The 72,089-nt window shown below is 36.6% G+C and overlaps 1 protein-coding gene across 6 annotated transcripts; it reads right to left on the reverse strand.

The window, feature by feature from the left end:
* Positions 1–6,012: 6,012 nt before the first annotated feature.
* LOC131153432 (serine/arginine-rich-splicing factor SR34-like) lies at positions 6,013–30,196 on the reverse strand. 6 transcript variants are annotated; one of them, XR_009136224.1, is made up of 15 exons: positions 30,021–30,196; positions 29,020–29,110; positions 26,482–26,547; positions 26,200–26,274; positions 25,882–26,020; positions 25,728–25,774; positions 25,481–25,538; positions 9,310–9,359; positions 9,122–9,178; positions 8,926–9,038; positions 8,738–8,842; positions 7,410–7,498; positions 7,219–7,343; positions 6,693–6,726; positions 6,480–6,549 (listed from the first exon to the last, which is right to left on the reverse strand). XR_009136224.1 is itself a non-coding variant. In XM_058105723.1 (14 exons), exons 2-14 carry the CDS (start codon positions 29,104–29,106, stop codon positions 6,349–6,351), a joined length of 915 nt encoding a protein of 304 aa, XP_057961706.1. In that variant the 5' UTR covers positions 29,107–29,110; positions 30,021–30,196; the 3' UTR covers positions 6,013–6,348. The 6 variants fall into 6 exon arrangements, 3 of the variants coding, with proteins under 3 accessions (XP_057961706.1, XP_057961705.1, XP_057961708.1); XR_009136225.1 differs by having other exon boundaries at positions 7,419–7,498; positions 30,021–30,153; XM_058105723.1 differs by lacking the exons at positions 7,219–7,343; positions 7,410–7,498 and adding an exon at positions 6,013–6,363 and having other exon boundaries at positions 6,481–6,549.
* Positions 30,197–72,089: the final 41,893 nt, after the last annotated feature.

The raw sequence follows: 72,089 nt of genomic DNA on the forward strand, positions 1-72,089 counted from the left end.
ATATGTTACGGGCTTGTGTTTTAGACTTCGGTGGTAGTTGGATCCAATTTATGCCACTAGTGGAGTTTGCCTATAACAATAACTTCCAGGCTAGCATAGGGATGGCACCGTTCAAGGCTTTGTATGGTCGGAGGTGTCGATCTCCTTTGTATTGGGATGAGGTCGGTGAACGTCAGGTTTTAGGACCTAAACTCGTACAGCAGGCGTATGAGAATGTGGGTTTGATCCGGGAGAGGATTAGATCAGCTTAGAGTCGACAGAAGAGTTATACAGATGTTCGCCGCCATGAGTTGGAGTCCGAGATGGGGGGTAAGGTATTCCTTAGAATCTCTCCGATGAAGGGAGTGATGAAATTTGGGAGGAAGGGTAAGTTGAGCACGAGGTACATCGAACCATTCGAGATTATTGAGCGACTGGGTCCGGTAGCCTACAGAATTGCATTACCCCCAACACTCTCGAGGGCCCACGATGTGTTTCACGTTTCCATGTTGAGAAGGTACTTGTTGGATCTATCGTATGTTATCAATTATGATGAGTTGGAAATTGAAGATACTTTAGTGTATGAGGAAATACCTGTTCAGGTTCTGGACCGTAAAGTTCAGAAGTTTCGCACCAAGGAAATATCGTTAGTAAAGGTATTGTGGCGGAATCACGTGGTTGAGAAAGCTTCTTGGGAACTGGAAACGGAAATACACCAGAAGTATCCGTAATTGTTTTGAGTAGTAGAGTGGTATGAGTATGTATATATGTATGTAATACTCTGCTATCGTATTAGTATTTGGTGGTTAGTCTTTGGGAGAGTCCTGTTGTATTGGAAGCTCCCGAGACCACGTATGTATGTAACCACGGTATTCCTCTGCCATAAGTGAGGGAATGTATGTGTGTATGTATCGTAATGGGGTTACGTATAAATGACCGTCGTTTCCTCTAGAGTATGTATGTATGTATCGTATCGGGGTTGCGTATAAATGGCCACCGTTTTCTCTAGAGCATGTATGTATGTATCGTATCGGGGGTGCGTATAAATGGTTGTCATTTTCTATAGATTATGTATGTATTGTAGAGGGACTACGTATAAATGGTGGTCGGTTCACCTTAGAGTGTATATGTATGTAGTAGTATGAACGTGTTCGTAATGAGAGATTGCAAATTTTGAGGACAAAATTTTTGTAAGGAGTGGAGGTTGTAAGAACCCGAACCATAATATATGGATCAATTATGTAAAATAAGGGTAAATTGGTAAATTCAGCAAGATTTGTCGACGAGGTTAAAGTTTGTCGACGAAATCTCTTTTGTTCTCGTTGACAAAATTCAGAGGCTCGTCGATGAAAAGAAGCCAAAATATTTCGGGAAACCGTGGATCTCAGGCTCGTCGACGAGGCCACTGGTTCGTCGACAAAGGCAATGGCAGACTCATCGACGAGGACGCCAATTCGTCGACGAGGGCGGCCGAGTCAAGGGCTATATATCAGTTTCCATTGCTTCTAAGCTAAGTAAACTTAAAATATCCTCTCCCTCTCTCTATAGAACTTGAAGAACTCTCCCTCTCTTGATTTCTTCACCGTTCGTCGCTTGATTCGTAAATCCAACGTTACTGCGAGGATCAGGGAAGGATTCTCTACGTTTCTAGCGGGTTGAAATCTCGTTGTGAACGTTTTCAAGTTTCGATCTAAAATCGAGGTAAGGCTCGGTTTTCATATCTAATTCAGAATATGTGTAACAGTACGAATTGTAAGCATGCATTGTACTGTGGATTGTAGGTTTTGGAGTCTCGGTTCATAGTTTTGGGGACCGTAGAGTTCGTAGTTGGAATTCGGGTTAAGGTAAAGGGATTCAGTTTATATCAATTTATTTTCGAAATTAGGATTGGTAAGCTTGTAGGCTACAATCGTATGTATGTTTTGGTAACTTATTTTGGGAAATCTATCGGGTAAAAATACGGGATTTTCGGGTTACAATTTTTGGGAAAATTTGGGGATTTCGGGTATCATCTCTACTTTGTTTAGAAAACCGTTCGTTTTGTTTAAACTATATTATTAAGATGATTGTTATCCATATTTGCATAAATTGTATACTTGAATTGGAAAACGATATGATTTGTCGTAAACCAAATATGTGTGGTATGTATAGTTGTATATAATTGTTCTAGGTATTTGTAAAATAGATATGTGGCGGCTAATTACCATACGCTGAAATGTATAGGAGTGTGAGCTCCAAAATAATTCCAGGTTTTGTGAAATCGGCTAGTGGCGGCTAATTACCGTATGCCGAAACAGCTATGTGGCGGCTAATTACCATACATTGTGCCATGTACCGGTATGAAAATCGTGGGCGAGAGTGTCTGGCTCTATATCCGAGAGTGTGAATTATCACTATGTATCCCAGCTGGTCACCGAGGGGTGTGAGCTACACGACATTGGCAATGTAATCACTGTGAAGTTTCGAGTTTTATGGAGTAGTTGCGTGTTGGCAATGTAATCACCGTGAAACTTTGGATTCATAGAGTAGGTGCGTACTCTTGTGAGCTACATCGTATTGGCAATATAATCGCTGTGAAGTTTCGGGTTTCATAGCGTAGTTGTGTATTAGTGTGACGACACTGACCGTATGTTTTGGGTATCGTATGTGCTGGAATGCATTTGTGAAAATACTGAAATTGTATGGAACGGTATGGAATTGTATGGAACTGTATGGAAATGTTTTCGCACTGTATCGTATTGTATAGTGTTATGTTTTGCGTAAAATAACACTGGTATGCCACACACTGATATAACCTGCTTTCTTCCTTACTGAGAGGTGTCTCACTCTGAATGTACGTACAATGTTTTCAGGTCCATCAGGTAGCAGTATCTAGCATCCTAGTGACCGGAAGTGGGGGTGTTGTTAGCTGCCATTAGTGCCTGCTTAGGTACAAGTTTTGTAACTGGGTTGTCGTGATGGGTTTTGTTGACACCTAGAGTATGTACGGTATTTGTGGGATTGTATACCTTAGTATTGTATGGGTTCATGTATCCTAGTTTTGTACAGACTCTGGTATGGTATGTTATATAGATAGATGAAATATTTTCCGCTGCGTAACTGATGAGCATGGATGTATATGTGTATGTGTGTACGGCATCCGTGTACCCCACGGGGTCGGACCCTCTTATTGTATTGTATTATGTATGTTTTAATTAATACAGAAACAGGTTAGGTTACTATATTCACACTTGGTACCCATTTGCGGGTTTGGGGCGTGATAGTGAGCCTATTCCGGCAGATCAGGCCAAAGGGTGTGGATCCACCAATTTAGCGCCGATACGATGCCATGGGAGTCGGGGACTAGCCATGTGTCGGTGGCGCCGTGTTACGTGGGTTGGCTACGAGCCAACGCCGTAAGTCGCGGGCCGGCTTCGGGCCAATGGGTGTGACGACATCGGGATTGCTGATCATGTGTGTGTGTACGTGTATGCACTATTGTGAAATTAGTATTGGAACTGCATTTAACTGCGTGTATGTTGCATCATGATAACACTCAAATATCACACACCGATATAATATGTGTTCTTCCTTAATGAGAGGTGTCTCATCTCTACTGTACGTATATTTTTATAGGTCCTTCGAGTAACCGGAACGAGTGTCCTCGTGTCGGGAGCGTAGTGGCCGGTGTACTGCGGGTAGCGCTTGGGTAAGTGCTAGGACTTGTGTTTTGTGGGTTGTCATTTGAGATGTGTTGGGCACCCGTTTGTACGTTATTGATGGAACCTTGATTTTGTCCTTGTATAGACTCTGGTATGGTACTGTATGTATATAGTAAGACCTTTTTTCGTTGCGTATATTTTGTTATGTTTGGATGTGTATAGGGTGCCTAGGAACCCCACGGGGTTGGACCCTCATCCATTGTCCTGTATCTTTGGATGTTTTTTATGATACAGGGACTGGTTGGTTTACATTTTCACCCCTGGGTCCCATTTTCGGGTTCAGGGCGTGACATGGTAGGCCAGTCATGGTTAAGTCCCACCTTCGTGCCTCACAACCCGGTCATGTAGGGTTATTACATGACGGTGATGTAAGAATGTCCACTCAGGTTGGTTCCTCATTACAAATATGATGATTTAGGAGGTGTTATTTAAAGTAAGTACTGGTGAGATATTGTTATTTATATAAGGAGATATGTTTTATCTAGGAGATATGTAAAAATATTTTTGGAGTGTTATATATGTAATTATGATGGCATTAGAACTCTGGTATTGTGTTTGGGATTATATGTATATGTATGTTTTCGCTGCTTAGTTTATCATGAGAGATGGACAGGTCACCCCGGTACCCCATTTCGAGCCAAGTTGTGGTTAAGGTATGGTATCAAAGATATATGAATATTAAAAATAAAAAAAAATCAACGTGTCACAAGAAGCATTTAAAAATCAAGTGTTAAGTACTGGTCTCTTTTGTGAATTCACTTGTAAATGCAGTTCTAAAATATTAAGTGAAAGATGGATGACTTGTCTACATGATTGGGGTTAAAACCTAATAACTTAAAACTTTTGAATTAAATTGATGCTCACTCATATATGTCAATTTGCTTTATCTCTTTAGAAACTCATCTTGTGAAATTAAATTTTATAACTTACTCATGTAATGAGGAACACAACCTTATCCTTTCCCACATGTATGGGTTTCTTTCTTTTTCCACTTGGCTACAAAGCCCTCCAAATTATTATTATTATTATTTCCATGAATAATAGAATTGCCGACCCATGAGGATTGATATATACAAAGCTCTTCTCAATTTTTTACACTAAGATTGTGACCTCTTGGCATCACTTTTAATAAACTTGATAAGATACCCATTACAGTTGAATGGTTGACAATTTTCTTGAATTTCTCCTTGGTTGAAAATCCTAACCTAACCTCAAATTAAATTTTGAAAAGCTTAGAAGTGGGGATGAAAACAATAAACTTCTTTGTCATTCCACTATCATTTGATTTAGAGGGTTTACTTGGTTCAATAATGAATTGAAATTTAGGTTGGAAAAGTAGAGCCTTGTATGAATCAATGTTTGTGTTAAGCCTTTTTTTATTTTCTTCTTTTTAAAAATAAAAAATAAAAATTCTTCCTCTTCCCCCCCAAACTTTTGTCAATTCATCATCCAAATCAAAACTATCTACATCGTTCCAATCATCACTTATTCTACACTCGCTCACAACTGCATCAATACAAAAATTTAGCATAGCTATTATTTCCACCATGACCTCTATATGCACCTTTCAAAGAATTTTAAAAGTAATATAAAGCTAGAAAAAATATGCAAGCTATGTCTACAAATAAAGTTCTACATGGTTACTAAATGCTAAAATAGATGCCATGTGTTAGCACTAAGGATTCAAAATTCAAATGCACGTTAGTCTTGGGGTATTCTCATTAGCTTCTCATGCCTAGTTTAGCCACCGGGTTTATATTCTCAATTAACTAAAATGTGCGCCCATACCATTCTGTCCGTTTATTTGAATCATTATAAATGAGATTTCTATCCGTTTATACTACTACACCTATAAAATAAACCTATGATGAACTATGCAGATTTTTGAGATTTTATTTACTTTAACATAATAATTACTATAAAATAAAATTTCTTAGAATGCTTCAATTTTTTGTCATCACTAAATTATTTCCTTCCACCCCAAAATCCCCCGCCTTGGGAGCTTTGTTCACTGAGCATTACATGTAAGTATTGGTGTAAAGTAGAGGGCAGGAGCAGCTTTGCAAAGGTTGGCCAGCAGGCCTAGCAATCATCCACAAATCTTATGGTCCTTTAAGCTGCACCACAACCCTTCAGCCATATACCAAAAAATGGGATCATGGGTCATTTACTGCAGACAATCCACAAAGCAATGACAAAAAGGAAATATCATCTCAGAAGCCAGGTGAAGACTGATTATATACTAAGCTATTAAAATAGCAAAGGCTAAACCAGAGAATTCACCAAAAACACTAGCAATAAAAAAACCAGCCATGCAACTATGCTCCGCTACTGTGTTTAAGTTTGGTAAGTTCTTTTTGATAAGCTAATAAGATAATCCTGTCAAGACTTGACGCATGTATAGACCACCCTCCTGTCCTGAAAGTACACTAGATAAGCCAACATATGCTCAGATGACTACTGAAAGAGCACACCATACAATCTCTTTTGCAGAACACCATCGAAGATTGTTCAACCAGAAGGAAAATTATAAAAGAATTCTATGTATATCTATCTAGCTAGCTTGTCCTTTGGCTAGTAAGACATCCCAATTCTAAGTTAAAAGACCTTCTTGGCACCGTCAAAACATGTCCTTACCGCCAATGCTTCCTAGAATCCTCAAATTGCTTCAATACGACCTCCCCTGTCAATCACAGCCAGAGTCAAACCCCATTTTGATTTGATGCAAACAAAAGGTACTAATCTGACTCAACAACAAAAATAGAAGTGTGTGCGTGAGAGAAAGAGGAGGGGAAAGTACAGAAGGCGAATGGGACCGAGACAAGCTCCTGCTTCGGTGACGTTCACTCCTATGTTTCATGCGGGGAGGCTGCATAGTATTGAATTTAGTAAACTGGCTTGTAATGAAATGAGAAAAGCATATATTTAACTCCAATGAAATTTATTTTCAGACGCGTGCGCGCACGCCCGAGGAGGGGGGTGGGGGAGGGGGGTGGTGGAAATACTACTCACAGATGGCAGCGGAGATAATGATCTGGACCGAGATCTGTCAAAATTTCCAAGAAACAATTCAGCTTATTATCCACAATATTTCAGGCCCATTGACCCAAAGGCCCCAGCACCATTCCCACAGCAAGAATCCCAACAATCAAAATTAGAAGGAAAAAGAGAAACAACCATATAACTCTAGAAGCAATAAACAGACTAGTGTCATGCCTCTGCTAAATGGAAGTCTTGGCACAGGTGCCACCACACAAGGACTTGTAATATCAAAAGAAAAACCAAGAGTTCCATAAATCCTTTTTAGCAGCATAAAATGGTAAAAGTGTTGACCTCAATTATTAGAATCTTAACTGCCTCATCGCGAAAGCGATGATTGCAGGTTCCAAGAACTCAAACGACCAAATAAAAGAAGAAAAAATAACCAAAGTGAACCATTAGATTCGATGGTACTAGAGGAAGAGAGGCTACAAAGGTTCCCGAATGCAAGATTTAATAGTGTGACATTGTTGAAGTAAATTTTAAATTTTATTTATACCACCATCCAGCATGTTTGGGGCACTTGGTTCCGGTGGCACTTAATTCAACACTTCCTGCTTATCCAGCTTTAGAATTGCAACCATCTTCACTGTCCCAGTCTAGCTCTGGATGGCATGCTCATGTCTAAAATAATGTAAGCAAGGTTATCATTATGTTTTTCTCAAGGTGCTCATTGACAAAACAGCATACCTCCACAACCTAAAGAGTTGCAGGCATCAGAGCACCATGTCCCAAGAAGTTCCTAACATGCAATTCCAGACTGCCGCAAAAAGCCATATCTAGAAAACAAACAAGGCAACAACCTCCGTAAAACAAGGAACAAAAACTGGCAATTCAGCATGCCCTCTCACAACAACCCCCATCCAACTGTAAAGATTAATAACGATAGCACAGCAAGTCTATGGAACAACAAGCCATTCTGACAACAAAAAACCTTGAAATATGGCATTGAATCAAGCGGATGGTGCATTTAGACGACATCCTAAGAAGTGAAATAATTTGCTTCTTCAACGGAATTAAGACAAAAAAGCCACAAATTAATCCTGTTGGAATGGTCTGACTCAGGCACCATTGCTCGATGATTCATGATTAAAAAGAAGGGCTAAAATTGCAAAATCAAAACAAATAAAAAATAACAAACAGGATTTTGCCATGTAAATGGACTCCTATGATTAAACTGAATAGTTCCAGGTGCTAGATGGAATAAAATGGAATGAGAACACTTATTTGTGGGGTGCTCACACATGCCCCAAGTAGAGGCAGAAATAATAAATGGTTCTATTAAATTCACAAATTTGTGATGCAACAAGCTAGCAATTTAAAATTATGAGTGGGAAAGGTTAAGTCCATAATCTGCTCTGCAGTGCTGCAGCACAGTGCAATTCAATGCAACTTCAGGCAATAACAGTTTAGCAGACTGCACAGTAAACATGGTTGTTACAAAGTTCAGTAAAATGTGATGCTCCAGTATGACAAAATTGACACGATCTGAACCCAAGGAAGATCTCAGAGGGAGAAAGGGGAGATAAAATAAAACAGTAAGAAATAAATTCAAGTTGAAAACTGATAAAATAGGGGCACTACCAAGTTAATAAGTCATATAAGCCCTCCACCAAAATAAATAGTAGTTACAAATTAGCTTATATATGAAATAAAAGAAAAGCGGCAGCATCACAATTCATCAAAACCCAAGTGATATCCAATACTGCCATACCTAAACTACAGTGAATTTCCAAACTCAGAGGGTAATATTGATATTATTAAGTTGATTTTAAAGCACTTGATGAACTGCCATCAACAGCAAATAATACAAAAAAGTCAGGTATTGAGTGGGCAAGCATTGCAAACGAAGATAATGCACTAGAAGGAAAGCAAAACAGGGGAAGGAATGCAACAAACTTTTTATGGGTCAGCGGCCTAGCAATCAATTTAACATAAAATTCCTGCTAGTAGGACTGCAATTATAAACCAAGAATGAAGAATCAAATCATTCATATTTCAACATGAAAAAATAATACCTTAAGGAAGTACGAGAAGATGACCCTGAAAAGGAACGCGAGGCAACAGACATTGATCGAGATCTAGATAATGAACGGTGTAAATATTTAGCCCTTGGAGACTTGCTGCATAGTGATTCACTGATCAATATGAATATATATTTGGATCACATTTGAAGCCTAACTTGAGGATAAAAAATGACTAAAACCTTCTGCTCCTGCTATCATAGCTATGGCTGCGGCTCAAACTTCTGCTTCTTGACCTAGATACACTACGACTGTAACTCCTGGATAAGCTCCTTCTGGAATCATACTCCCTCACCTATATACAAGCCAAATAATTATGAATAATGCACATATAAATGATGGAACAAAATTCAAAATAATGAACTCAGCACATAATACCCGGACATAAGATCGAGAAAATGCATTCCTAAATTCAGAATCGTCAAGTTTCCTGATCTGAACACAGAGAGAGAGAGAGAGAGAGAGAGAGAGAGAGAGAGAGAGAGAGAGAAGTCATTTCAGGATGCAAATTAAAACATACTAAAAGAATAACAAGGAAAACTAACAAGTAAGCTACATCAACTTACTGCATATTTCATATCCTCATGGTTTGTGTAATCTACAACTCCATAGACACCTACAGAATTTTGTGACAAAAATATTAGAACCATAAAGTTTTCTAGAGAGAGAGAGAGAGAGAGATTTACGTGCACCCGTTTTTTAAAGTTCTAAAATATGCAAACTAAACAGCCTAATTGAACTCAAACAAAATGACAAAAATGATCGCAATTGGGAAGAAACATGCCATTAAGTTCAGCCAAAATCCATCCCATCGTGAGAGTTCTTGTCCTAATAACAACATAATAGAGGAAAAAGATTAATGCAGCAGCAATGCAGTATGAAACCAATCCTTCTCATAGTAATAGATCTTAGTCACAAATGATAGTATTAAAGTAATAAAAAATATCCTTAATATGTTGGGATGTAATCACTTCATTTGGTTCAGGTTCTGCTAAAAATAGACAGAAATCAACTTGGTTATCAAAATAAATTACTGGTCCACAACCCATAAACTAAAAAGACCACAAACCCAGTACAGTTGATTTTCCACTTCAGTTTTGTTGGTTATTTTACCTGTTATTCAGTCTCTTAAACTAAGAAATTCCATTGCATTAAAGTTTTAAAAAATGTCTATATTTTAAGCACATTCAATTTGAGCCAAGGAAGAGTAGAAATATCAAAAGGACTCCAAGGAGGAGCCCAAGGCTTCATTCTGTTATGGGAAGCCCATCATGATAGGAATACACACATACACACACACAAACACAATGGGATGTAGGGGGCATTAGTAAAGGAGTGAAACCCCCATTGTTTCTTCCCAAAATCTTTTCCTACATGTTACCCTCTGTTTGCTGTAGAGCAGCAGTCTCACTTGGGTTAAGTTCAGTTTTTTATGTATAAATTTACATTAAAATAGTGAATAAAAAATATTCAGTAATCTCATTATTCGGCTTGGTTTGGTTTGGTTTGATATACAAAACTATTCCAAGAAAAAAAACAAATATCATGACCAAAAATTGTAACCAAGCAACCAAACTGGACATGAATTCAGTCCTGCTGGTGAACAATCAATAATTTTTTAAAAACAGTGCCTTTTAATATTAGAAAATGCCTAGAATCATATTCTGTGACTCCTAGCTCTCTTGATTCCTCACGTTCCAGCAAGCATGCTAGCTTGATACTAAATTCCAGCTTAAATATAAAATAACGGCAAAATAATCCCCTGGTTTTAATCATCCCCAACCCCCCCCCCCCCCCAAAAAAAAAAAGAAAAAAAAACTGAGCTTCCTAGACTTTTGAAAAGTACTGCAGAACTCCACTGTTCATGATGGTTGTTAACTTCTTTGTTTTTTTTTTCTTAAACTTCTATGTGCATCATTCCCTTGCATCACTTCTTTCTCTGGTCCTTGCTCAGTCATTTTAGATTTCCAACAAAAGGTTGGGGTATCTCAACATTATTCTTCAATGTTGACTTTCAAATTAAGTGCCAATAAAGGCAGATCAAGCACAGCAGGTACATGACTGATCTGGCCAACAGTAAATCCCCCTCAATGTCTGACAACAAATTCTGGAGAACATGGCCCTGACTATTTTCACTATTCCATTTCCTCTGCTTCTAACAGCAACAACAAATGCACAGCATCATATCTAAAGAAGTTTAAGATAGTGCTCTTCTTGCCTTGCACAATCCAGTTTCTATTTGATACATTCATATTAGATATCAATTCTTCTTGGTTTCAAGCACCAAATTAGATAGCCAGTGTTTGAGATTTGATTGATGTAATTATCTTTTAACCAACTCTGTGGGAAATCAGCATTTTGTTTGGTTTCTAATCAAGGGGTTATTTGATATCACAGTAAAAAAATATAGGAACAAAAACTAGAAACAAAAAACTATATATTAGGAACATAAACTAAAAACTGAAAACTAGCAAATGCATGTTCATTTTTTCCTTGAATCAAATATATATCAGTTAGAAAATGATTAGAATATTGAAAATGCAAGAGAATGCAAATTAGAAAATATTATGATAACAAATAGAACTTAATTATAATTATATTATTTAATTACTATATTTTAAACTCACTCAATTTTCAAAAAACATCCTGTAGTATATGGAAATTGAAAAATGTTAAAAATATTTCCAAATGACTCTTTTTCAAAACTTAAGAAAATTTTCTGAATAAAATGGCCGTTTTATTATATTTTCTTATGAAAAATTAGGCATAGAATGCTTTGATACGCAAAAGTGAACTTTGGATATTAAATACTGTGGCAAGTAGCCAAAAAAAAAATCTTTTTTCCAAAGACTAACAACAAGAACAGAAAATTAACAATGCAGTAAAACACGGTTATCATCACCTATTTCTTCATCATAATGCCCAAAAAAAAACAATACCAAAAAGCAACTAAGACAGTTTCAGGAAAATAAATTTATTCTTTTCCCCTGATTTCTCTTATTTTCCTAATACCCATTGGTAACAACCAGATACCATATTCATCATGAGCTAGCGCTAGATGCAACTGCCACCAAAAACCATATATTGAACTTCCATCATCAGGGCAAATCCTCTTTTGCAGGAAATTAAGAATTTGGTCTAATAGTAATTTGTTTTTGTTCTAGAAAAATAGTTAATCATTTAACCTCATGAATACCTGGTACTAAGGTTCGGATTTTGAGCAGGTAGAAGAACAGAGGATTTTTGGACAAAACCGAAGCTGAGCAGTTAACGATCTTGCTGCAGTGTTCACTGGAACCAATTGATGATTTGACCATACTCAACAGGCTCTTGCCCTGTTTCTGCTCCAGATTATGGTGTAGTGGACTTGGACCATTTCATTTTTTGCATTTAACTAGTAGAGAATCCATGCTATGCACAAGTTTTTAAAATTATATTTTTAAATTAAAATATAATTAAATAATAATTTAAGGATAAAATTGAATAAAACTATTTTCAGATTTAATTGAAAATAAAAATGCGTATATTGAACTTTGAGAAGGGGTAAAAGGCTATCCTCCATCTTTTATTTTAGTATCAATGTTTTAAAAAGCTCAATCGAGGCTTGTCTCAAGGCAAGGAATGCCTAAAATGCCTTGAGGCTCAATCTAAACTATCAAATTCCAAAAAGACTAACACATTGCATGCTAAGGCTTACACATTTTTTTAAAGGCACGCCTTTTGAACCTTTTTAGTTGAGGCTTATGCATTTTGGGTGTGTGACTCTCAAGTTAGAATTTGTTAGAAAATTTTAACTACATGTTTGCATGAAAGGAATACCATAATATAAGTTGATTTCTAAAACTCTTGAACCTCAACTTTACCAAAATAACAAACAGTTGCATCTTAGATCATGAAAATAGTTTGAAATTTGTGATAATATAGCTATCTCTTGTCATGATTTATGTTATAGATTCAAGTTAGCAAATTTTGAATGACCAACAAGTAGTTTGCAAAGTATATCTATTTTTTTTTTTACACTACATTTGTGATTTTCTTAATTTTTTCTTTATTTTAAAAATATGTATAATTTATTTAACATATTTTTATCTTAAAAACAAATTCTCAACAGGCTCACACCCCCAATGCCTTAAGGCTTACACCTCGCCTCTAAGGGCTAAAACACCTCGCCTTTTAAAACATTGTTTGGTATTATAAGTCTACAATAAACAAAATGTGTTCTTAAAAAATTCAAATAGAAATTATACAATAAATAAGTATATGTTTTAGCATTGTTATAGTAGAATATTATTAATGACAAAAATGTATGCACTAATCCATGTCATGGGTGGATAATATGTTTCATAAATTTTCAGGTAATCCTTAATTAATATGTCCGATTAATTTTCAATTAAATTATAGCAAATACAAAATGTTACTTCCATGTACTTTTAATTACAATAAGTTAGCCTTATTATGTTTTTTCAATTGACTAAACTGTCAAGGAAGGAAAATACAACAAATATATCTCTCACAAATAATTATTTCATCTTGATTTTCAAAATCAGGCAAAAAATAGAGTTATTTAAATTTGCATGATTATTGAATTAGTGTTTCTTATTTGTATGAAATTAGTTGAGGTAATAATTCATGATCTAGGACTAAAATATAGTAAATAATGCACGTCATCACAAGCCCATGATGGCACCACTGGAGTTGCATGTAGACAATTTTTCATTTATTTCAAGTATTCACAGAATTATATGCTTTGGGATGTGTAGACAAGATTTTATGAGGGATGACCGGCTTAAATGTTGGGGTTTGATAATGGCTTTTATAAGTTTTTTTCGTAATTTCTTTATATTTTTATGAATTAGCAATATATAGCAAAGAGTCAAAGCTTTGGAATAATGCTATAGTTTTCTTGATTTATTTTTCAAAAGGGTGCATTGCATGCCCAAAGAGTTGGGATTACTCAAACAAAGATGGCATAATATAATGACATTTTGGTTAGAAGTGGATTAATATTTGCTGATCACCAAACATTTTTAACCATTCAATGCATTTTTTTTTTCTATATATGTGTTAGCATCAGTCCTAGACAGTCAGTCTAGTGTTAGATCTTTTTCCCCCCAATCACCTTGACATATGCTAAAATTAATGATGTGCTCTATCCTTCAAAATTCATCTACAACCGTAACATTTAAAAAGCCAATAAATAAAAGAGAGCAAACATATGAGAAAAAGAACCATACATCCATAAGAATAATAAAATTATAGAAACATCCTAGGGAATTAACATACAAATTACAAAGAATGATCAAACTAAAGATAGGACCATGATAAGTTTACTTTTATTTATTTCTTATCATAAGACACTGCAAAATTTATAATCATATATATATACTATAATATAAAAGAGAACAAAATGGATGAGAAGACTCCAAATTCCCAATCCTAAATTCTAGAATTTTTTTTAATAATAATTACCTAAATTCGCATTGGATAGAATTTTGTATTCTTTGATGCTATTCACCATTACATTAATTTTTGTAACAAAATAATAATAACACAACACTCCAATCACCAGCTGTCTAGGCCCATCTTTGCTATCCACCCAATTACACAGCACCAATTTCACTCATCATTCTAGCAGAAACCAAGTTTCACTCTTCCTTTCCCCATTTTACCAACAGCATTCATCATTCTCCCCCCCACCCCTCTCTCCCTCTCTTTCTATCTCTCTCTCTTTCTTTGTCTCTCTAAATGATACTGCCCTAATTTTTTCTACAATTTAACATTTCTTTTAAAAAAATAAATCTTATTTTTTTTATAAGTTAAATATATTTATTCATTGGTGAAATCAATTTATACATAGAAAAATAATTAAGACTTACAAATTTTATTTACTTTAAGTCAACCAACAATAGCCCAATCAAGCCTCTTTCTAACTCTTCTCTCATGCCCCACGAGCATCTAATGTTTAAATCATGTTAAACATTTTAGATACTCTTACCATTTTAGAAAGATGCAGATTGTTACTTACTTCGTGCTTAATATAGTTTACAAATGGCAAAATTTTAGCATAACTCATACATTTATTATCAAACGATACCTTAAATTTTCAAAAAATCTTCCAAAAAAAAAAAAGAAATCCATTAAGTCCAACCCAAATGTCAACGGGCATAAGTAACATCTCTCTCTATAACTATCCAAATGTTTAGGCCTTAAAATTTGTATGACCAAAAAAAAAACCAACAAGTTTGGGAAAGTCAAAGCAGTCTTTTCATTAATTTTTTAATCATGGAAGGGAGGAACTGACGGTTGTTTTCACTATTAATCTTGGCAGTGGTTGTTACAAGACCAAAACTATAGCCGGTGAACATTGTTATAAAATTGTTGCCAACGTAATTGCACCAATAAATGCAGAGGGTGTTTGTTTGATTTGAATAGCTTAAGTCTGAAATGGTTCACTAAAACGTGAATCAGTCAGACATTACATTGGTAAAATCAGACTTGAAAACACATCTAGTTCATTAAGTGGGAAATTCAAAGGCCTTTTTCCAATTTTATCCCTTCCAAAAATTGAAATGACAAAAAATCATTACCCGAATTTTTAAAATTAAAATAATAAATTTTATTTTTGCATAAAAATAAATTATTTTATTCTGAATTATAATTATTAGTTAAATATATGAAAATAAAATAGTATTTATATTAAGTTAAAAAAATTCATTCATATAATTGTTAATTTTATCAAATATTTATGCTCCTAAAAAATTGAGAAGAATGAAATTGAAAATCAATACATTCACATATTAGATACCAAATAGTTCACATAAATCAGTATTTAGATTTAGAAAATGGTTCAAGTTCAATTTAGACTGGTTCACAAAATCATATTTGATTTTAGTATTCAACACTTAACACTTGATTTTACCAAACACCGCCGCAAAACCCAATATGGGCAAAATCTTTGAGTTTAATGTCAATAAAGTTGAATGTCGGCAAACTTCTTTCAGAGAAATTTGTTTAACGCATTATTGGGCATTGCATTGCTCGGTGCAATCAGATTGCGAACAATTAAAAACAACGTAGTCACCATGGCCAAAACTGAGTTTATGTTTGGTTTGCAGACTAGAAATTTATAGGAAAAAGATGGAATACATTGAGAGAAAAGGAATAGGCATTCCCATTAGATAATTTTAGATTGTCAGTTGCTTTATGGAATAACATTATTTATACAAACGATCAAATTCTTCTATCATAACTATTCTATTCCTATAAATAAATGCAACCCAATAAAACAAACACAAGAGTTGAAGCAAATTTCAATCCTCCTCCCTTCCATAGCTGAAAAATTAGGAGAAGAAAAAACCCCACTAGAACTCCCCCACTTTTTTTTTGGATGGGAGATGCTCTACTTATGTCCAAAAATTGTGCTAACAAGTGGATTAGAGTGAATCAATTTCACCTTTTTTTGGGAGGCATTGTTTTTGGAAATTTAAGGTATGGTTTGATAATAAATTTAAGTCATGATAAAACTTTCCATCATTAAACTTTATTAAGCATGAATCAATTAGTGACAACAGAAACTAGCCTCTCTAGAATATTTTGAATGCATCTCTTTACAGTGTTAAATTCTTAATGTTCTAGAGACATGCTTGTGGGCATGACAGGGGGCTTAAAAACAGGCTTGACTACAAATCTGGTTGGATCAAGTAATTGAATTTTCAATATTTTGTCTTGATAAATTTTATATCCATAAATTAATTCGACTAATATAAATTTAAATAAACATTTAATAATAAATGAAAAATATTGTTTATTTTTTCAAAAAATATTAAATGCTAGAAAAATAAAGTGGCATGCCGTTTGGAAAGTGTGTGTAGGATAGACAGCAGGATGGATACTGGCAAAATGGGAATGGAGAGAGAGAGAGAGAGAGGGGGGGGGGGGAATGTAAACTTTGATTATCTGCTCAAAGGGCTGGTGAAATTGGCTCTCTCCATTGTTGGCGGGAGAGCAAGGGACGGGCCCAGACAACTGGTGACAGGAGTGGTGTCATTTTTCTAAATACACCAAAATGATGTACTAGCAAATTTCGAAAATTTAGTTTAAAATTATTTTTAAATTCAAAAATTTTAGAAATAGGATTGCAGGTTTGGAGGCTTCTCATCCATTTCATCTTGTTTTATATATATTATAGACTTTTCAGTGAATATTTAATTAATCAATAAAATAGGTTTTATTTTTAAAAAAAATTAAAAAATAGTGTTATACCATTAGGCTTTATTTCAAACATAGAAGAAACTAATGATACTAGTGCTACCGCATCTACCTAGTACTACTCCCAATTAATAGAATATGTAGGAATAGAGTACTCAGCATTCTCTTTTATTTCTGTTTTGATGTGTATAAGTTTATTCCTACAAGAATTGTCGGAGATTTTAGAGGTTGGGTAGGGAATAGGTGACGCCAGCATTAAACATTTTAAAGTGTCAACTTCTAATATCTAAGATTATTTGGATCCTAAAGGAAGTGGCCTCTCTTGTTAACACTCTATTTACTAGGTTTTGTGGTTCACTTTGATGGATCCTTTCAAATCTGGGTATGGAAGAGAACTTCCACAAGAAGACAAATCCACAAGTTCACTTGGAAAAGGTGGGGTACGGGGCTGAAGGATCACCTAATCGGCAACTAGACGGGTTTGCAAGTGTTTGCCCTTGTTGTTATCAAGGTGTTGGACCAAGTCATTCTCCTTACAATATTGGTGGCAATTAAATCAAATAATTATGGATTTTTTTTACTAGAGGTCTATGATCAAATGACAAGGGTAATTCAATCTTCATTCTTGGTGCAGTGGAAGGGGAAGGTTGGCGTAGATTTCCACAAGAGTTGCAAGTGATTATGGGGTTGGAGGAAACAAGCAAAGTCAAGACTCGACCTTTTGGGAATCACGATTGTCAGAGTTGGAATGAATTTCTTTCTAGCACTTCAAAGGTAAGATGTGATTCAGGAGTTTTGGAAGTTACCAATGTGCAGATGCTGAGCACTACAGTGGCAATGAATGGTGATCCAAGAGGTTCTAAGGAAACTAGGGTTTGCAAGGGGAAGAGGCAATCAAGTGTGTAGCTGAAAGTAGGTGGGCTTTGCTAGGGTTGGGCCAAGGTCCTTAACATTACAATTTATTTGACCCATCGTGGTCCGTACCTTCCCTAGACCCCACATATGCGGGAGCTTTATGCACCGGGCTGCCCTTTTCTACTATTGGAGAATAACCATGTGCTTTTAGGGGGCATTTGATTTGAGGAATCAAAAAATATTCCCATGGAATGATATTCCCTGGAATCTCTTTCCATGGGATTGGATGCATGTCTCATGCATGGTTATCAAAATCCCAATCTGTATTGTGCGATTCTACGATCCTATGATCCATACTTGCCTAATCGATCCGGATCTTAAGTAAAATCTCAATAAAGTAGGATCCTAGTAGGATCTTATCTAGAACCTTAGGATCTTAGGATCTCGATCCTACTTGCGATCCTATCGATCCTACTTTTGCAATGGAATATGGATTTTTCCTATTTAGGATTTTAACAAAAAAGGCCCAATATATATTTTTATTGGCCTAAACACTTTACTTTTGCAATAGACATAAAATTTGGTCCAGTTGGCTAAATGCATCAAATTAAGGCAACATAACAAGCATGTTCTAGGATTTTTTCAATCCAAGTAAAGAGAGCAAATGAGCATCTCTTGAAAGGTTTCTTTCTTAAAATTGAAAGCTCTCTTAAGAGCTTAGAGTTCTAGATAGACAGATCCAAGGTTGTCTATCGGTATGCTTGGACTATTCCTTCTTCCAGCAATAATAGAGGTTAGTTGAGAGCTTCAATAAATAGGGAGTTGCACAATCAGGCTGAGAGCTTAAAGTTGCAGGCTTGTAGCAGTTATGTGTTATCTTGTAGTTCTTTTTACTTTCTTCCTCTCTTTTTTCCCCCTTTTATTATTGACAAGCCAGAGACCTATCTTTTTTTCCCAAAGCAAAGAGCATATAGCTTTCTTTTCCTTTTCTTTTTTTTGCAACTAACAGAAAGTTCTTCCTCTTCCTTTTTTTTTTTCCTTCTTCTCCTTCTTCTTCTTCTTATGGGCTGATGACAAACTGCGGAAACTAAGAAATTTACATCATTTCATTGAATTAAGATTAGCAATTTCTTCTTTCTTCTTCTCTTCGTTCCTTTTGCTTTTCTTTTTAATTATAATTATTAAATAAATAAGTTAGCAACAGTCTGCCCTTTGCAGAGCACTTTGCAGTTCAGGCTATTTGGATTTTTAATTTTTTTTTGAAGGCTCAAAATTGTTGAAGGAAAAATTAGCTAGGTGCTAAATAGCAAGCTAGCTACATTCCTAAAATTTCTTTTAATTTCTTAAACTTGCTACCAAGTTTTGAGAATTATTTTTTATTGAGAGTTTTGAGGATTATTTTTTATTGAGAGTTGTCAGGCTACTTAGATTTTTTTTTTTTTTTTAAGGTTCAAAATTGTTGAAGGAAAAACTCAGGTAGGTGCTAGCTAGCAAGCTAGCTACATTCCTAAAATTTATTTTAATTTTTTAAACTTACTACCAAGTTTTGAGGATTATTTTTTATTGAGACTTGTCATAAATTTCCAAATATATAAAATTTCAATTTATTTTACATTGTGAGTAGAATCTTACAATCCACGATCCGACCCTGCGTTCCCTCCTAACGATCCTATGTAGGATCTCGATTCTAAAAACCTTGGTCTCATGGGAATATTTCTGTTTAGTTCGCATTGTAAGATTCCTAGGAATGTTCCTAAGATTCCCAAGTCAATATTTGATTCAACATGGGAATCGCATTTCAAGAAGATAACCATTACACTCTTGACATGTGCCTAACCAATACATGAAGAATAATTATATTTTCAGCACAAAAACCTACTAAGAATACCTACTTATTAAATCCATGTCCTAAAATTTTCAACAATCATAAATTTAAAAAAACTTAACACTCAAATAATCAATTAACCAAAATAATTGAGGGCAATATGGTATCCAAATATTAACTATTATATTATATTATATTATCACACTAACAATATTACTTTGATTTCATTAAAAATTTATTAGTTTAAATATAATAATTATTAGTTTAAATATAATAACCTCAATTTCATTAACAATATATTATTTTAAATATAATTTTAGAGAATGATAACACTATAGGGGAATTATTTTCCAACCAGTCAAAATAGCGATTGCAATTTGATCTAAAAAGTAGGATTCCTATGAAGCTTACTCTTTGTTTGTAGGAATATTTTCATTCAGGAATGAAAACATTCCTATTTCCTGCCACATCATATTCCCATGCTCAAACAAATGTGGGAATGAGATGCCTCCTAAGAATCTTGAAAGATGCCACAAACCAAACACACCCTCAAGGGTGATGTGCCTATTTGCATAGGATAATTAGCAGTAGAGGTGAAACTACTATGGAAGGGCTTTTCATGGATTTCTTACAGGCTTGTAGCTTTTCTAATACGCAAGGGATTTTGTCGGACCGCAATGAGACCACCTCTTATTCTCTAGCCCATGTCCCTCTAGACTTGGGGACCCATAATATAATGGGGACCTTCTAGCTGAACACACCTCAAACTCGGGTTTTATCTCAGCAGAAAGAACATGCCGCAGAGGCTCATGTGGCAGTGGGTGTTGAAACATCTGGACACAGAATACTTGGTCTTCGACAGAGCAGGCAGGTGGAAAAGAAACAGCTTTGTGGTAATTCCTCTCCAATGGGCTGGTCAATGCAACTGAGCAACACAAGTCTTTTACTGGTGGTTTGAGAGATGGAGGAAGGGATGTGTCAAAGATTAATAAGCTTACTGGAGGGTTTTCTGAAGAAGATGGTCGTCAGGAGGTACATATGGAGGATAATGCACAGCTGTTAACATTGGGAATCAAGATGGGGCAAGTTCCAGTGATGACAAGGTGAGGATGGATGGGGTGAAAGTGAAACATCCTCAAGTTGATGAAAAGTCAAGTATCACATAATTACACTCACTGGGGCCAAAAGAAAAGAGTAAAAACGATTGATTCAATTGAGGCATTCTAGGGCTGATGGGAGGCCATTTAAGTTTCTAAAAAGACACGGTGATGGCAATTTTTACATCAATGATTTGAATGGGTTGAAAAGTAGATTTAGAAAATGACGGTCAGTGAGGAAATTCTGACTAGCAAGAAAAAATCGGGTGATGTACCAGATGACAAGGGTGATATGGATAGTGATTTTGATAATGATGGATGGCTACTTATAGATGAGGTTCATGAACAACTAGGTATTGAATCAGATTATTCAGATTTTATGAGTGTTCCTAGCAGTTTCCATCTCCAAAGTATGATTTAGAGAGAGTCTTTGGTTGAGGGAACGTTGAAATAGATAAGGAAGTAGATAAGATGAGCATAATAAGACCAGTATTTTGCTTGTCTTTGATTCTCATCTTCTAAATTTGTTGGCTAAGAAGGGTAATACTGTTAGCTGATCGAGAGGGAAAGGAGTCTGCTTGGATGGTGATACAAATTAAGGCTTAGGATGGAACAATGGAAATTGGCTAATTTGCAATGCTCTATCAACTACATTGGAGGGGTTTGAAAAGCAGTTTTTTTGGGTGGTGGCAGTTGTGGTATGGGTTGCTTTGTTTCTCTGTTTTAATTTTCTATATTGAGGATTTCTTGTCCTCTCTTGCTTGTATTATTTTTCTCTCTTGACATATCTTCTTTTATTGTCTAAGGAGAGAAAAAGCGAGAGATATCAGGATAAAATTATGGAGAATATAATTTGATTCTCCACTGAAAGGGCTGGCAAAATTGGTGTCAGATAGTTGGGGGAAGAAGGGGGCATGGGCCTAGATAGCTAGTGATTGGAAAGGGCAGCTCAGTATACAAAGCTCCCACATATGCAGGGCCCAGGGAAGAGGCAGACCACTGTGGATCTATAATATACAGTTTCAACTTGCAATTTTGCAAGAGGTTGTTTCCATACCGTTGCACCTAGGCTTCCTTTCATAGCTAGTGATTGGAGAGTTTGTTTTTTTTTTGATACATCAAAATTATGAAGCAATTGGTAGCAACAAAGTATACAAAATTATTTCCAATGAGTATTTAGCTATAAAAAATATTTAAAATTTTCAAAAGTTCTACAAATTAGGACTAAGGATTTGGAGGCTTCTCATCAATTTCATCATGTTTAATATTATAGTATAGATTGGGAGACCAAGAGCAAAGTATAGAGCGGATGATAGAGAGAGAAGCATCATTTGAACTTTTTGACAGTAAAAGAGGCATCTAAAGAAAAAAATAAAAAATGACATCAGCACCATTCTAGCAAAATTATTAATGCCTAATTAACAGAGGTACGATAAGTGACCCCAAAAAAAAAGGTAAACAGAGGTCACTTCCTCACAGGCACTTTTCAAATGCTAGGTCTAAGTACTTCTAGAGAAAAAAAATGGAGGGTTTAGTGAACTTTTTCCTAAATATAATTAGAAGAAAAAACTATCTAAAGAGAAAATAATATAAATAATAATAATTGAAGATAGGAAAGAGAAACAATATAGTGGACTTGCTTCCTTAACCCAAACTCATAAAATTTAGAAAACAATGGTCCCACCCAGTGTTTTAAAAGGAGGCGAGACGTAAGCCTCAAGGCATTGAGGCCTAAGCATTTTGGGTCTGTATTGTTTAAATAATTAATAAATAAATAAATTATATATAGCATAAAATTTTCTTTTAATTTTTAAATATTTATCTAACAAATCCTTAAAAACATATATTTTCTATGTTTCTTATATAAATGTTGAAAAAACTGTAAATGCAATTATTATTTTATAATTTTACAAAATTAAAAATTAAAATAAGAATTATTTTCTACAACATACCTCAAGATTTTTAGTTGTAAAAAAAAAGTTATATTTTAATTCCAATTTTTAATATAAAATATCACATCCTTTTCAATTTCTCATATCTATATATACATTTAAAAATATTTTCTTTTAAATTTGCTTTATATATGTTGGACGGATAAAAAGTAAAATAGTAAAATAAGCAGTTGACCTAGCTTGGACAAATCATTGGAGGTAGTTGTTGAGTTGTCAAAGAGGGAGAAGAAGCTTCGCCGAGAGAGGAATCATCGAGAGAGTGCTTCGTTGAGAAGATCGTCAAGAGAGGAGAAGACTGGAGGCTTCAAAGAGAGATCAAAGCTTCGTCGAGGCTTCGTCTAGAGAGCAAAGGAGAAGAAGCTTTGCAAGAGAGAGAGAGAGGATAGGGTTTTAGGTGCGTACGCCTTGCATCTGAGGCGTAAAAAGGTGAGCTTTTTTGCCTGATGTGTACACCTTCTCACCTGAGGCGTACACCTTTGTGGACTTACACTTTTTCACTTACACCTAGTGCGTTTTAGGCCAAAATCGCCTCAAGGCGCGCCTCAATCATGCCTTTCAAATCACTGGTCCCACCCAATTATATTTGGGAATAAAAAGTGGGGGCACATATGGTCGTTGGACCACATCAAAAGCCCAAACAAATAATACATAAAAACTATTTTAAAATAAATGTATCATTTCATTTTAAATGCAATTGTATATTACATCCATACCCGGCAAAAAAGATGTTGAAGCTAGAGAGAAAAAGAGGAATCACCCACACACACAAAAAAAAAAAAAAAAACAAACAAACAAACAAACAAATATGTAATTTTCATTTGTGACTCTTCAAATAAATAATTAGGAGAGAGGAACAGAGAAGACAATATAGTGGACCTGTCTATCTTTACCAAAAACATAAGCTTTAGAAAAACTGAAGTCCAGCCCATTCTGCCTAGGACTCAAAGGTGGCATATAATTACAAGGCCGCATCAACAGCCAAAAAAACATGTGACAAGACCCCAAACTAACAATACATAAACTACAAAAAATAGTTGTATCATTTCAAAAGCAATAGCATATCCACGTCCATACCCAGCAAGAATGGTGATGAAGCCAGGGGAAAAAGGGAGCATCTCCACACACGCCCCACCAAAAAAATCTATAATTTTCATTTGTTAGTTCCCACTCTAGGTAAATAATTAGGAAAACAAATAAACTTTTTTTATAATTGATGACCCCATACTCATTGATGATGGGAATCACAGGATAGAGATTATAACAGGTCATGGTCCTATGGTTTGTGAATAAGGAATCTGTTGCGGTCATGAATTGGTGGAATTTCCGAAAGCAGGTCCCTAACTTTCTAAATAGCTATTAGAAGGTTTGAGTAATAGATAATGGCCTAAAAAGTACAAAGGATTTAAGCTCATGAAGGTTGCAAGATCACCAATTATCTCAAAATCATAAGCAGTGTTTTAAAAGGCATTCGTGAGGCATGCCTCTTGATGCATTTTGAGCATAAAATGCCCTAAGGTGTAAATCCAAAAGGCGCACCTTTTATGCCTCATATGGGAAGGCGTACGCCTTTTGGGAGCAACTTGATTTAAATTATTAAAAAAGAAAAAAAAAAGTAAACAAAACTGATAAAGCTTTGACGAGTGTCAAAACCCCCTCTCTCGACGAAGTTTCTCTTCCAAGCTTCCGTCTCTTTCCGACGAGTCAACGACCCCTTCTGACGCCTCGTCTCTCTCCAACAACCCCTTCGAACCTCTCGTCTCTTTCCAAGCTTGCGTCTGGCTTCGAAGACTCCTCCAACTTCTCGTCTCTCTCCGACGACCCCTTCCAACCTCTCTTCTGCCTCCGACGACCCCTTCCTACATCTCATCTCTCTCTAACGACCCATTCGGACCTCTCGCCTCTCTCTAGTGACCCTCTACAGCCTCTTGTCTCTCTCCGCAACCCCCTACAGCCTCTTTGCTACAAGATCTCTTCACAATCTGAGGTCTCTCCTCGAACTAACTCCAGTATTCAACTCTCTCTCTCCAGTGTTGTTCCTAGCAGACTCCCACGAGACTCTGCCAGTGTCTCTAAAACTCAAGGTAAGCTGCAGCTGCTTTTGATTTGTTTCAGTTTTCACTTTTATACTATATATAAATTTATTTTATTTATTAATTGTTTAAAAAAATACAGTCCCAAAATGCATACGCCTCAGCGCCTTAAGGCTTACGCCTCGCCTCATAGAGGGTAAAATGCGTCACCTTACGCCTTCGCCTTTTAAAACATTGATCATAAGCATTGGGGGGCAGTCAAGGGAGTACGATAACAAAGACAAAGGGAAACACACATCACATACAAGTCACAACCCAAGGCTTCCTAAAGCCAAAGCGCTGCACTATGTTAGATCATCAATTATCCCAAAAGCTTAAGTCATTAGAAATTGGGTCTAGCAGTGCTACCAAACTATCTAACAAAAATTTACTTTATTTTCAGAAGTACAGGGATTAAAGGCCGATCGTGGGATCTGTTAGAACAAAAGGTACAAAGAATTAGGCAGAAGAAGAAACTAGGCAGTCATGCCTTCAATAATCTAATCAAAAACCTCAAGATTTTATTCATCCAACTCTTTTTTCCCCAAATAATGTTAATCAAAATCTTTCCAACTGGAAATATCTTCCTTTATAAAGGAATTCACAATATTTCTAAATATTAAACCCTGTTTCAAATGCATAAATTTTGTTTCTTCTAATAATATCTATTTAATAGTTTCGAGAGGAAATGAAGGAAGCAGGCATCAAAATCAAATGAGAATTTAACTTACCATGGCGACCACGGAACACTTGTGAGAAGCTAACATCTCCAGCTTGGCGCATGTGGTCCTAAGAATTGGATGAGTGTTATAAATGTCATACACATTAACTTTAAGAAAGTTAACTAGTTGGTCCCACTAGTTCACTACTCACTCGTTCACACACAATTAAGTGGGGAAAAAAACAAGAAACAAGAACAAGCAAAGTGACATTCAAGAAAACATACACATGTTGGAAAAGAGGAAATAGCAAGCTCACCTTTAGGTCTTGCCAAGATGCAGAGGAAGGTAATCCAGTGACCATAACTGCTCGATAAAACAAACAAATGAATTGCATATGTATGGTATCAACTTCGAACGTTATTAAACTCTATTAAACATGCAGAACAGAAAGCCCAACAAGAAATACACACCCCGATATTCAGAGTGCCTAGAAACTCCACGGCTACCACCATCACTGTAACTGCCATATGAATGTCCCCGTCCTCCACTGTAACTGCTATACTGATCCATTGATGATGAATAACCCCGCCCACCATGAGCAAACTCAACCTATAAAAATATAGATGATTGGATCTTTATGAAGCTATAGAACTAGACACACAAAAACACACACATACACATAGATACGCAGACAAATAAACATACTGTACATACATACATACATATACACTTATATATATATATATAATACAATATAATATAATAATGAAAATGGAGAAAAGACTAACTCGTAATCGATGTCCATCAAAGTTATAACCATCACGACCACGAATGGCATCTTCAGCATCACGAACGTCTTCAAACTGCAATATACATCAAGTTATCAAATTTAAAATATATATATATATATATAAATCTCTCATAGTTTTATGGAGGAGTTAATAAAATGTGAAGTAAAAGAAGGAAGGGATTGGGGCTAAAGTTTAAATAAATACTCAAAATACCCTCATAAACTAAAGGGAATTCGTTTATTTCTCAGTATCTTACTATTATTCTTGAACTCCACTCACCTCAACAAATGCGTACCCTGGAGGTCTTGGCGGAATCTTCAAATCAATGTCAACTATAGGTCCATACTGCAATAACCACCGATAAAAAAAATATGAGCATAGGGCAACAATATCAAACCACTCGCTGTTCCAATTTACCTCCCCACATGCTCATATCAATACCAAATAAAATACTTATGCTCAAGATGATCAAGTGCCTACATTTGTTCCAAAAGGAGCTCACAAATGCATGCCACTATTATGCTTCTAGTTTCACATACCAATAGTATGAGCATAATGGCATGAACCAAGAATAAATAGAAAAAATAAGGCAAAACAGAATATTGTCATTACTGCATGTGCCAAGGACATCAATTGTGCACTGCAAGTGTTACTAATTGTTAGTCTCTAAATATTTTTCAAGCCACTGGCGTTGAAAATGAAAAATATTGAGGAGAATTTATAGGTCAAATCGTCAATAGTTATATCTAGTCCCAATAAGCTCCATTACTAAACATGATGTGGAACAACTAAAAAATATGAGCCCTTGGAGATTAGAAGTTCAGCATTAAACACATTTGACAAGATATTAGGGAGGAAATCATAGCTACTACTGCTCCCCTGGTTATTTTGATTTGAGTATCAAGTATAGTTATGTTCAACACATTTCCTACTTACCTACAGTCATAATTTGACAACATTACCACAATGAATTGCAAATAATTCCAAATACAATCAATAAAAATCCTTACTCTTGAATCACAAGTAGAGCACCTATGAGGAGGAGTGAGTGAGTTATTATTTCTAACATGAAGAGGGGTAGGGATAAGCCTAAAATAACTTAGAATGAGGTAGTGAGGAAGAATTTAATAGCCCTTGATTTAGTAGAGGAAATTTCTCTCAATCGAGTGAATTGGAGAAAAAGACTTCATGTAGCCGACCCCGCCTAGAAGAACTTGAGGTTTGTTGTCGTTGTGTTGTACTCTTGAATCAAAAATATGTCAAAACATTTCATACCATTTCTACCCCTTCTATGTTTATGCTGGTTATCGTTAATGATCCACTTAACCAAGCTCTTCCAGCAGAAAAAACTGAGCTAGAGCAAACTTAAAAAAGTTGGACAGTTGGACTGCCATGAGCAACAGCCCACAGAAAAACTCTCTCCAATATTGAACTCAAAATATAGAAAGGCCCCTCTATTGTTCAGAAAAGTTCTTCCAGCTTGTTAACTCCTGTGTGATTCAATCAACAAAGTGTGGTAAACTGTGTGGCAGATTGTTTAAGAAGTCCTACAAATAATGTCAAAAGCATCATCTTCACGAATGTCCCACCAAAGGACTCTAAATCTATCCCTTGGAATTTTACTCATTGTGCATCCCATTGAATGAAATCTTTTTTTCTTAGTAAAAAATCAGCTTACATGAAACACCCTCTAAACAGCCCCTCCAGCACCAATACCAACCTCCCTGACAACCCACCCACAACCCCCCCCCCCCCAACAAAAAAAATTAATTAATTAATTAAATGGCCATTCAATCAAAATTGAAAATTATGCATTACACTACCTAATGACCTATCTTGAAGAGCCCACGAGGCTAAGAGCCTAAGCAGTTAAGAATAGAATAAATAACCATACTTAACAAGTACAAAATAGATGACTACACAACATTAAGATTTATAAAAACGATAAACTATAGAGTTCATGATATCACAAGAATTCTTCAACAAAGAAGGAGCAGCCCCTCCAATCTAGTTCTTTCTTTGATGGTGATACACCTGCATTCATTCATTCCCACCTTAAGTCACATTAAGATGAGTTGATATAGATTTGAACATATTCCATGATGCAAACAATACATGGATAGACGAGGCTTGGATCAAATAGGGACTAGGAGTAAATACCAAATTTTATGGCCTTCATTGACTTGGTTAAGGCACAGCAAAAATAATAATAATAATAATAATAATAATAATAATAATAAGAAGAAGAAGAAGAAGAAGAAGCTTCATAACCTATAAAAACAAAAGAGCTTTCAAGAAACATTACAGCAAGCGCACTTCTCCAAGATATAAATAAATGCATCACAATGTTTTGCATTTAGGCAACACTATCAATTAATAAGAAACTAACATTTAGCATTCACAATTTAACCAATCATAGGGCAAATGCATTCAGAAAAGAAGATGATGTAGGGCCTCCTATAGTCCTATAAGATTAGCATCTCAAGAAAACCCAACATGGAAAGCATATTTTTATATCTCTAACATTGTTTGTCCATTTGAATAAGAAAAGGAGAAAAGAACAAAATATAAAACAACACTTGAAAAGAAGAATAAGTAGTCACGGTAGAACCAAGAAGTCTCTTGAACAATATCGCACATGTGACTTCAAGCTGCCCGTACACTAAAATAATGACATCACTAATCAACACAAACAAGGCAATCCAAATTACTTCAAAGAAATATAATTCTAAAGTTAAATTAAGAACAAAATGAAAAAGAATACAATTTTTGAGTTGGCTTAATTCAAATTGAAAAGCCCACAATATAAAAACAAACCTTGTAAAATATATCTTCTACTTCTCTCTCACGAGTATCCCCAGGAAGATTACCCACATAAAGTGTTCGACTTCCATGCCTGCCCATCTTCCTGACAATTTTACATCATTTTATGATCATTTAACATGAATGAGGTTGTAAATCAATCATTATTTGCATATGAAAACAATTACAACTCACAAAATCAAATATGAAATTGACCAATAAGAGGTACATAATGATATAAACAACATCATACAATTTAATTGACATTAAATTAACTGAGATGCAAACTAAAAACAGATCATAAAGAGCAAAAGAAATATATATGCCCTTTGGTAAATGAAAATACGGACATGTATATATATATATATATGAACTTAAAAATCACGACTCATTTTCACCATTTACGACCTTAGGAAAGAGAAACCTTCCTCATTACTCGGAAGACGGGATCCTAATACAAATTTCTCAAAACAGCTACCATAAGTGTTCTCATTCTTTTCGAGAGCACAACAAAGAACCATTGTGTTCAAAAGTTTTCTTAATTTGTATCCTACTCAGTTTCCTCGGTGCCCAGCTAAAAATCAAAACCCTCGATACAGTAAAATTGAAATCAATTTGGAGTTATGGTTTCTTTCCAAGAACAAATGTAAAATAAAACAGAACTATCAAGAAACGAGCTTGTACTTTGAACTGATTTCTGGGGATTTGCGGTCTAATAAAAAAATTCAATTCCAAATTCATTTGCGCATAAAGCAGCTTAGATCAAGAACTGAGGCCTCCAATTCCATGTCTAGAACCTCAATTCCATGCAATCAGACACTGACCAAAAACCCACAAAAGAACCACATAAAATAAAATTTTAGTAACCCTAGAGCACCCAAATGATAAAGAATCGTTCTTTCCCCCATAGCATCTCAATCAATAAAAGCAAGAACATACATACATAGAGAGAGCGAGAGAGAGAGAGAGAGAGAGAGAGAGAGAGAGAGAGAGAGAGAGAGAGAGAGATGGGTAACCTCTAAGCTGAGGCCCGAGGGTAGATCAGTGGAGAACCTTTTGCAGATGGATTCTTCTAGAGAGAGAGAGAGAGAGAGAGAGAGTCTTTTGAGGCTGATAATGGAAAATGAGCGTGCTGTTGTGTAAACTGCGGAGAGGTGGGGCAAGAATTGTGTGCTTCGCAAGTATATGATTTACTTCGTAATCCAAGTGGACGCGTTCAAAATCCTGTAATTGTAAATTTAATTTAAATTTTTTCACAAATAACTAATATTTAGAGAGACTTTAAATTTAGAGACATTTGGTAAAATTAAATATTAAGTCTTGAACATTAAATTTAAATCTAATTTTATAAACTAGTTATGAATTGAATTTGAACAAATGGTCAATCAAAAAAAATAAACTATTTAATTATTTGGTATCTAATATTTAATATGTTTTTTTTTTAATTTTAATCGTCTAAATGCATAAGAAAATAAATATTTGATAAAATTAATGAACAGTTGTATAAGCTAAAATTCTTAATTTAACGTAGATAATATTTTTTTTATATACTTAATTAATATTTATAAAAAAAAAACACTAATTTTTGTTGTACAAAAATAAAACCTATTGTTTTAATTTTGATTACTTGGATATTGAGTTTTTTTTATTATTTTTATTTTTAATAAGGAATGAATTTTAAAAAAAGAGAACTTGCGAACTCATGTTTCCATGTAAGGTTTTTCATCGTCTAGGCATTCGAACCAAACTTGAATTTATCTAACTGAAACGAACCTATAGGTTTAAAGATGTTTTGAACCAAAACCGAACCAAATATTTCGATTGATTGGCAGCACAAGTTAATGTTGGAGTTATCCCACATCAGTTATGAAAGTAGTTGATAGTCAATTATTAAGTGTGTGGGAAAGTCTTACCCCATGAGTTAGTTTTTTGAATTGAGAAGACTCAATACCACCTAACACTGGTATCAGAACCCATGATTCAACATTTTTCCCGGGATATCGGGTACGTGGGACCATTGATTTGGAACCCGATGTGTGAGGAAGAGATTGTTGGAGTTATCCCACATCGGTTGTGGAAGGGACAAATGGTCAGTTATTAAGTGCGAGGAAAAGACTCATCCCATGACTTAACTTTTTAGATTGAGAAGGCTCAAGACCACCTAACAACCAACAATTCGGTGCAGATATTCGAACCAAATCAAATATTACAACCTTGTACATTTAAAAAAAAAAAAAAAATCATTAAACTACGGGGTTTTGTATCTGGTCTTACAAGTAAGATCACATGATCAAAATTTGAAGAAGGTGTTGGACAAAGAGTTGAAGGGGAGGTATACCAAGAGAGGAGACCTAATCTAACAAGATGGCCATGAGAGTGCGGCAAAGGTGGCGATGGCGAGGGAAGTAAGATCTAGCAAGATGGTGATAGATGGCGGCAGCGACTGGCAAGCATTTGTGTTGCTTGGCTGGTGATCGAATGGGTGGCGATGGACGTCAAAGAACGGAGGAAAGGGAGGGTGGCTGTGGTTGGAGGTTGAAGGCTTGAGAGTTTAGACTTGAGAAAATGAGAATTGATGATGAGAGCAACCGTGCAGTAGTAGAGTTTGAGGGTTTACTTTTCTTTTGAGTTTTGATCCGGTGTGGTTAGCCACACACTATGTTTCCCTAAGGTCCTAAACTACCAATAATATATAACCATATGTCTTTATATATATATATATATATATATATATATTAGTTTGATTTGAGTAACATTCCAAAAATCATAAAAAAAAATTATAGACCGAAACCAAACTAAACATATCAATTAACGGATTTTTCAATTTGGATTAATTCGCTTTTCAAACATTTTTGAGCAATCCTATTTCCATGCCTAGTCATATTAGAGGAATTTTAAGAAAATTCAAAACTGCCGCTACACACTTTGATGTCTAATTAATTCATTTATTCAGTGAACCAATTTAAAGATAATCTCTAATTAGAGGTCATTTAGATCAAACAAACACCCCCTTATATTTTTTAAAATTTTGATAAAATATAATATTAAATTATATTAAATTTATAAATTTGCTCAAATTTAAATTTAATGCTCAAAATTCATACTATCAAACATAGGAAATCCTTGCTTGGCATGAGTTTGTTTTTTTATCAATTAGTACGAGGGCAATTAAATACTATTTTAATGTCTCCATCATTTGTATCGCATTCCAACAAAGTTAATTTAATTACATTTGTATCGGGCTAATGAATTTATTTTTATTTTTAAAAAAAGTTAAAGCAAGAACATCATATTTAATAATTAATAAACACTATAAACCCATTATGGTCCACCCCTTCCCCGAACTTCACATACACGGGAGCTTTGTGCACCGAGCTACCCCTTTTTTTTTTTTTTAGGAACGTCATATTTAATAATTAATGAATAGTATAGAACACATATATCTTGTAAGATTGTATTGAACAAGAAAAATAGTTGTATTTATTTTATTTAATCAATAATTTATTTTTAATATTAAAAATTTAAGTTATTTTGAACTATTAATATTAATTTTTGAATCAATATTTTATTTGTCTTTTTTATGAAAAAATGTTTTCAATGTCACTCCCCGAACCCGCTGTGAATATAGTAACCTAATTTGTTTCTATATCAATTAAAATATACATGATACAATACAATAAAAGGATCCGACCTCGTGGGGTACACGGATGCCCTACACACATACACAAATATATCCATACTCATCAGTTATACAGCGGAAAATGTTTCATCTGTCTATATAACATACCATACTGGAGTCTATACAAAACTAGATACACAAACCTATACAATAATAAGGTATACAATCCCACAAATACCGTACATACTCCGGTTGTCAATAAAACCCATCACGACAACCCAGTTACAAGACTCGTACCTAAGCAGGCACTAACGGCAGCTAACGACACCCCCACTTCCGATCGCTAGGATGCTAAATACGGCTATCTGATGGACCTGAAAACATTGTATGTACATTCAGGGTGAAACACCTCTCAGTAAGGAAGAAAGCAGGTTATATCAGTGTGTGGTATACCAGTGTTATTTTATGCAAAACATAACACTATATAATACGATACAGTTCAAAAACATTCTCATACAGTTCCATACATTTTCATACAGTTCCAGTATTTTCACAAATGCATTCCAGTACATACGATACCCAAAACATACGGTTAGTGTCGTCACACTGATACGCAACTACGCTATGAAACCCGAAACTTCAAGCGATTACATTGCCAACACGATGTAGCTCACAACAGTACGCAATTACTCCATAAATTCAAAGTTTCACAGTGATTACATTACCAACACGCAACTACTCCATAAAACCCGAACTTTACAGTGATTACATTGTTATACAGTGTAGCTCACACCCCTCGGTGACTAGCCGAGATACGTAGTGATATTTCATGTAATGACCCCGACCCGTCACATGGGCCCGGAGTGCTACTTTAGTGACGTTAGTGTATCTGATACCTTATTCATCAAATATAAAATACACATACGCAACAGAAATAAAATATAAAATTCTCGAATTACATTACCAAAGTTCTAATTATCTTTATACAAAAATATATCCATTTTCACATAATTACATCTCACAAAATTAAACAAAAATAAAATCTTTATCTACACACTACCTACATAAAATTCACACCACTAGCCCGACTCCTTTAGCCTACTAGACCTGATCCATAAGATTCCCTGAAAAGACTGTTTGTAAAGTAGGGGTGAGGCATAGTTCAGTAAGGGAAAGACTAAGTTAATGTCAGTGTGTGGCCAACACGTATTTAGTGTACAAAAAATAACTAGTTTACTAAGTAGATAAACATATTTATGAAAACATTCTCATTTTACACTCACACACACAATTAGCCGAGGATAGGGAAGATTACCCGCCCATACAAGTAGCTTCCCTCTTGTAGTGACCCAAATAATAATATGATTTTAATAATAAGAGGGAGAGAAATAGAAACAGAAACAGAAGGAGGCCGTAGACTTCGTCGACGAGTACAGAAGAAAATTCGTCGACAAATACAGGGCCTCGTCGACGAGAAAATACCGAGAGGGGTTCTGAGGCAGCCTGAATTTCGTCGACGAATACAGGGTCTCGTCAACGAATTTAATGAAGGACTCGTCGACGAGGTGACGTGTCTTGTCGATGAATTTGACCCTATATATATCAAAAATCTGATTTTTATCTTCATTCTTAAGCCATCTTTGCCCTCTCTTTCTCTCCCCTTCGGCTCTCTCTCTCTCTCTCTCTCTCTCTCTCATCATTTTTGGGCCAAATATACATCGAATCGACAATCCGAAGTCACCATGATGCTCTTGGCAAAGTTCTCTACGAGTTTGCTAGAGCGGATCGTTGGGAAAATGAAGTTGGAAATCATCCCTAAGTTGAGGTAAGGATTTTTAAGCCAAATTAGACTTTATGGTAATTATAGGAAATGATGTACGCATGAAAATACTGATATTTAATATTGGGAGTTTTGAGTTTTAGGGTATTGATCAGGAAATCATACGAGGGTTAGCTTAGGATATTTTAGGGGCTTTCTCAGTAGTCAGGTAAGGGAATAAACTAAAGTAGTTAATTTCCATGTAAATTATGATTAATTATGAGTAAGTCTATTTTCAAAAAAGCATATGTTATATTTGTTTATTACGAATGGAATGTATGATTGGGAAAATACTGATATGATAATTAAAATATATATGTATGTATGAGATGCCAGAAAATCACGATTTTAGAATATGAAGTATGACTTTTAATAGTACATGTGTGGCATGGATATTATTTTACGTGAAATGTATTAGGATATAAAAGATTTTACGAGCAAAGCATGTTTTCAGGTATTATGAAAAGATGAGTTATGTTGTGATGATTTTGATGAATATAAGATAAATGATTTATTTTCAAAATGTATATACCTGAAACAATTTTGGCGCGAGGCCATGTATTTATGTTATCGGCACAAGGCCGTATTTATGATAACGGTGCGAGGCCGTATTTTTGTATGATTTCGGCACGAGGCCGTACTTATGAAATTATGAAAGATGTTATATTACCATGTACTATATGTTATCAGAACTCGGATGTTAGTTTAGTTCAGTTCAGGAGCTTGGTACCGTAGCTATATTGTAGATCAGATATCTATGTCAGATTAGTGCTAACCATCCCACGAGGGGATGGGAAATGGATAGTCGATGTGGCTTTCAGTAGAGTGTAGACGTCCACCTGGCAGTCCAGACCAGGGTGTGGCGGGCCCATCGTACTTACAAACATATTTGATTCGAAAGTGGTCGGCCAGCCATTGTCGGGTCTCACCTTCGAACTGCACAACCCGTTATGGGGGGTAATACATGACACCCGTTAGCTATTTATCCTGGGTATATTTTTAGTATACAGTTATAACAGATGTTTTATGTACATTATGAGTTATTAGCAAATACGATAATGTATGATTATTTAGTATGATATGATGAATGTTTTCCCGATTTATGAAACGTACTGTATATGTATAATTGCATTAAATATTCATGTTACTACACAGTTGTATTTAGTTTATTTTCCCTTGCTGAGAAGTGTCTCACCCCCGAACATTAAATGATTTTCAGGAAATCCAGAAAGACCGGCGAGCTAGGGCCGCCATTGAGTGATTGGAGCTTCCCTACTAGAAGGGTAAACGTTGAACTAGGATCGGGAGTTTTTGTTATTTGATCCTAGTTTTATTTTGACTTTTTGGAGGTTGTATATAGTAACAGTATTTTGATGATATAGTAAACTCTGGTATTATGTCTTGTGGTTGGATGTTTGAGAATTTATTTTTACTGCTGTTTAGGTTTTCGTTGTGGATGACAGGTGTCCCCGTTACCCACGGGTTCAGGTTGACCATTTATTCATTATATTACATTTTATATTAAAGAAAATTAGGGTGGCTACACCTCTGCTCTAGTACCATTACTACTACCAAGGCACTCACCTTACTCAGTAAGCCCTCAAAATTATCTTATTATTTAACCGTATTCATATAAATTAACATATATGCATATAAGGCACAACCTGTGACAAACACATCATTTACATCCCCATGGCACGAGTTGTGCGGCCCGAAGGCTGGACTAAGCTTGGGTGATCAGCTCAAACAAAGTCAAAAACAACGTCCTCTGCAAACACATATGCAAGCATCCACAGCAAAGTTGTAGGTCCGACACCCCTACTTCAACCTCACGTAGGTAGTCGGCTGGACCCCCTACACTTCTATCCAAACAGTGTGGGTGCATATGGTCTGACTAGCAACGGTACTGTACTCACAATACACTAGTCCCCAGGGTTCCTAAAGCATATCATGCAATTTAGATAATAGAAATCACCATTTAAAATATCAATTCACATATATTTCCTGTTATTCCAAAAACCTCGCCCCCGACCACAAAATACAATCCAACATATAGCCATCAATTAAAACTCGGCCCTCGACCGTCAAATAATAATTCTGGCCCTTGGCCAATCAAATAATACCCGGCCATTGGCCATTAATTCAAACACCTACATTTCATAAACAATTTCAGTATTTTCACAAGCATTCTAGTATTTCTCAAATAATTCGGTATTTCACAGGTAATTCAGTATTTTAAAATCCCAAATCCAGATATACAATAATCCATATAAATTAAATCATCTGCCACATGATTTTCCACATTTTAACAAATTCATATAAACAAACAAGTTTTCCACCGTTCATTTTATTCAAAAATACCATACCATATATCCTAGGTTTGTAAAATCTAAAATGAACGGTTGGTTTTCAAAATGGCCCTTTAAATTTCCAAATGAATATAAATAAATAAATAAATAAAGTTATATAAACATAACAATTTAATTGATTCAAATTTCATAAAATTACTGACTTAACTTAATCCCTTTACCTGATTTTTGAAAAAGCCCGCCAACACCCCGGCCTACACCCCAAGTGTTCAAAAACCCCTGAATCCTGAAATTCAAATTTCACCATATTATTCATCATAATTCCTAAAGTAACTTTCCCTAAAATTTCCCTAAATTTTGAATACCCTAAATAGTCTAATAAAAGCCTAAATTATCAAATTTACCCCCGATTTAGGATTGGATCCCAAAGCTCCGATTCGAAAACTCGCTCCGGCTAGATTGTAGAGAATCTCCCCACGAGTCTCTTGACAATTTTCATTCGTTAATGGGGCTTATAGTTTAAGAGAAATTAAGGTAAGTTTGAGATTTGACCTTACCCCAGAGGAGATATGCCTACACCGCTACTACGACATATCCGCTCTATTAGAAATGTCGGTGGCGACGAGTAGAACCCAACAGTATTTTCGAATTTTTGATCGGCCGAATAATGGAGACGAGATGGAGGAGGGTAGGAGAGAAGATATGAGGGAAGCGTGCATAGACTGAGAAGAAGAAGAAGAAGAAGAAGAAGAAATAAAATAAAATAAAATAAAAATTTATGTTTCCTGATCCTTCAGGAAACCACTGATATACATTTATATATATATATATATATATATATATTTTATATTCTTATTATATTATAATATTTAATTAATAATATTAATTAATTAATTAATTAATATTATTTTTAATTATTTTTTAAATAAATTTTATTTTATTTTGGATTACAACATTTCACACCCTCGGATATAGAGCCGGACACTCTCGCCTATGGTTTTCACACCGGTACATGGCGCAACGTACGGTAATTAGCCACCACATAGCTATTTCGGCACAGTAATTAGCTGCCACTAGCCGATTTCGCAAAACCTCGAATCATTTTGGAGCTTATACTCCTACACATATCAACGTACGGTAATAAGGCGCCGCATAACTGTTTTAGAACATACCTGGAACAATTACATACAACCATACATACCACACTTATTTGATTTACGGCAAATCATATCGTTTTCCATTTCAAGTATACAATTTATGCAAATATGGATAACAGTCATCTCAATAATACATTTTAAACAAAATGAACGGTTTTCCAAACAAAGCAGAGATGATACACGAAATCCCCAAATTTTCTCGAAAACTGTAACCTGAAAATCCTGTATTTTTACTCGATAGATTTTCCCAAATAAGTTATCAAAACATACTATCACGACCTGCTCATTTTCCACATATTTTTTTTATATAATAATATCATCATAAAATCAATACCACACGTCTCACATTCTAGCTCAGCAGGTCACAATCCACCTAGACCCGTGGGTATAAGGGATACATCAGAACATACAATAGAAGCCAACGCGGTAAAAAATGTATAATCATATACATACCATCATATCATACATCACAATGTGTATTACAACACTAGAGTTACTATAATCACTGTATCCCAGTATATACATCCCAAAAATCATATTTAGGGACATTTTCCACAAAATCTAAATGTCCCTACAAAAAGAATCTTACCCTTCAAAAAGGGCAAATATCCAGCACTAGGTCAGCGGGGCTTTTCCCGTTCGCCTATCAGGGGCTCCTGAAAAGTTTATAAAATTTAGGGGTGAGACACCTCTCAGTAAGGGAAATAAACTAATACTAGTGTGTGGCAACATGAGTATTTTGTGTTCAAAATATATCATACATAACATGTTCAGTACTGTTTATCAAATCTGGGAAAACTTATATATAAATCAAAATATGGCAGAACATACTGCATTTTCATAACATATCTCATCTCATAATAATAATAACATAAAACAATCCTGGTAGGCTAGCTGACTGTTGTCATATACTAACCCCACATGACTGGGTTGTGTGGCCCGAAGGCGGGACTTGACAATGGTTGGCCGACCACTGCCAAGTCAAACAGTAGTTTGTAGGTCCGATGGGTCTACCCAGACTGGTCTGTACACTAGGGACGATAATAGCACACTTCTTGAAGATAACCACATCAACCATCCAATCTCACACCACTCCGTATAGCGGCGTTAACACAGATATCATGATCACGAGGACCATGGACACATAGCAATGGTACCGTACAAGTGCTAGCCTAAACCAAGACAACCGAATTCTGATATCATATATATATACTAAAAATCGTGATACATGGATATCTCATATCAATAATTATCAAATCAATCATATCATTTTCCACATATACATATTTCATGAAAATCATCGGCCCGTACGCCGGCAAATCACATAGCACGGCCCGCAAATCACATAGCTTGGCCCGTACGCCGGAAAATCACATAGCACAACCCGTACGCTGGCAAATCACATAACTCAACCCGTACAACGGCAAATCACATAACACAACCCGTACGCTGGCAAATCTCATCCATATAGCACGGCCCGTACGCTGGCAAATCATATATACATATCAAAATATCTTGGCCCGTACGTTGATTTTCCCATCATAAAAACCCGTGCCATAATCACATTCTCAGAAAATAGTTTTTCATACATTTTATACTCATGCCACACAAACGGATTTTCACATATTCAATCATACAATCATTTTCACAGTATTTTACAAATATAAAACATATATATAAATATATATACATTTTCCGCAAATCAGATGCTAAATATATATATATATATACATACATTTTCTCAAAACAAAACTAACTTAGTTTATCCCTTTACCTGATTTCTGAAATGCCCCTAAGAAAATTTCCCCTGCACCTGCAGGGTTCTCAACTCAACACCCTGAAAATGAAAACTCGCAGAATTAAAGTTTAGTATTTTCGTATGTACAACATTTTCTATTACTATCACTAAGTCAAATTTGACTTAAAAAGCCTTACCTCAACTTAAGGATGATTCCCAACTTCCCAATGCAAACGAAAACTCCCAATATTAAACTTTAATATTTCAACGCGTATAACACATTTCTCAACTGTCACAATTTCAAATTTGGCTTAAAAAACATTACCTCAACTTAGGGATGATTTCCAAATTGTTTTCTCCAATAATCCGCTCCAGCAGATTTGCAAAAAACTTCACCATGAGCGTCGTGGTGGCTTCGGTTTGTCGATCCGGCGTAAAACTGGCCCGGAATCGAAGAGAGAGAGAGAGAGAGAGAGAGAGAGAGAACAATGGGGCTTCCTTGTACAATTATATATATATATATATATATATATATTAATATCATAATGACTACTAATTAAAGCAAGCTTCTTGGAGAAGCTTGTAGTATTATATATATATATTAATATCATAATTACTTACTAGTTGAAGCAAATCTTCGTGGAGAAGTTTATGCAACTTTATATATATATACCTTTAACTTATATATATTAAATATATATCATAATAACTTACTTATATATATATATATATATATTTCTTAGCATACTATTCATTTTACTTGTTAATTTAATTAATTTATTTTATTTTATTATTTTATTATTATGATTATATTATTATTTTTTTTTAAAAAAAATTTTATTTTTTTTCCCGGTTACTACATTCCTCCCCCCTTAAAAGGATTTCGTCATCGAAATTTACTATTCCCGTAACTTGCCATCCTTTAACTAGGAGAAAGGGTCTACTCATTTTATTACCTACCCTCACTTATGACGGAGGAATACCGTGGTTACATTTCAAGTCTTGGAAGATTACATATACAAAAGAAAACCATTCTCCCAAAACTAAAATACTACACTAATTAAACCATTACATGTACCTGCAAAATAAACTACCTAACTACTTGCATTTATCCCATCAACTTTCTTGGAATAGATGCGGATACCTCTGTCTCATCTGCTTCTCGGATTCCCAAGAAGCCTCTTCTACAGCATGATTCCTCCACAAAAACTTTACCTAAGGAATTTTCTTAATATCTAGCTTCTGAACTTTCCTATCCAGAATTCGTACTGGTACCTCCTCATATCCTAGTGAATCACTAAGTTCCAACTCATCATAATTGATGATATGAGAAGGATCTGGAACGTATTTCCTCAACATAGCCACATGGAATACGTCGTGGATCCTGGACAACACCAGAGGTAAAGCTAGCCTATAAGCTACCGGTCCCACTTTATCTAGAATCTCAAATGGACCGATAAACCCAAGACTAAGTTTACCCTTCTTCCCAAAGCGCATAACCCCTTTTATCGGAGCTATCTTCAAAAATATGTGATCACCCACATCAAACTCTAACTTCCTGCGGCGATGGTCAGCGTAACTTTTCTATCGGCTCTGAGCTACACTAATCCCGTTTCTAATAAGTCGAACCTTATCAAGCACTTGCTGCACAAGTTCTGGCCCCACTACTCGCCGCTCACCTACTTCATCCCAAAACAAAGGAGAACAACATCTCCTACCGTACAGAGCCTCAAATGGTGCCATGCCAATGCTAGACTGATAACTGTTATTATATGCGAATTCTACCAGTGGCATGAACTGAGTCCAACTACCCCCAAAGTCTAGTACACACGCTCTGAGCATGTCCTCTAATATTTGTATCGTCCTCTCAGTCTACCCGTCTGACTGAGGATGGAATGTCGTACTAAACGATAATTAAGACTCCAGAGCCTCCTGTAAACTCCTCCAAAATTGTGATGTAAATCGCGGATCTTGATCTGACACAATCGATACTAGCACTCCATGAGAACGAACTATCTCCTGAATGTAGATCTCCGCTAAACGGCTGAGGGAGTAGTTGATCTTGATAGGTATAAAGTGGGGCGATCTTCATCAAACGGTCAACAATCACTCAGATGACATTCTGGCCATGTAATGCCATCGACAATCCTGACACAAAGTCCATTGATATATGATCCCACTTCCACTCTGGGATGAATAACGACTGCAACTGCTCTACCGGCCTCTGGTGCTCAGCCTTTACCTACTGGCACGTCAAACACTAGGCTACATACTTGGTGATTTCTCTCTTCATGCCACTCCACCAGAATGTTTTACGCAAGTCTTTATACATCTTCGTACTACTAGGATGAACGGTATACAAAGATCTGTGAGCTTCTTCTAAAATAGTCTTCCTGATCTTAGTATCAGCAGGAACGCATAATCTGGAACGAAATTGCAAAGCTTCGTCATTTGCAATACTGAAATCCTCCCCCTGACCCATCTGTACATTGCATATCACCTCTGCTAATACTGGATCTTCCTTTTGAGCAGCTTTAATTTTTCTTGCAGAGTAGGCTGTACCACTAGACTGGCAATACATACTGGGTGATCACTTTCTACTAACTCTATACCGAGTCTCTCCAGATCCATCATGATCGGATGCTGGATCCCCATAGCCTCCAACACTGGCTCCCTTAATTTCCTACTCAACGCATCAGCTACCATGTTCGCTTTCCCTGGGTGATAACTGATGGTACAATCAAAATCCTTAATCAACTCCAACCACATTCTCTGCCTCATATTCAGTTCCTTTTGCGTGAAGAAATATTTTAAGCTCTTGTAGTCGGAGAAAATCTCACATTGCTCGCCATACAGGTAATGCCTCCAAATTTTCAATGCGTGTATTAGTGTAGCCAATTCAAGATCATGTGTAGGGTAGTTCTTCTCATATTCTTTCAACTGCCTAGATGCATACATAATTACCCTGCTATGCGGCATCAATACACAACCAAGTCCTTTCAAGGACGCATCACTATAAATGACATACCCCTCACCCCCAGATGGGATAACCAAAATTGGTGTTGTGACTGACCTCTGCTTCAGCTCTTGAAAACTCTGCTCAAAGCAGTTGTCCCACTCAAATATGAAATTCTTCCTCGTCAGTCATGTTAAGGGTCCTGATAAAGTTGAGAATCCCTCAACGAAATGACGGTAATATCCAACTTGCCCTAAGAAACTGCTGATCTCCTGGACATTTCTCGGTCTAGCCCAATTCACTACTGCCTCAATCTTGCTAGAATCCATAGAAATACCGTCTCCAAATATAACATGCCCCAAGAACACGACCTTCTCAAGCCAAAATTCACATTTACTGAACTTGGCGTACAACTTCTTTTCCCGAAGTGTCTGCAAAACCTGCCTCAAGTGCGTCTCATGCTCCTCATAGTTCCTAGAATAGACCAGTACATCATCAATAAAAACAACAACAAACTGGTTTAGGTATCGATGGAAGACTTTGTTCATCAAGTCCATAAATACTGCAGGAGCATTCGTCAATCCAAATGGCATAACAAGAAACTCGTAATGCCCATACCGGGTCCTGAAGGCCGTCTTCAAGACGTCTTTTGCTTTCACCTTTACCTGATGGTAGCTGGATCTGAGGTTAATCTTCGAATACACCCTTGTATCCTGGAGCTAGTAAAAAAAATCGTCAATACGAGGTAGAGGATACTTGTTCTTGATCATTACTTTATTAATTTCAATGTAGTATATATACATCCTCATAGTCACGTCTTTCTTCTTCACAAATAACACCGGAGCTCCCCACGGAGATCTGAATATCACTTCTCGTGCATGATAATCTATGCTGGCAAAATTAACTGCTAGCCAATCCATGCCAAATATAACATCAAACCCGTGCATGTCCAGCACTATCAAATCGGTAGACAAAGCCTTCCCTTGAATATCAACTAGACAATCTCAGAGCACCCTATTACACCTTACTACTAACCTAATCGGTGTAGATTACCAACAATTCAACATTTAACAGTTTTGTTTCAGTCCCATATAATTTAATACACCCCAAGGATACAAACGAGTGTGTAGCTCCTAAATCAAATAATGCAATAACTTTAAAAGAAAACATAACAACCATACCTGTCACCACGTCACCCGCCGTCTCAACCTCATCCGGCGTCAGAGTAAACACTCTGGTTGGAACTGTATTCCTCTACTGGCCCCCACGTGGCGCTTGATAACCTCCCCAGTATGGCCTAGGAGCTGGAATTGCATCTGGTGGAGTAGGGCAGTCTCATACCATGTGCCTCGATCTACCGTAGTAATAGCACACCGGAACTGCATCTGGTGGGGTAGGACAATCCCACACTATATGCCCCGATCTACCGCAGCGATAGCACACTACACCACCAGCTCGACACTCTCCCCAGTGCCTCCTACTGCATGTCTGACAAATTGAAGGGCCCTGCCTTGTCCGCACCTCGTGTCCTCCCGTCTCTTGCCTCCGCCCTCTGCCATGATTTCCTCTCCTCCATTGGCTCGGTCTATGACCCTGCTGGTAGCCAGTAGATGCAGATCTCTTCCTCTGTCCCTGCTCCTTTGCATCAAGACGCTCACCAACCTCTGCCAAGGCTGCCCTGTCGATAAACTCAGCAAAGTCCTAGATCCGCAGCACCACTACCTGCTTGAATATACTCCGCCTCCAGCCCCTCTCAAACTGCCTCGTCTTCTTCATCTCATCAGGAACAATGTATGGGGCGAAATGAGAAAGTTCGATAAAACGTGCTGCATACTGCTGGATGGATAGCTGTCCCTGCTTCAGACTCAAGAACTCTTCTACCTTAGCCTCCCTCACAGTAGCTAGAAAATACCTGTCAAAGAACAGATCTTTAAACCGGTCCCATGTCATAGCTATCGGAGTCACCCTCTACTGCTCCAATAGTCTCACTGTAGTCCACCACCTCTCAGCCTCTCCTGTCAATCTATAGGTGGCAAACAGGACCCTCTGTTCCTCAGTACACTGCAGTACAGTCAAGATTTTCTCGGTCTCCTGCATCCAGTTCTCAGCGGCTACAAGATCAACTCCGCCTGAGAAAGTGCACCCCTGGCCCGAAGGCGGGACCTGACAATGGTTAGCCGACCACTGCCAAGTCAAACAGTAGTCTGTAGGTCCGATAGGTCTACCCAGACTGGTTTGTACACCAAGGGCGATAACAGCACACTTCTTGAAAATAATCACATTGACCATCCAATCTCATACCACTCCGTACAGCGGCGTTAACACAGATATCATGATCACGAGGACCATGGACACATGGCAACGGTACCATGCAAGTGCTAGCCTAGACCAAGCCAACAAGGTTCTGATATCATATACATATACTAAAAATCGTGATACATGGATATCTCATATCAATAATTATCAAATCAATCATATCATTTTTCACATATACATATTTTATGAAAATCATCGGCCCGTACGCTGGAATTACACATTTAATCATAGCTCGGCCCGTACACCGATAAATCACATAGCACGGTCCGTATGCTGGCAAATCACATAGCTCGGCCCGTAAGCCGGAAAATCACATAGCACAACCCGTACGCTGGCAAATCACATAGCTCGGCCCGTACGCCGGCAAATCACATAGCACAACCCGTACACTGGCAAATCTCATCCACATAGCACGGCTTGTACGCCGGCAAATCACATATACATATCAAAATATCTCAGCCCGTATGCCGGTTTTCCCATCATAAAAACCCGTGTCATAATTACATTCCTAGAAAACAGTTTTTCATACATTTATTACTTATGCCACACAAACGAATTTTCACATATTCAATTATACGATCATTTTCACAGTATTTTGCAAATATAAAACATATATATAAATATATATACATTTTTCGCAAATCAGATGCTAAATATATATATATATATATACATACATTTTCTCAAAACAAAAGTAGCTTAGTTTATCCCCTTACTTGATTCCTGAAATGCCCTTAAAAAAATTTCCCATGTACCTGCAGGGTTCTCAACCCAACAACCTGAAAATGAAAACTCGTAGAATTAAAGTTTAGTATTTTCGTACGTACAACATTTTCTATAACTACCACTAAGTCAAATTCGGTTTAAAAAGCCTTACCTCAACTTAGGGATGATTCTCAACTTCCCAATCAACACCTCTGGAAACGAAAACTCCCAGTATTAAACTTTAATATTTCAACACGTATAACACTTTTCTCAACTGTCACAACTTCAAATTTGGCTTAAAAAGCCTTACCTCAACTTAGGGATGATTTCCAAATTACTTTCTCCAACGATTCACTCCGGCAGATTTGTAGAGAACTTCGCTAGGAGCGTCGTGGTGGCTTCGGTTTGTCAATCCAGCGTAAAACTGGCCCGAAATCGAAGAGAGAGAGAATCATAGGAGAGAGAGAGAGAACAATGGGGCTTCCTTGTACAATTATATATATATATATATATATATATATTATTATTATTAGCATAATGACTACTAATTAAAGCAAGCTTCTTGGAGAAGCTTGTAGTATTTTATATATATATATATATATATATATATATATATATATTAATATCATAATTACTTACTAGTTAAAGCAAAGCTTCCTGGAGAAGCTTAAGCAACTTTATATATATATATACCTTTAACTTATATATATATTAAATATATATCATAATAACTTACTTATATATATATATATTTTCCTTATCATACTATTCATTTTACTTGTTAATTTAATTAATTTTTTTTATTTTATTATTATATTATTATTATTTTTAAAATTTTCTTTTTTTCTCGGTTACTACACATACATATGATCATAGCCTATAAGCTTACCGATCCTGATTTCGAAAAATAAACTGATATAAGCTGAATCCCCTTACCTTAACCCAAATTCCAACTACGAACTCTACGATCCCCAAAACTACGAACCGAGACTCCAAAACCTACAATCCACAGTACAATATATGCATACAATTTGTACTACTACGCATATTCTGAATCAGAAACGAAAATCGAGTCTTACCTCGATTTTAGCTTGAAACCCGAAAATGCTCAAAACGAGATTTCGATCCGTTAGAAACGTAGAGAATCCTTCCCTGATCCTCGCAGTAGCATTGGATTTACAAATCAAGCGACGAACGGCGAAGAAAACTAGAGAGAAAGAGTTCTTCAAGTTTTAGAGAGAGAGGGAGAGGATATTTTAAGTTTACTTAGCTTAGAAGCAATGGAAACTAATATTTTTAGCCCTTGACTCGGCCGCCGTTGTCGACGAATTGGCGTCCTCGTCGACGAGTCTGCCATTGCCTTCGTCGACGAAGCGGTGGCCTTGTCGATGAGCCTAAAATCCTCGGTTTCCCAAAATCTCTCGGTTTCCCCTCGTCGACGAGCCTCTGAATTTCGTCAATGAGAATAGAAGGGATTTTGTCGACGAACCCTGACCTTGTCGACGAATCTTGCTCAGTTTACCAATTTACCCCTATTTTACATAATTGATTCATATATCACGGTTCGGGTTCTTACATTCAATGTCAAAGTAGAATAATTACATCAATGGAACATTTAGCACGGTCTATAACTAATTTGTCCTTTGGCTCGGGTAATAAAATTAAGATTAAATTTGAACTTTGCCTCAATGGCATATTGTTTTCCTAAATGTCGTTACATGATACAAATTCAATGTGTAGTTGATATTTAGAATCTGAAAGCCTAGACGACAAGTGTAGAATGTAGATTCACGAGCAACCCACAATATGCAAACCTATAGAATCTTTATATTAGCTTTAGACCTAAACGAATCCATAAAGATCCTAGTTGTAGCATTGGGAATCATGGTAAATTTTGTTTGGATTTCAAAAGGATCCATGTGAATCCTTCGTATATTCAAATCTAAAATAAGACTTTTTTTCCTTCATTTTTTTAGTAATAATAGGGTGGTCTGGCCTTTGAGAAAATCTCATAAACCTCAGCAAATAAAAGCAAAGAAACATTTCTTGGAAATATAATTAATAAGAGAAAGAAAAGGAGTGGAGAAGAGAGAGGAATAGGTAAAAAAAAAAAAAAAAGGAATGTAAGGGAATAGCTAGTTACTTATACATGTTAATTGAGAAAAAAAAAAAAAAACAGAAAGAAAAGGAGAGAGAGAGAGAGAAAGAGAGAGAGAATTGACATTAAAAATAGACACCTTAATCTTTATATTCACATTTTGTTAGCAATCGCTCAGAATAAGGTGAAAAGAAACTTGAGAGATCTTTGATCCTATGGGTGTGTTCTCTAACTAGCTAATGCTTAGGTTAAATTTAAGATAGGGTGAGAATGAAGAAGATAATGGTAATATAGGCAACCATGGATCTCTTAATTACCTTTTTGTTTCCCCATTGACCCCTTCAACTATTTTAGGGAGTTAATATTCCTACACTATGAAGGGGTTTGAATTAGTTATATTTCGAGCTCTCTTGATCATATGCTACCACGATTCTAGCTCTCTTCGTAATGACTTTTTTAACAATAAATTGTGCCTATTAATTTGGAATATCCTTTGAAAGTAAAAAGCCTCTTATTAGCCTTTGTAGGCTAGTGAGTAGGCTTGGCCATTTTGCAAACATTAGTAGGACGATCCTTAGACCAAACTAGTCTATGGTTTGGCCATTCTAATGCTGTTATTGGATTGACCTTTAGACCAAATTGCTTTTTTTGGTTTGGCCATTTTGCAATGTCTCTTGGTGGAGAAAAAATAACATATTTATGAAGAGTTGGCCAAGGAAGACGAAAGGTTACCTTCACTTAAAAGTGTAACCTACAAACTTAATTAAAAAGAGAAAAAGGGGTTGTAGCTACTAAGTAATGGAGGGGAAATAAAGAAACAACCCTATGAAACTATATAACTTCTTACAACTTAAAGATAACCCAATATTGAATACTAAAAGGATATTTTTTTGTCTATAAAAAGAGACTCTAAAGGGTACTTTGAAGGGTGGTAAGACATTTTAAACTATAATTACAACACATCCACACTTGCTCAATATTGACTTGAGCGTCAACGAAGGCCCCTAGAGACTGTCGGGGATCTCCCAAACTCTGTTTTTTTTCCTTTTGGTTACAGGTGATCATTATGAACTATGGATGCAAAGGTCAAGTTCGATATTTTGGCATCAATAGTTTGGTGTTCAAAGGAGGGTAGTTTGTTAATTTCCATGAGACGATCGTTGTAATTGGAAAAAAAAAAATAGAAAGAGAGAGTTTTACCTAAATCTCAACTATATTATCTTCATTTTACCTATTATAGAAATTATGGAAATTTTTTTGATGAAATTAGTGAACCTACAAAGCTTTACCTAAATATTGTCATTTTTTTCTCAAATATTAAAAAATTTAAAAGCAACAAATGAGTATCGAGAATCTTTTCACAATTTCATATTAAAAGTTGAATTTGAGAATTAGTAGAGTCAGATCTCGTGGTATTGCAGATTAGTTGAAACTAGGTGGATCAATTCAGGTCTAGATGATTCCAGTTGGGTGCAATTTTAGGAATGTATTAGTTGCACATTTAACCCAAATGGAGAGGATGCAAAAATTCCTATTTGGGTCCAAACCTATTTAGACAAATCTAAAATAGATTTACCTGTTGTTGCTAGAGCCAAGAGACATTGAGTTGGAGACACGTGTGAGGAGATAAAACTACTGGGCTAGAGACATGCGTGAGGAGAGTTGCAAGCTGGACATTTTTCCACCATTTATCTCCATTTATCTCATGATTATAAACCTCCCAAATTTTTTATTTAATGTATTTAATTGTGATTTAAATATTAGCTCTATAAATAGAGAGCCTAGGAATTGAAGAGACACAAGTGAAGTGAAGCTCAGAGAAGTAGAGAGTAGAAAGAGAGGAGGAAGAGAGTGAGAGGAAGAGAGAGTTGTAATTTTCCAGCAAATAGTGAATTTGTGGTGTGTGCTCCGTGGATGTAGGTCGATAATGACCGAACCACATTAAATTTTTGGTGTCACATCTTTCTAGTTACTCAAAGGTTCCTAACAAGTGGTATCAGAGCCAAGTTGGAGCAAGAAAGTCAGATCGGAAGTGATCCCGAAATCAGAGCTTTGTCTAGTGGCTCAAAACTGAGTTTTGAGGCCACTATCACATTCAGCTCGCCGATACAAAGCTAACTGTGCAATCCGGAGCTAGGAAGAAGCCACACGCGCCCTCACGCTCCTCGTCGAAGCAAGACACTTCAACACGCGCTGGTCACTCGCCCGGACCACCTTAACCCGACCCGAAATCCACCCGACCCAACCTGGAGCCTCTCTTAGATCGGATCAACCCACGAACCGGTCCACAGATCCATATCTGACCCGAACTGATCTAGACCCAGGGTGCTACGTCACTGCCACGGCAACGGGGTGGCATATATCTGGGTGCCACACAAAAGTGACGTCAGCAGGTGGACCCCACTGCCACGCCAGCCTGCCACGTCAGCGTGCCACGTCAGCATAGTTGACTAGTTTGACTAGATTAACGAATCGAGATGTCGAACGAAAAGAGCTCGAAAATCGAAATGTTCAATGGCAACAATTTTGGTTTCTAGAAGATGTAGATAGAAGATTCTTTGTTTGGGAAGGAATTGCACTTACCGTTGAAGAGTAAGCCAGCATCCATGAATGAGGATGAGTGGGAGTTGCTTGATCGAAAAGCTCTCGGAGCCATCAGAATGATAGTGTCAAAGTATGTGGTGTTCAATATCAAGCATATATCATCCACCAAGTCTCTGATGGATGCACTCTCTAATATTTACGAGCAACCTTCAGCCGCAAACAATGTACATCTCATGAAAAAACTATTTACGATGAGCATGTCTACAGGTGAAAGTTTCAGCAGGCATTTCAATAATTTCAATAAGTTGTCGGATCAACTCGTCTAAGTCGGGATAACATTTGATAATGAGATTCGCGCCCTACTGATTCTCAGTATGTTGTCTAAAAGTTGGAATGGTGTTGTTACTGCCATTAGTAGCTCCACAGGACAATCAAAGCTTGTACACGATGAGGTCGTCAGCATGATTTTGATGGAGGAAATCAGAATGCATTCGAACCATGGCTCCACTTCGAGTTTAGCCTTGAACATGGAGAGTCGAGGTAGAGGAAACAGACATGGATGATCAAACAACCGCAGCAGATCTAGGCTCAGGTCTAAATCCAGAAATCCCAGAGGTACTCAGGACACAGGTTCCCAGAGCACAAAAGTTATTGAGTGCTAGAACTGTGGAAAAATTGGTCATTACAAGACCAATGTAAAAGTTAGAAGAAAGAATATGAGACGAGGGCAAAGACAGAAGCAAATATTGCTTCTGAAAATGATGATTTGTTGATCTGCTCTTTGGAGAGCAAAAAGGAGTCTTGGGTGTTAGACTCTGGAGCTTCATTCCATGCCATTTGCAGCAGAGATCTCCTGAAGGAGTATACACAGGTAATTTCGGTAAAGTTTTATGGGCAATGATCAACCGTGCGACATTGCCGGTAAGGGGACAGTAAAGATCAAAATGAATAGGTCAATATGGAAACTGAGAGATGTCAGGTATATTCCAGACCTGAGGAAGAATTTGATCTCAGTCAGTCAATTGGCAGATAAAGGTTATAACACATCTTTCATTGGTGATGAATGGAAGATTTTGAAGGGTGTATTGACAATTGCTCGAGGTAAGAAAAGTGGTACTCTTATGTAACTCCAGATGCATGTATTTCTATTACAATTGCTATAGGAAATGATGATAGCAACCTATGGCATCAACGACTCGGACACTTGAGTGAGAAGGGACTCTGGTGATGCACTCAAAGGATAAGTTGAATGATTTACAGTCGGTGAAGATTGACACATGTGAGGATTGCATATTTGGGAAACAAAATAGAGTCAGTTTCTAGACAAACATCAGTACTCCAAAAAAGGAGAGACTTGAGCTAGTCCATTCAGATGTATGGGGACCAACAACCATTTTGTCTACATGAGGAATGCATTACTTCGTCACTTTTATCGATGATCATTCATGGAAGGTATGAGTTTACTTCCTAAAGTATAAATCTGATGTTTTTGATGCTTTTAAAATTTGGAAAGCGATGGTAGAAAACGAAACTAGTTTGAAAATCAAGAAGCTGAGAATAGATAACTGTGGTGAGTATGTTGATACCGAGTTCAAGAAATTCTGCTATAAGTATGGTATTAGAATGGAAAGAATTGTGCCAGGTACGCCTCAACACAACGACGTAGCCGAGCGGATGAACAAAACATTGACAGAGAAAGCCAGAAGCATGTGTATGAAGTTAGGCTTGCCAAAGATGTTTTGGACATAAGCAGTTAACACAACAACTTATTTGATTAATAGAAGTCCTTCAGTACCATTGGACTATAGTCTACCTGAAGAAGTTTGGAGTAACAAAGAGGTAAGACTTTCACATTTGAAAGTTTTTGGTTGTGTTGTATATGTACATATTAATGATCATGTCAGGAATAAGCTGGATCCGAAATCCCGGATATGCACTTTCATCGGTTATGGTGGAGATGAATTTGGATATCGCAGTTGGGATGATGAAAACAAAAAGGTGATCAGAAGCAGAGATGTGATTTTTGATGAAAAGATGATGTACAAGGATAGACACACAATAGAGTCTGAAACAACCTTTGTAGATGTGGATGATGTTTTAGAAGGTGTAAGGACACGTCAGAAGAACACAAAGAATCCTCAGCAGACTACTGAGATTTCTTAGGCAGAGGAACATGTGGAGCGGATTGTTGCACCACCACCTCCTACTCCAGCACCAGAGCTTAGGAAATCTTCTCGGTAGAATGTACCAAACTGGAGGTATGTGAACCATTTACTTCTTACAGATGGAGGAGAACCTGAATGCTATGTTAGAGCATGTCAAGCAGGAGATGCGAGCAAGTGGGAGCTTGCAATGAAAGACGAGATGAAGTCTCTTAACTCCAACAAAACATGGGAACTAGCTAAGTTGCCTAATGGTAAGAAGGCTCTTCACAACAAATGGGTTTACAGGATCAAAGAAGAACATGATGGATCCATGAGGTACAAGGCTTGGTTGGTAGTTAAAGGCTTCGAGTAGAAGGAAGGAATTGACTACACCGACATCTTTGCACCGGTTGTGAAGCTGACAACCATCAGATCTGTTATGAGTATTGCTGCCTCAGAGGGTTTACATCTTGAACAGTTGGACGTGAAGACAACATTTTCTTCATGGTGATCTTGATGAGGAAATCTATATGCAACAACTATAAGGTTTCTCAGGAAAAAGGTAAAGAGAATCTTGTATGCAAATTGAAAAAGAGTTTGTATGGTCTCAAATAAGCTCCTAGACAGTGGTACAAGAAATTCGACAGTTGTATGCAAAGGAACAATTTTCAAAAGTACAATGCTGACCACTACTGCTACTTCAAAAGGTATCATGCTAGCTATATTATACTACTGTTATATATTGATGATATGCTAGTCACAAGATCAGATATAGTAGAGATTAGAAAATTGAAGCAGCAACTGTTAGAGGAATTTGATATGAAAGGCTTGGGTCCTGCAAAGCAGATTCTTGGGATGTGGATCTCTAGAGATAAGCAACAAGGCACATTGCAGTTATCTCAGTTAGAGTACATCAGTTGTGTTTTACAGAGGTTCAACATAAGCAGCGCCAAGGCTGTAAATACACCATTGGCAGGTCATTTATGTCTCTCAAAGGATCAGTATCCCCAGACAGATGAAGAGAAAGATTTCATTGCTAAGGTACCATACGCATCAGTTGTTGGAAGTCTAATGTATGCTATGGTTGGTACCAGACCAGATATTGGCCAAGCAGTGGGAGCTGTCAGCAGGTATATGTCAAATCCAAGGAAAACACACTGGGAAGCAGTGAAGTGGATTTTGAGATATCTTCGCGGCACTATTGATAAGTGCCTATGTTTCGGCAAAAGTGATTAGAAAATCCGAGGATTTGTAGATACTGATTTTGCAGGTGAGATTGATCATCGCAGAAGCACCACCAGGTACATATTCATTGTTGGCTCAACAGCTGTTAGTTGGATGTCACAGATATAGAAGATTGTTGTTTTATCCACTACAGAAGTTGAATATGTAGCAATGATAGAAGCCAGTAAAGAGATGATTTGGCTTCAGGGTTTGTTAAAGGAGCTTGGATTAAAGTAGGAGAGGAATGTTTTGTATAGTGATAGTCAAAGTACGATACATCTGGTAAAGAACTCAACATTTCATTCCAGAACTAAGCATATTGGATTGCATTATCACTTCGTCAGATCTCTGATAGAGGATGGTGTGTTGATACTTGAAAAAATCCAAGGTAGCAAAAATCCGGAAGATATGTTAACTAAGGTGGTGACTACAAAGAAGCTGAAGTTGTGTTCAACTTCAGTTGGTCTTCATGTCTGAAGACATATTTTGAGCACATCATTTATTCATGATACTAATTGAGGAGGTGTCTCTATCTCCAAGTGGGAGATTGTTGTTGCTGGAGCCAAGAGATACTGAGTTGGAGACACGCGTGAGGAGATAAAGCTGCTGAGCTAGAAACATGCGTGTGGAGAGTTGCAAGCCGGACATTTATCCACCATTTATCTCCATTTATCTCATGATTGTAAACCTCCCAAATTTGTTATTTAATGTATTTAATTATGATTTAAATATTAGCTTTATAAATAGAGAGCTGAGGAATGTAAGAGACACAAGTGAAGAGAAGCTCAGAGAAGCAGAGAGTAGGAAGAGAGGAGGAAGAGAGTGAGAGGAAGAGAGAGTTGTAATTTTCAAGCGAATAGTGAATTTGTGGTGTGTGCTCTGTGGACGTAGGTCGATATTGACCAAGCCACGTTAAATTTCTAGTGTCACATCTTTCTGGTTGCTCACAGGTTCCTAACATTACCCAAATCCATAAGATATCGAATTGACCCATTTAAAAGTTGGGAAATGGGAGGATAAGTGTAGAATGTAGATTCATGAGTTACCCATAATATGTAAGCCTACAAAATCTTTAGATATGCTTCAGACCAAAACAAATCCATGAAAAATCTAGTTGTAGTGATGCGGATCATGGTAAGATTTGTTCTAGTTTCAAAAGAATCCATGTGAATCCTTTGTATAGCATTTCTTTGAAATATAATGAAAAGGAAAGAAGTAAAGGAGAAAAGGAATATAAGGGAATAATCAGTTGTGTGTACATGTTTGCTTAGAAAAAAAAAGAAGGAATAAAAGGGGTTGGAGTGCGAAAATGAGGGAATTGACATTAAAATTGACACCTTAGTCTTTATGTTCACAATTCATTAACAATCACTCAAAATTAGCAGAAAAGAAACTTAAGAGACATTTGATTCTAGATGGGTGCCTTCTTTAGCTAATGATTATGTTAGAATTAGGACAAAGTGAGAGTGAGAATGAATAGAGCAGTTTAGGCAAGCATGGATCTCTTACGTACCCCAACCCTTTGTTTCTCCTCTTCTTCAACTATTTTAGGGAGTTAATAAGCTTACATTATGTGGGAGCCATAGTTATGTTTCAAGCTTTTTTAATATGCTACCATGATTCTAGCTCTCTTCGTAATGGTTTTTTAATAATAAATTGTGCCTATTAATTGGGGATTCCATTTAGAAGTAAAAAAGCCTCCTATTGGCCCTTATAGGCTTGCGAGCAAACTAGACCATTTTTCCAACATTCGAAGGTCGATCCTTTGACCTTCGAATTTACTTCAGTTTACACCAGTAGAGTTTAATTTATTTTTGAGTTCATGCTATTGTTTTGCAAAGTAGATGAATTGGAAGAAAATTTTATGAAATCTCGTGGAATTATTTTAGAAGGTAGATGTATTGGGAGCAAACTTAATGAAAACTATGAGCGATTTCAAGTAAGAGAGAGAGAGAGAGAGAGAGAGAGAGAGAGAGAGAGAGAGAGAGAGAGAGACCAATTTGAGAGATTGAGGGAGATAGAAGGTTGATTAAGGGAGAGATTGGTGGCAATGAAAGAGAGAGAGAGAGAGAGAGAGAGAGAGAGAGAGAGAGAGAGAGAGAGAGAGAGAGAGAGAGATTTATCTGAAAGTCAACAAAAAAAAATTTAAGTATCTAAATGTAAAAGTATTTTTTATGGGTTAAATTGCAAAAATTAATAATATGCTCCAATAACAATATAGAAAAGAAGAATTCAACTAATCAAATATTAGTTTTAAATTTTAAAAATTGAAAATTCTAACGAACTAGGATTTGGGGTTCGGAGAATTCTTAAGCAAGGATGGTCTCTTTTAATACAATAGTATAGGTACGAGCTCTATTCATAAATGATAGATGACCTCTATTCCTATAAACAACAAATAATATATGCTCATAGATTGATAAATGAGCTCCACTCATAATTACAAATAAGCTATTTCGCTCATAAATCGATAGATGAGCTCTGCTAATAAATGACAAATAAAATATGCTCAAAAATTAATAGATTATCTATATTTGACAAATAAGCTCGACTCATAAATGAAGGACATGACCTATGCTCATAATTAATGGATGAGATCTACTTATAATATCATAGTTGATCTGTACTCACAATTGACAAATGGACCCTACTAATTATAATTATAAATATTCAATGCTTTACGAGGCTTGGGAGTGAGGCATATGATGGGGAAAAAGTAAGAGTTTTTTCCCAATTTATTATTATTTTATAATAAAATATAAAATAATACTCAGTTTGGGAAAAAATTTCCCATTTTAATGCTTACGTAATTTTACTACTTGGTGTAGCGAGATTTGGGAAATTTTTTTGAAAAAACGCTACACGAAGTAGCGAGTTTTGCATCAGTCCACTCCGTTTCTTTTTCTTCTTCATGTGCACCAGCCTGCGTCCACCCACCCTTTGCCATCCATGAACACCACGACGTGAGGCGAGGCGCCGGAGATTGGTCAGGAATGCAGTGACGCCGTTCATCATGGCTAGGTGTGCAAGGGTCGGCAGTGAAATGTGAACGATCATGTAACAGAGAGAAGGCCTCGGTGGTTTTTCTGCCCCTGCCTCCCACCCCTCTCCCTCCCCCTTCTGCATTGATGTGATGTTTGCTCTGCAACTCTAAGCAATGGGAGTAGGCGAGCCTACTAGTCTTAATTGCAACAATAAATAAACAAATGGATGAGACAAAGAAGCGGCCGAAATTCTTGTATATTTAGAAATATTCAGTTGTCTTATTCCATCGCCCACCCACTAGCCTACTCTTATACTACCTCCATGCCCTCATGTTTAATGCATCGAGCATGCTGGTGCAAGTTTCTAGGAATGGTAATGATCTATTGAGTTTTTTTCTATTTTATTATTATTTTATGATAATATATTAAATAACACTTTATTCGAGGAAAAAATTTCCAATTTGACGCTTATATAATCTCTCTACTTGGTCCAGTGAAATTTTTTACCATCCAACGAGATTTAAAGAGTTAGGACAATTGAGACGTTGACACGTGGCAAGCAAATCTCGTTGGACAATCCAACGAGATTTTCTTGCAAATGGAACGTTCTCTCTCAAGCATTGATCTCTCTTTGTGTACTCAGCTGTCAGCTCCTTGTCAGCTGCATTTAAAAGAAAAAAAAAAACAGGGGGTGGGGAATCGAGTTAGCGAGAGGGGCACGGAGAGAGGGGAGAGAGGAGAGAGAGGGGAGGGGGGTCATTTCGTTAGGGGGGTTCACTTCTGTCAGCAAATAAAAAAAAAAGGGGGGGGGGTGAGTGGACAAATTGTGTGAGCGGGAGGGGCAGAGAGAGAGGAGAGAGAGGGGAGGGGGAATTGGTCTATGTAATTATATATATATATATATATATGTTATAATTATGTTATAATTTGTTATATTCCATTTTTTTTATTTCATAATACTTTAAAAATATCGAAATTCAATTTAAAAAAAATATCGAGACTCAAAAATCAGGATTTAATTTTTTTAAATATCAGGACTCAACATAAAAATATCGGGACTCAATTTAAAATTATTGAGACTTAGTTTAAAAATGTCCGAGACTCGGTTTAAAAATATTTGGGATTCAGTCTAAAAATTTTTGGGACTCAATATAATAATATCCGAGACTCAGTCTAAAAATACTGGGACTCGGTTTAATAATACTGGGACTCAGTTTAAAAATATTCGGGATTCAGTTTTAAAATACTGGGACTCAGTTTAAAAATATCTGGGACTCAGTTTAAATAGGAAAAATTTAATTTATAAAATTATAAAAAGAGTTAGGGCATACTATGATTTGTATGCATGTTAAACTCTTTTATTTAGATCTGTGATATCTTCATCCTTGATTTTCAACTATTTCTAAAATTTAGATCTCTCTTTTTTCTTTTAAATGAACAATATCGACTTTATTAACTAGGCAAGAAATAATATCCAAATTAAATTTTATAACCAAATTATTGAATATTTTGATGTCTAGTTTACTTAATAAATTGATATATATATTTAAAATTTATCGGGACTCTATTTAAAATTATCGGGACTCGATTTAAAAATGTCCGAGACTCAATTTAAAAATATCAGGGATTCAGTTTAAAAATTGGGTTTTTAATATACATAAATAATTTTTTGGACTATAATTTTCATTTTATACACTTTTAAATTAGAATTGAAGTTAAATGATCATATGAATTAATTGAAAATATAAATCAACAACCAACTCATAATTAAGGGCTCGTTTAAAATTTCAACCTAATCATAATAATGCACCATATTTAAATCAATTACGTAATTAATATTATAATAAATTAAAATTCTTTAGAGTTTAATTTATGATTAAATTATTCATAATATTAATGCATAATTTATTATTTTAAAAAAATATATAAATATCAATTTGTTAAGTAAACTAGACATCAAAATATTCAATAATTTGGTTAAAAAAAATTAAATTTGCATATTATTTCTTGCCTAGTTTGTAATGCCCTGAACCCTAAAGTAGGGTATAGAGTGTTATTGTAAATAAAATCATGTATTGTGACGCCCCGAACCTGCCTGGTGGGGCCCGGATGCCACGTTGACCATTTACCTGTATCTGATACCTTATTATCTCAATAACGCAACGGAAATAATAATAATTCCACAGTAATATACCAAAGTATCTACATATATACATCTCAAAATCATCTTCCAACAACTAGTATTCAGAATCGTACATCTCAGAAAACATAAACAAACCCAAAAATATATACATCCAAAAGTCTATACCCTCTCTCTAAAAAATGCTACAACAGCCCCGAGCTCTCTAAGCTCGATCACGCGGAGGTCCTGAAAAGGATAAAATTCAACTATTGGGTGAGACACATCTCAATAAGGATGCAATACACTAAAGCAAGGTGTTGCTATCATGAGGTTTGTGTACAAATATATATATTCATCATTTTCAAATGAAACCACAATTATAAAATTATTCTTTATTCCTACTCAAACACATGTAAGGTATTTTACCAATGAGAGTTCCCAAGGATTGTAGTGATTACTCGCCCATACAATTAGCACCTCTCTACTTTGATACCTTCGGCAACCTACGATCACAACTGAAGCATATCAGGGCACTTACCTTGCTTAGTAAGTCCTCAAGTGGATGATTTATCTCGTATTCAGAACATTCATACAAATGTTTAACAGCGAAGAATCTCGAGAATAAGGAAGTTTACCCATCCATAAAAGTAGCTTCTCTCTGCCATAATACGTTATGCAGTCTAATGTGGCTACATCTGATACCTATTAGGGCACTCGCCTTTCTCAGCAAGCCCTCAGGGGAAGAGTATATCTCGCCCCAAATGCATATAATACTACTATATTTAATACTATTACTATATTACTCTTTATACTATTATCTCTGTGTTATTCATCTTTTCATGTTCTCAGCTTTCACATTTCTCTATTTTTATATCATTCTTGTCTATTGTTCTTATATCTGTTGTTCTCATATATGCTATTCTCATATCTGTTGTTCTTATATTATCACTGGTTAAATTAACAATTATGCATTTAGAATTCTCTATACCGATGCAGAAATCATTATGATGCTTCCACCCCACGACGGGTTATGTGGCCCGTAGGCTGGATTTAACCCTGGTTGGCCGTCTAGAGTTAAATCAACCACATTCTACAGTCTGTAGGTTCGATTGGATGTTCCCACACTGGTTTGGACTCCAAGGGGACCCTATCCTTCCTAGCACAATCAACCCTCCCATCTCCACACTCTCTCTAAAACGTGTGGGTGCACTAGTGCTACCAAAAATACCCACAATAGTACTGTGCCTATTCTGGTCCACTTGAGTTCTCAAATCATACATTGTAATTTAACATTCTTAAACACATGCAGAATAAATCATATCACATTTTAATTCTCAATACATTTTCAGTATTTCTTGCATCTCATACATATATCATTGTTCAATACAGAAACTTCATTTTACTCACGCCACACAATTTAACAGCATATTTCATACGTTTACTGTAAAATAAGCCAACCCACATTCATCATTAATATAATAAAAATATACATTTAGTTTCTTACACAATTATTTAGAAAATTTGTCTTTTTAACTTTCGTTTTCGCAAATAATATCTAATAGCACAGCCCTAGGCTCAAAAATTTACAATTCAAACGGTCAGCTTTTCAGAACTCACGTGAAAATCATATACATATACACATAAATTTTCCATTTTTCATTGGTTATTTCCTAAAAAATTATGCTTCAATATATTCCCCTTACCTGGTTTCTTGAACTACGTCAGTAGGGACCCCAAAATGATGCCTGCGACGCTCACCCAAACCCTGATTCAATAACCCTAATTTAATCAAATCAATCCTAAATAAAATATTATTTTAACATTTCATAGGCTCATAAATTTCAAATAACAATTAAACTCCTAAAAATAATCAAATTTTCTTAATTTCCTAAATCTCACTTTCACTTTAGAGTGGCCGAGCTACGAAAATGATTTACCAGCATACGAGTTGTGCTATGGATATGATTTGCCGGCGTACGGGCCGATGATTTTCATGATATACGTATATATGCAAAATGTTATGATATGATTGATTTAATAATTAATGATATGAGATATCCATGTATCACAATTTCAGTATATGTTCTATGATATCAGAACCTGGTTGGCTTGGTTTAAGCTAGCACTTGCACGGCCGTTGCTATGTGTCCTTGGTCATCATGATCATGATATTTGTGTTAACGTTGTTGTACGGAGTGGTGTGAGATTGGATGATTGATGTGGTTTTTAAGAAGTGTGTGACCGCCCCTGGTGTACGGACCAGGTCTGGCAGACCCATCAGACTTATAGATTGTACTTTTGACTTGGCAGTGATCGACCAACCATTGTTAGGTCTCGCCTTTGGGTCACACAACCCAGTCATGTGGGGGTAATACATGACAACAGCCAGCTAACCTACCAGGAATGTTTTTGTATTATTATTATATGAGATGATATAAGTTTATGAAAATGCAATATGTTCTGCCATGTTTTGATGATATATATGTTTTCCTAGATTTGACATAACAATTTACTGAATATGTTCTGTATGGTATATGTATAACACGGAATACTCATGTTGTCACACACTAGTATTAGTTTATTTCCCTTACTAAGAGGCGTCTCACCCCGAATTTTATAAACATTTCAGGAGCCCCTAATAGGAGAGCGGGTAAAGCCCCATTGATCTAGTACGTTTGGTCTGCCCTTCCAGAAGGGTAAGTGTTTTGATAGGGTCAGATGTACTTTGTGGGATGGCCCTAGTTATCTTTTGGGTTGTGTATTGTGTATATATAAATATAGTGGATGTAGTAAATCTAGTATTATGATGGATGATTTTGTATTTATGATAGTATGATTGTGTATTTCCTGCTGCTTAGGCTTCCGCACTGTGTTACTGATATATCTCTGGTATCCACGGGTCTAAGTGGATTATGATCTGCTGAGTTTTATGATATTGTATTATATTATAAAAAAAAAATGTGAAAATGAAGTAGGTCGTCACATGCATGATATGATAGGTAAGCTTAAAAGAGACCTAGAACGACCTTAGGACCCACATGCAAGCATAAACATATATGCTTATATAGATTGGGTGAATATATAAGGAAATTGGAACCAAAATGCATTAAAAATGCATATTTGATCGACCGAACTGGAATGTATAAAAGCATTCGGTCTACCGAATCGGTCAGAGGTCAACTGTTTGGCCACAACTTGGTCGACCATATCTTACCAAGTTCACAAAACTTGGTCGACCGAACTCCCACACCAGGTCAACGTTTGACAACTCGGTCGACCGACCAGATTTATATGGGCAACGTCTTGGTCGACTGAACCCCTATGTGGGAGAATCCAACTACCCGGCAACCAAACTACCTAGTTCAAAATCACCTGGTCGATTGAACCGGGCGGAATTGGAAAAATTACCCTTAAGACCCTTAGTCCTGTCAATCGAACTCTGAGTTCATTTTTTGCACGGTCGACCAAACTTTGTCACTTGGTCAACCGAGCCTCAAGTTCGGTCGACCGGTATTTTCGAGTTGGACAATCATTTTTACTGCGGTTAAATTTTTTAAACAGGGTTAATTACACTAAAATGTTTTAAAACAATACTAATAATACCCTATGTGTCCTGGACGATTATAATTATGGGGTAGTCTATATATACCCCCTCATTTGAAAAGATTAGAACCTAATTAGCAATCTTGATTCGTAAAATTCTCTGAAATTCAAAATTCTCATATACTCATTTTGAAGCCTCCTACACTCACTCTTGCTAGTTCTTATTGCTAAAATCCCTTTGTAAGTGTGTGCTTGAGTGTTCTTGTTATTAAGCCATTGCTCTCCTATGCTTTGTTGATTGAAATTATTTTCTTTGGGAGCAAAGCCTTAAGTTTTTCTAGGAGACTATATTGATAAGCCTTCCTTAGGAAAACTTCACTCGAGCTTGTGAGTATTTCATTCTCATTGCAATATCTCAAGGAGTTCACATTGCCTTTTGATTGCTGAAAATATTTTTCAAATCATCTTCAAATATCTCGTGTGATTTACTTTGAGAAATATTTGTTGAGATATTTGTGCATGTGCAAAAAGATCTTTGTAGCAATATCCTTTGATTGATTTTATTTTCTTGAACACAAAGATCAAATTGTTTTATAAATTGAATCTGAATATCTCTTGAGGCTTATATTTGTAGAAAAATATTTGTTGAGATATTTAATGTAATAACCTAAGAAAATCTCCAAGGCCTCGTCAACAAACATAGGGGATTCGTTGACGAGGGTTCTTTAGGATCTCATCGACAAAGACCTGTCTCGTCGATGAGAAGATACCGAGAGAGGGTTTTTGGAAGTTTGAAATTCATCAACGTGGGTGCAAGTTCGTCGATGAACTTTCTACAAGACTCGTCGACGAGGTGACGTGTCTCGTCGACGAATTCGGGCCTATAAATACTTCTAAAATAGAATTTTGACAGAATTTCAGTGCAAATCTCCCTTTTCTCTCTCTAAAAATGCTCCTCTCCCCTTCTCTCTTCAATCCCGACTCCATTTCTCACCGGATTGAAGATCTGAGGCCACCATGACTCTCCTGGCAAAGTTCTCTGCAAGTTTGTTGGAGTTGATCGTTAGAGAAGTTGGTTTGGAATTCATCCCAATTTCAGGGTAAGGTATTTTATCCAGTTTTTACCTTTCTCACAATTATAGGAAATGTAGTATGCAAAGAAATACTAATATTTTGTTCTGGGGAATGCTGCTTTCAAGATGTTGAGCTGGGAACCCTGCGGGTATAAGGTTAGAGTACAGTAGGGACTTTTCAAAAGTAAGGTAAGGGAAATATGCTATGCTAGGATATTTTAGAAGGTTTGTCAGCAAATTATATATGTATGTTTACCAAGATTATGATCAGTTATTTTCCAGAATATTATGAATATTATTTATATAGTGGAATTACAGAAACTGAGCATAAGACTGTGTTTACTCAAATGTGTGGCATGAATTTTATACAGTATAGTATTTAGACTTTTCAGTATTATAGATATTTAGTTATACAGTTTATTAACAATGAATGAGACTACAATATTTCTCAGAATAACATGATTTCTAAACCATAACACTCAGACAGATTATGCAATATAGCATCGAGATGCTATAGATAGATTATTCAGAGAGTACAAATATTATATACAGAGTATACAAATATTATATACAAATATTTTATATAGATATTACAGATAGTACCATTATAGAAATCACCGATGATACAGACAGATATTATATATATATATATTTCTGTAATGACCCGAAAAATAATGGTATTTAAATAATAAAAAGAAAGGGAAATGGAAATAGGAACAGGAGGCCGTCGACTTCGTCGACGATGTTGCATTTTGGATGGGATAATCCCGAGGAATTTTTTAGCTCCTTGTCGACGAACACAGGGGACTCGTCAATGAGGGTATAAAAAGAGCTCGTTGACGAGGACAAATTTCGTCGACGAGAAGATATCGAGAGAGGATTTGTGGAAACCTGAAATTCTTCGATGAAGGTTGAAGTTCGTCGACGAACTTCCTACAGGACACGTCAACCAGGTGACGTCACTCGTTGATGAATCCCACGATATAAATAGAGTTAAACGTGATTTTCAGTGCATTTTCCTACTCAGAAACTCTGTTTCTCCCATCCTTCAGTTTCTCCTCCTTCTCTCTAAGATTTTAGGTCGGATTTTCACCAGTTCGACGAACTAAAGCCACCATGACGCTCCTGGGAAAGTTCTCTGCAAGTCTGCCGGAGCAAATCGTTGGTGAGACTGAGTTGGAAAGCATTCCAAATCCAAGGTAAGGCTTTCTACTCAGTATTTGGTTATTTGACAGTTGTAGGAAGCGTAGTACGCGTTGAAATACTAAACTTTAGTTATGGGAAATGTTGTTTCTAGGGTGTTGAGTAAGGAACCCTACAGGTGCGGGATAGATTTTCTTAGGGGCTTTTCAGGAGTCAGGTAAGGGGATAAACTAAGCTAGTATTTAATGAAAAGTATTTATAATATTATAACATTTGATTTCAAGGAAATAAATATATTTATATATGATTTATATTTGGGAAATACTGTTGAAAATGACGGTATGTTGATATATAAAAAACCTGTTTCGTGTGGCATGAGTAGAAATTGTTATAAGATACTGTTTTCTGGGAGTGTATTAATGATATGGATTTTTATAATGGAAAACCGACGTACGAGCTGAGATTTTTATATATGTTTGCCGGCGTACGGGCCTAGCTATGTTTATGATTTGCTGGCGTACGAGCCGAGCTATGGAAATGATGTGCCAACGTACAGGCTGTGCTATGGATATGATTTGCCGGTGTACGAACCAAGCTATGGTAAAATGTGAAATACCGGCGTACGGGCCGATGATTTTCATGATATATGTATATATACAAAATGATATGATTGATTTGATAATTAATGATATGAAATATCAATGTATCATAGTTTTAGTATATGTTATATGATATCAGAACCTGGTTGGCTTGGTCTAGGTTAACACTTGCACGGTACGGTTGCTATGTGTCCATGGTCATCATGATCATGATATTTGTGTAAACGTTGTTGTATGGAGTAGTGTGAGATTGGATGGTCGATGTGGTTTTTAAGAAGTGTGTGAGCCCCCTGGTGTACGGACCAGGTCTGGCAGACCCATCAGACTTACAGACTGTTCTTTTGACTTGGCAGTGGTCGGCCAACCATTGTTAGGTCTCGCCTTCGGGCCACACAACCCAGTCATGTGAGGGTAACATATGACAACAATCAGCTAACCTACCAGAGATGTTTTTGTATTATATTTTATGAGATGAAATATGTTTATGAATGCAGTATGTTCTGCCATGCTATGATGATATATATGTTTTCCTAGATATGACATGACAGTTTACTAAATATGTTTCTATATGATTTATGTATAACATGGAATACTCATGTTGCCACACACTAGTATTAGTTTATTTTCCTTACTGAGAGGTGTCTCACCCCAAATTTTATAAACATTTTAGGAGCCCGTGATAGGAGAGCGGGTAAAGCCTCGCTGATCTAGTACAGTTGTTCTGCCCTTCCAGAAGGGTAAGTGTTTTGATAGGGTCAGGTATATTTTGTGGAAATGGCCCTAACACATCTTTTGGGTTGTGTATTGTGTATGTATATATATATATATATACAGTGGTTGTAGTAACTTTGGTATTGCGATGTATGGTATAGTGAGATTTATATGATTGTATGTTTCCTACTGCTTAAGCTTCTGCTATATGTTCTGATATATCTCTGGTACCCACGAGTCCAGGTGGATTATGGTTTGCTAAGCTTTGTGATATTGGTTTATTTATGTTATGGGAAAAAAAAAGTGGAAATTAAGTAGGTCGTCATAGTTTGGTATCAGAGCCTAGGTTGCTAGGTTCTGTAGAGTTTAGAATGCAGCGAAAACAGTATCCGAGTATAAGAAATGATTTAAGGTTGTTCTACAGTCTAGAGGCAAGACTTCCGCGGTAGTTTCTGTGATTTTCCTGGGGTGACGATTTCAGGAAAACCATAGTAAGCTATTGTCAGGTTGTGTTCCTAGAATGTAGGGCTGGGGATCAGAAATAAGATAAGAATATTGAGATAAGAGGTTAGGTTAAGCGGGTAAATTATGAGGATAGGATTTCTAAGTTGTGTTTGTTGTTTTCAGGATGGATCTAGGAGGAAATAGTGCCTATGCGAGTGGCAGTGATGGAGCAAGACCATCAGTTGTAGCTGGGACCAACTCTGACGCTGTATTACGTAGCATGGCTCAGCAGGTTATGGCTAAGATCGCTAGGAGCTCGAGGGAGTAGGGTGGTCCATCTGCAGGCCGTGTGTGCACCATAGAGAAGTTTACGAAGATGAATCCTCCGACATTCTCAGGTGGAGTCAATCCTGCAGCCGCTGAGAACTGGATGTAGGAGATCGAGAAAGTCTTGGTTGTATTGTAGTGTACTGAGAAACAGAGGGTCCTTTTCGCCACCTATAGACTGACAGGAGAGGCTGAGAGGTGGTGGATTGCGGTGAGACTACTGGAGCAGTAGAGGGCGACTCTGATAGCTATGACATGGGACCGGTTTAAAGAGTTGTTCTTGAATAGATATTTTCCATCTACTTTTAGAGAGGCTAAAGTAGAAGAGTTCCCGAGTTTGAAGCAAGGACAGTTACAACAGTATGCAGCGTGGTTCATTGAGCTCTCTCGTTTCACCCCGTACATTGTTCATGATGAAGTGAAGAAAGTGGGCAGTTTGAGAAAGGCTTGAGGTGGAGTATATTCAAGTAAGTGGTGGTGTTGCGGATCCAGGACTTTGTTGAGTTAGTCAACAGGGCGGCCTTGGAAGAGATTGGTGAGTGTCTCAATGCAGATGAGTAGGGACAGAGGAAGAGATCTGCATCTACAAGCTACCAGCAGGGTCCTAGACAAAATCGGTGGAGGAGAGGTAATCATGGCAAAGGGCGGAGGCAGGAGACGTGAGGATGCGAGGTGTAGGCAGGGCAGGGTCCTCTAGTCTGTTAGACTTGTGGTAGGAGACACTGGGGAGAGTGTTGAGCAAGTGGAGTTGTCTGTTACCGCTGCGATAGATCGAGGCACATGGTGCGAGACTGCCCTACACCACCAGATATAGTTCCAGCTCCCAGACCATACCGGGGAGGTTACCAGGTGCCACATGGGGGCCAACAGAGGAATACGGCTTCAACCAGGGTGTTCACTCTGACGCCAGGTGAGGCTGAGATGACAGGTGACGTGGTGACATGTATGGTTATTATGCTTTCTTTTAAAGTTATTGCATTATTTGATTCAGGAGCTACACACTCGTTCGTGTCTTCGGGGTGTGTTAAATTATGTGGGGCTGAAACACAACCATTAGATGTTGAATTTTTAGTGTCTACACCGACCGGATCTATAGTGAGATTTAGTAAGGTACTCTGGGATTGTTCAATTGATATCCAAAGGAAGACTTTGTGTGCTGATTTGATAGTGCTGGACATGCACGGGTTTGATGTTATATTTGGCATGGATTGGTTAGTAGCTAATTTTGCCAGCATAGATTGCTGAGCACCAGAAGTGATATTCAGACCTCCGGGGAAAGCGGAATTCAAGTTTGTAGGATCACAGGTGCAATCCCCGCCTCAGCTAGTTTCAACTATCCAGGCCAGGAGACTACTGTTGAGTGGTTGTGAGGGGTTTGTGGTAGTTGTGAAGGAGATGTCAGAGAATGAATTGAAACTTGCTAGCACACCTGTAGTAAAGGAGTTTGCAGATGTTTTCTCAGATGAGTTACCAGGCTTGCCACCTGAACGTGAGGTAGATTTTCCTATTGATCTACTTCCAGGTATAACGCCAATTTATAAAGTACCGTACTGGATGGCGCTAGTAGAATTGGCAGAATTGAAGAATTAGTTGCAAGATCTGCTTGATAAGGGCTTCATACAACCTAGTGTATCTCCATGGGGAGCTCCGGTTCTATTTATGAAGAGGAAGGACGGTCCATGCGGATGTGTACAGATTATAGGGAGATTAATAAAGTGACAATCAAGAACAAGTATCCTCTGCCCCGTATCGACGATTTGTTTGACCAGCTCCAGGGTACATGGGTATATTCGAAGATTGACCTCAGGTCAGGCTACCATCAAGTAAAGGTGAGAGCAGAAGATGTATCGAAGACGACTTTCAGGACTAGATATGGACATTACGAGTTCCTGGTTATGCCATTTGGCCTGACGAATGCTCCTGCGGTATTTATGGATTTGATGAATAGGATCTTTCATCCATATTTAGATTAGTTTGTTGTTGTTTTTATTGGTGATGTACTGGTCTATTCGAGGAGCTATGAGGAATACGAGATACATTTGAGGCAGGTCTTGCAGATGCTTAGGGAAAAGAAACTGTATGCTAAATTCAGTAAATGTGACTCTGGCTCAAGAAAGTTGTGTTTTTGGGACATGTTATCTCAAGAGATGGAATTTCAGTGGATCCCAGTAAGATTGAGGCGGTAGTGAATTGGACTAGACCAAGGAATATCCAGGAAATCAGAAGTTTGTTAGGGTTAGCTGGTTATTACCTTCGTTTCGTTGAGGGATTCTTAACTTTAGCAGGGCCTCTGACACAACTGACTAGGAAGAATGCCAGATTTGAATGGGTCGATAGTTGTGAATAAAGTCTTCAAGAATTGAAGTAGAGACTAGTCACAGCACTAGTATTGATCATCCCATTTGGGGGTGAGGGGTATACTATCTACAGTGATGCGTCCTTGAAGGGACTCGACTGTGTATTGATGCAGCATGACAGGGTGGTGATATATGCATCTAGACAGTTGAAAGAGTACGAAAAGAACTACCCTACCCATGATCTTGAATTTGCTGCAGTGGTACACGCATTGAAAATTTGGAGGCATTGTTTGTACGGCGAACAGTGCGAGATTTTCTTTGACCATAAGTGTTGGTCTAACAAGATCTTTCAATCGGTTTTGGTGATAACAAACAAAGGACTATTTCACTTGAAAAGATTGAGGTTTGAGTTTCAGGAAATATGGATCAAGTGTGGTTTAAGTAAAGTTCAAGTATAGCTCAAGTATGGTTTAAGAGAAGATCAAGTATAAATCAAGTATGGGACAACTACTCAAATGATTCAAAGAGAATCTAATATATTTGAAGTTCAAGCAAATTTTTCAAAGAATATCAAGAGCAAAACATGAAAGAGAACTCAAGCATGTCTTATGAAAGCTTAGGAAACATATTTGTAAGTATTTCAAAAGTTAAAATATCATTTGAAATATATTTTGAAGCTTTTTCAAGAGATTATAAAGATTTAAGTACCTATTTAAGTATATTGAATTAAGTTTTTATAAAGATCATAAGAGACCAAAATAGTTTTAAAGAAAGATATTTTATAAAATAGGAATTTAATAGCTCAGATGACTGAAGTAGAGACTTCAGATGTCTGAAGATTAAGTGTAGACGTCTGAAGAATTTATGGAACAAGACAAAAAGTGGCAGTAGCAGTTCAGACGTCTGAACTCGCGACTTCAGACATCTGAACCTGGAACTTCAGATGTCTGAACCCAGACTTCAGACATCTGACCCTGTATCTAGTTCTATTTTAAAGGGGTTTCAGGAACTTCAGACGTCTGACCTCGAATCCTCAGACGTTTGAACACTGTTTAACGGGCAAAATTTTAAAAAATTTTATTTTTTAAAATTATAGTCGTTTGAACCCCAAATTTTCTAATATCTTGGGAAACTCTTTGAGGAAACTTTTGCAACAAGGAAACTTACTTGGGAGTCTATAAATACATGTGTTTTGAGAATAAAAAATATACCAAGCATTGATAATCTCTCAAAGCTCTCTTGCTCTCAAAATCTCTTTTGATCAAATCTCTTGCAAAGCTGAAAGTACTGTTGTTCTAATATTCTTGCTCATCAAATCCTGAAGAATTACTGATTTCTCATCCGGAGAAAAGGATTTTGGTGAATTCTTTGAAACGCTTCAAAAGTTTATTTCATTCTTGATATTTTATCTTTTGAAGTACATAGTTTTGATTTGTACTAATCTGCTCTTTGTGTGAGCTTCTCTTGTACACCAGCTTTTGATATTTCTCTTGTAGATTTTGGACGATACCAGGCTGTTGGATTGTTGACCAAACAAGGGCATATTGTTTGGAGAAGGCGGGCTTTAGCCTTGGCCAAAGGAGTGGTTGTAAACAGGTGTTGTTCCACCCTGTAACGGAACTACTATAGTGGAACCCTTCGGTGTTTTGCCAAGGGCGAGGACGTAGGCTGTGTTGAAGTCAAACCTCGTAAAAAATTTTGTTTCTTTCTCTTTACTTTACATACTATACTTGTTGTGTTGTATGATTTAAAAAGTGCAGGTCACAGGTTTCAAAGGGAAAGAAACAAAGACTCTTGGTATTTAGAAAGTATGTTTCGATTAACCGTTTTTGGAAACCCAAAAGGGAGTACGTTGGTTAATTTGCGGAAATCTTAATCAAATGAAGTGCATACTAAAAGCTTATTCAAAGAAGGTGATAAACATCCATAGGGAAATCAACAAAAGCAAAAATATTCTTGATTGAGTGATTAAATTGTTTTAGCTTTATTGATTGTCTTGTTCTACAAGTATTCTAAAGTATGGTTATCAGTTATCAGTTGTGCTTTCTTTAGTATCTTAAGCAAAAGATTAAAAAATTATCAAAAGAAAAAAGATTCCAATTCACCCCCCCTCTTGGGAAGCTATTCCTAATTTCAATAAGAGTTTAAAGTATTTCTTCACCCAGAAGGAATTGAATATGAGACTGAGAATGTGGTTGAAGTTAATTAAGGATTTTGATTGTACCATCTGTTATCACCTAGGGAAAGCAAACGTGGTAGTTGATGCGTTGAGCAGGAAGTCCAGGGAATCAACGTTGGTGACAATGGAGATCCAATATCCGATTATGATGGATCTGGAGAGACTCGACATCAAATTAGTTGAAAGTGGTTCTCAGGCTCACATTCCCAGTTTAGTGGTGCAGCCTATTTTGCAGGAGAGGATTAAAGCTTCCTAGGAGGAAGACCTAGAGTTAGCAAAGGTGATAGACCGAGTACAAAATGGTTAGGGGGAGGAATTCAATATTGCAGATGATAGACCTTTGCGGTTCCGTTCCAGATTATGCGTTCCCGCCGATATTGAGATCAAGAAGACTATTCTAGAGGAGGCTCACAGATCCTTGTATACAGTTCATCCAGGTAGTATGAAGGTGTACAGAGATCTGCGAGAGTCGTACTGGTGGAGTGGTATGAAAAGAGAGATCGCCGAGTATGTAGCCTAGTGTTTGACGTACTAGCAGGTAAAAGCTGAGCACCAGAGGCCGGGAGGGCAGTTGCAGCTGCTATTTATCCTAGAGTGGAAGTGGGATCATATATCTATGGACTTCGTGTTAGGACTATCGACAGTGTTACATGGCCAGAATGCCATGTGGATGATTGTTGATCGTTTGACTAAGACCGCCCACTTTTTACCTATCACAATCAACTACTCCCTTAACCGTTGGACGAAGATTTACATTCAGGAGATAGTTTATTCTCATGGGGTGCCAGTATCGATTGTATCAGATCGAGACTCGCATTTTACATCACGTTTTTGGGGGAGCTTGCAGGAAGCACTAGGGTCTTAGTTATCGTTTAGCATGACATTCCATCCTCAGTTAGATGGGCAACCTGAAAGGACGATACAAACATTAGAGGATATGCTCCGAGCGTGCGTATTGGATTTTGGGGGTAGTTGGACTCAGTTCATGCCATTAGTAGAATTTGCGTATAATAACAGTTATCAGACCAGCATTG

This window comes from Malania oleifera, chromosome 4 (assembly GCF_029873635.1).
Source record: "Malania oleifera isolate guangnan ecotype guangnan chromosome 4, ASM2987363v1, whole genome shotgun sequence".
Classification (NCBI taxonomy): domain Eukaryota; kingdom Viridiplantae; phylum Streptophyta; class Magnoliopsida; order Santalales; family Ximeniaceae; genus Malania; species Malania oleifera.

Coding starts and splice junctions, on each gene's coding strand:
- LOC131153432 (XM_058105722.1), bottom strand. CDS start 29,106: ATGGGCAGGCATGGAAGTCGAACACTTTATGTGGGTAATCTTCCTGGG. Junction 26,275..26,481: donor CAGGGTACGCATTTGTTGAG/GTGAGTGGAGTT, acceptor TGTATATTGCAG/TTTGAAGACGTTCGTGATGC. Junction 9,179..9,309: donor ATGAGGATATGAAATATGCA/GTAAGTTGATGT, acceptor CTCTGTGTTCAG/ATCAGGAAACTTGACGATTC.